The sequence below is a fragment of the Corella eumyota genome, chromosome 3 (genome assembly GCF_963082875.1).
Source record: "Corella eumyota chromosome 3, kaCorEumy4.1, whole genome shotgun sequence".
Lineage (NCBI taxonomy): Eukaryota > Metazoa > Chordata > Ascidiacea > Phlebobranchia > Corellidae > Corella > Corella eumyota.
This window is the reverse complement of record NC_137492.1, coordinates 6142204-6208050: the sequence shown is the minus strand read 5'-3', so window position 1 is coordinate 6208050 and position 65847 is coordinate 6142204. Positions and strand designations below refer to the sequence as shown.

The following is a 65847-nucleotide window of genomic DNA, read 5'->3' as shown; positions in this document are numbered from 1 at the left end:
TTTATGAAGCTTTGGCTATTAACCTTAAACGAGTAATAGGAGCGACTTGTACTGGTTTTCCAAATTTTCTTACTGTTTTAGTGACTATAGTCATCAAACCTTACTTCTGTAAATGCAATCGAGTGTATATAGTTTTTTTCTATTTAGCATTATTTTTAACTTTAATTAATTCAATAATATTTTTTTAGCTATAACCAAGAGGTTAAAATTTTCATTTTATTAATAAAAATAACATTTTAATATTGAAACGTTTTTGCAAACAATCAATTACGTGAATACCATAAATTTTTAAAGGCTTTTATAAATTTATACCACTAATATTATTAATAAACGTTTTAAATTGTAAAAAATTCAGAATTTGTCGTTGCTATTAAAAAAATAAAAACTAAAGGGTCATATCACTTGTATTCATATTATGTATTTGTTAATGTGAAATTATAATTTAAATTTTATTAATTTTGGTGTAGGCCTATATAATTTTTGATTGTGTAATTATGTAAAGTTGTTTTGTTTTACAAAATTGTATGTGTTTTTTATCATATTATTTAAGAATAGTAGCCTATTTATTAGGCCAAATTGTGTTGGATTTTTGACAGAATGCTTTTGGTATAGATAGAAGCATAACATATACTAATTTATTGACTTATTTTTAGTTTATTTGACGCTTTGACTTGCTTTTTATTTAAAAAATATTACCTAGATAGAAATAAGATTGTGTATACGCTCACCAGTTAGTTTTATTAGTTTTTCTATCTTTTACGTTAATATATTGTTTGTTTTAGCAAGTTATAAGTATACATTATACTAAAATAGATCTTTATTAAAAAAATTGACCCAAATAATTTTAAAATCTAAAGTCGTAACAGGTTGAAAATAACCAAGAGGACGAAATGAAATATATGCTTTTGTTAAAAGTAGGTTAAATTTTAAACACTAAAATTCTATAGTATTAGCTTTGGTTACTAAAAAAATTGTGTACTCTATGTATATACTTCATTAACTAATCCCAGTTTACTTAGCATCACAAACGGGGTCCAGGGTTCGATCCTCACCAACCCTATGCAGTAGCACAACAATCAATCAAGGGGCTATAAACGGTATAATTCCCTGTTCAAACAAAGCTTATTTAGCAGCTTCGCAGCTTAGAATTATCGGGCAAATTTATTTTTTATTATCCCAAACTGCCAAAGGCAACTCAAGGCTGGGGCAGGGTAACAAATGTTACTCTGTGTTTATTAGGTTGGAAGTCAAAATTTCTGCATCGAAGATAAATAAATATTAAAAATTAGCAAAACATTTGGATTGGCAAAAGATGACTACTTATCGATACTTTAAAAATAAAACTTCGAGAATTTAATTAGTTACCAATATGTCGCATTTTAGTTACAGTTATTGTTTCTATATGCCGTGCACGATTAGCAAAAATTTGTTTACTTAGGCTAACGAACAAAACTAATGGTATTTGCGTGGTTGTGTTTGCCTTTTTTATCAATGATAAACTATTAACTTGTTATCTATTACTGCATAACGACAAGGTAGTACAAGCATATAATTTTAAATTAATTTTTCTAAACTCAATTTTACGATGTTTTATATTTTTTGTGTTGCAATGACAATTTTTGTAAAAACGAGTTGTGCTACTTTTCCGGTTGTTTTAAACACTTGGCCTTGGCCATCAGCAACTGATGCTGCTTGGGCAGCTTTATCCGCTTCATCTTCCTCTTTTGATGCAATTGAGAAAGGATGTACACAATGTGAGATTGAACAATGTGACGGAACTGTCGGATTTGGAGGTTCACCTGACGAAAATGGAGAAACAACACTCGATGCCATGATGATGGATGGAGGCACAATGAATGTTGGTGCAGTAGGAAGTTTAAGAGATGTAAAAAATGCCATCGGAGTTGCACGACGAGTGTTAGAAAACACCGAACATACATTACTGGTTGGAGAGCTTGCTACTAATTTTGCCATCGAGATGGGGTTTCAGAAGGAATCTCTATCAACTAATTCATCCACTGATATATGGAAGCAGTGGAAATTAAAAAATTGCCAACCAAATTTTCGCAGTAATGTTGAACCTGATCCCAAAACTTCTTGTGGGCCTTATAAGCCTAAACAAAATGCTGATAAACTTTCTAGTATAAGGTCTAGCCTGGCAATAAGCCATATAAACCATGATACGATTGGAATGATTGCTATAAATAAAGATGGACAAATAGTTGTTGGCACATCAACTAATGGACTGTCACACAAAGTGCCTGGCCGAGTTGGTGATTCCCCTATTGCAGGAGCAGGGGCCTTTGCTGACAACACTGTTGGCGCAGCTGTTGCTACAGGCGACGGGGATGTTATGATGCGTTTATTACCAACTTATCAAACCGTGGAATCGATGAGGCATGGTTTGTCCCCTGTGAAAGCTGTTGAAGATGCAATTATTCGAATTTTGAAATTTTATCCATCGTTTAGTGGAGCTGTACTGGCTATTAACCTTAAAGGAGAAATAGGAGCAGCATGCACTGGTTTTCCTAAATTTCCTTATTGTGTTCGTGACCAGTCATCCAACCAAACCATTGTAAATACAATAACATGCTTATAATTCTTCCTACTCAATATTTTTTAAATTGTGCAATATATATCTTTTTTATTTTTAATCAAGAGGTTATGATTCCATTTTTATTAATGTTAACTTTAAATCATATTATGATTTGTATAGACTTATATATTAATTAATATTTATATTTTCACATTAATAACTTGTTTTTTTTGAACTATTTAGATTGCTTATAAAGTTTTGTGAATTAAATATGTCTGATTGTGCCACAAATGATGACAGCCAAAATGCTGGTAAAAGTAATCCTATAAAGATTAATCGGCCTAGGTTGTCTGGGGGTGGTGATAATTATGTGACACCCACTGTGTCACCATCTTTAGAGCATCATTTTTTGATACCAAGCCCTATGGTGACCCGTCGAACCAGGACATTTTCTGCTTGTAGAAGGGCAACTGAGGGTCCGGTACACAAGGGAATTTGTAAATTCTTTTCTCGCTCAAAAGGTCACGGTTTTATTCAAGCACTTGATGGCTCCTCGAAAGAATTAGTTTTTATGCACGTTTCAGACATAGAGAGTGACTACGTGCCTTTGGAAGGTGATGCATTAACCTATAAACTCACCAAGATTCCACCAAAAATGGAGAAGTTCCAGGCTGTTGATGTTAGAATTGCAGCACTTTGTATCGACAACAACCAACAACACGAAAGATGGGATGGAAAAAAAGAATAAACTCTAATAATTAAGAAGCAATTTGATTCAACAAATATTTACTTTGGATTAGTTTATGGTTTTGCACTGTAAAAAGTGACCCCAGCACGACTGGTCTTTACCGTCTACAATATATAAATAATTATTATAACTTTTAATTACAACCTATTTATCCTTGTTTATTAGTGTTAATTTTAATTAGTTATTGCCAAGTTGAACATAATCTATTTTTGCTTGATTTTTTTAAAGATGTTTACACTTACATAAACCAGGTTTTCTATAATTGGTAAATTTTGACAATATCCATTATTATGTGCAACTTCACAAAATATTAACAAAAAAATATAAATTGAAATATAACCTCTTTTTGCTGCATATGGTTAAAATCTATAAATAATTTATGTGAATTACCCTGTATAATTTTAGTATGCTGCTTTGAAATATTATCAATTTTACAAGTTTCAAAAATTAATACACGACCTAAAGTTAATTGTCAGGTCACCTGTATATAACTTTTTGTTACAGATTTATTTTTATTTGCTAATGTTTACAATTTAAATGTTTCAAACTATTTTGTTAGGTTGTGCTTGTTTAAACACCACTTCTGTTTATAAATCTGTCTTGTTATTAAACTTGTAACCTTCCAATATTTTTTTAGGTTAAAAATTAAAACTACATTTTACATTTAGTAACAGCAGACCGTTTATATCATCATAAAAAAATGTAAATACCTTCTATAATACCTAATAATAAAGCACATTTTTGTTTTTTAGTGTAAATCTGAAAACAAATTAATAGTATATGTAAGTATAAAAATCTAATTTAAAATAAATTGTTATACTCTTCCAAATTGTCATTTCGTGTATATGAGATGCTTCTTCACTGTAGTAGTAATTATTCTTTACTAATTTGTAAATTAATAAAATTTCAACGTTTCAATTATACAATTTTTTAACTAAGCTGATAATTTAACGAGGCCAAATGCAGTTAGTTTTTACTACTTAGGCCCAGTAATGACAACCATCAAAGTAAAGGGTCGCCTAATGAAAAATTTTACGTCTATATTTAATTTCCCCAGAAAAAATTGTAAAATGCCCGTTATTAACGCAATAAAAGTACAAACTTTGAAAGTGCCTAAATAACACACTGTTAAATAAATAAAAATAGTTTAATGATTTGTCGTAAGTTTTGGCCAACTATTAAAAAAACAACATCTTACAAACCAACAAATTACGTAACTGGTTAAATAATTTTAGACTAATTTTTAAATCAGAATTTTTTTTAATATATATGTTGTGCAATAACTAAATATATTGGTTTTTAATGTAATTTGGTAAAACAACAGCTACTATGTTTTTAATGAACTCAATTTTGTTTTTTCGAGCAAAGATATATCTTCTGTTAAAAATGTAATCCCCTTACAATAGTACGCATGATTGCGTAAAGGCCGCGAATAATCAAAACTTGAACTCCTTGTTTTTAAAGTTGTTGTCTTTTTATTTTAAATCAGCGAACGTTGTTTATTGGAACATTCGTTATAGCATAGTAAATGCGCTAAAGGGGTATTTAAATATTAATAAAAATGTTATTGAGTTGCATAGTTTTTGTACTTAGTTGCAGTCTATCAGTCTATAAAAATTTGAACGGTAATGTTAAATTTCCAGTGGTAAACTAACAATGAACTAAGACAATTGACAGCTAACTATCTGGTATTGGAACCAATCCAATAGCAGACTTTATACACTTAGAAGATCATGTAATTTTAAAAAGGTAAGTCGGTTTTTTTTTCGATTAAATTTTTAGTAAAACAACTTGTTATTGTTATCCACCTGACAGCTTGGTGTAGTGGTCAAAACACTTTAGTTTACAATATAAGGTCAGGGGTTCGATCTTTCTTGGTTTCATGCTCAAGCACCCTTAAGTAAGGTACTATAAATGGTTTGAATTTCTACTCTGCTGAGCCAATACTTAATTAGCAGCTTAGTTATCAGGCCATTATAATCAATAATATTCCAAACTGCCAAAGGCAAATCAAAAATGAGTCAAGGTAACCAGTGTTTTAAAAATTAATTGACAAACAAACACATTTTAAACATATTTAAAGATTATGAATTTAATAATTTTTTACATTATATATAAATTATTTCTTAAATTTATTAAATTTTTATCTAATAAAATGCCAATATTTTCCAATGTATCAAATTCAAAAAAGTGTTAAATTTAATAACATTAAAAATTTGAATAACACGAACAAGACTAAGACACGAAATTGTATTAAAAAGTGTTATTAAATTTTTTTTGTAGTCTATGCTTTATCAGGATCCTAAAAATGACAAAGGTCTTTTTGTAAGGTCAATTCGTTATTGTGGTTATTCATATTAGGATTAGTGGTATGGAACTCTTATTAATTATTTATCATATTTTTTGTATTCATATGTGTGAAATGCTTATACCAAAATATTAAATTTTTTTTTTAACCTATGTTATCAGTATCATCATATAGTTTTATTTAAAATGGGTGTTATACTATTTTTGTTTAAGTTTTTAATATTAGAGGTTTTTCTTTCATCTTGTGAATCAACTAATTCGTATGTATATTGTGATTTAATTTTGTTAAATTTTTATTTAAACATAGTTTATGTTTTAAATAAATAAAATATAATGCACCAAATATAGGAATATATATTATTAACTAGAAAAAAAGATATATTAATAATCAATTTATACCGATTATTTTTTTGTATTATATATATTTGAATTTTTTGTTTATTTAATTATGAAATTTTGTTTTAATAAGAACATGGAATTGGTCAAATTGTGATAAATCATTCTTGGGAATTACCAGACCTGAAACTTTCATTTTGGAGGGTTTTGTTGAAATTATTGATAAACCACTTTTTGGTCCTGCTCTTTATTTTCGGTAAATAAAATTAACTAACTAAAAAATTTTTTTTATTAGAAGCAGTTATTAATTGGTATCAATTGTATTTCTATTTAAAGAATAGAAATAGTTAAAATTGGAATGTCATATATTTTTTTGTTTTTATGTTGTATACAAAACTATTCATGTTTCGGCAACTAGATTTCAAATTCAAAATATCAAAGAGATGTAAAAGAATTTTAAAACACACTTTACAATACCTGCAAAAAGCAGGCTTACTTAAAATAAGTTTATTGTTGAAACTATCTTTTTAGGGAGGATTTGTCAATGTGCGAATGGAAATTTGCAATACCTCTCTACCATTCCATATCGTCACTAACTTACAATAAGGAATACTTTAAATTTGTTCGAGATGATGATTCGTTTGTGGAAAATACTTGGTATCAAATTGCTGATTATAATTTAATTGGAGGTTTTCTTTATTGGATTGAACTGGTTGAGCAACAAGTGATTGAGTGTGATCAAAATGTGAGATTTCCGCAATTTAATCCTCAAAATCAATGGAGTCTAGCAGATACATCAAGAAAGTATGGACCACATTTTTTTACGTACAAAGAGTTAGATTTTAGTTTAAGATAAAAAAATGCATTAAATTAATTTTTTTTGTTATTTGTACATGTGCAGTGTTGTAAATCATAGTCTTTGTGAATTGGATTTGGATGTTAGTTTTGTTGAAAAGCGAATTGACCTTTCAATCGGAGATATGAAAGAGCATGGCCTTCAGGCTTATGAGAAACTTTATGAAAAGTTTAAAGATAGGTGGTCTGCGAAAAGCATTCAAGATAAGGCAAAAGCATGGATTACTTGGGAAAAGGTATTATCATATAAATGTATCTTTAAAATTTTATGCTTACATTCTTATCTAGGCAATAATTGATAAACCCATTCAAAGTTTGTATTTGCACGTTATATACTTTTTGCAAAATATGTTTAAATTATGTATATATTTCATAAACTTAGGTTTTTTTTGTTTTAAATACCGTACATTTTTTTTGTTAATATGTTTTGGTTAATTTTTTTAACAGAAGCATAGTTCTCTTCATTTGACTTCCGGAATTAAAGCCTTAAGTTCCACTGTCTGGTCTAATACTTTATTATTAACGAATGAAAATTTTCATGTTTTTGATTCTACTCAAGATATTGGCCAATATTTATCTTCAGCTCTGTTTTTTTATCATGATGTGTTTTATTATGTTTTATTGGATTTTGATGGAGAAATTTTCCTGCAACGAGATGATTTTAAAATAAAGGTGGATAGCTAACTCCTTAGTTTTATGTGTAAATTAATTGTTTTGTTATTTTTTCATAAAATTGACATTAATGACAAATTTTGGTTTTCAATGCATAACCGGCAGCATGGTGCATCGGTAAGAACACTTGCTACACCACCATGAGGTCGTGGGTTTAATCCCCACTTCTCTTATGCTGTAGCGCCCTTAGGTAAGGCGCTAAAAACAATATAAACTCCTGGTGAGCTAGCACTTAATCAGCAGCATAATTACCGGGCAATTATAGTCTCTATAATATTCCAAACTGCCACAGGCAACTCGAGACTGGGTTGGAGTAACTGATGTTACTCTATGTTTAGGTCGCGCATTCGACCTTCCTACATCAAGGATAAAGATATATACAAAAAAGTTTTTAAATGTTTGTTTAGATTGGCTTGTTACCACATCCAATGAAACAAATATTTTCTTTAAGAAACAAGATATTTGCTGGAATTAATTTTCAAAATGAACTTTATTATTCAGAAGATTATGTATCGGGTAAAATGTTGTAATAAACTGGCGAGCAATTTTCGTAATTGACGTAAATAGGTTCATAAATAATTAAATTTATTTTTAAATGTGGTACACTGACTTATGCATAATTAATTTAATATTGTTATGACATGCTATCAAAATGGGTAATAATTTTTGTTAATGTTTTTTAAGGGCAACCTATTTAATATATAAAAGAATATTAACAATAAAAAAAATTATTTGGTTACATTTATTGGTTGCTTTTTAAATTTTTGTTCTTTATAACATTACCACTTAAATGACTTGCACTTTTTAACAAAAAGAAAAATGGTAGGCCTATTCAAAATTCAAAATTGGTTCTGTACCATTTTAATTTTTGAAAACTGATAAGAAAGCTGTTAAGAAAATTTTACATATTCCATATTTTTAGAGGTGATTATACCACAAATAGAATGTGATGTAAATTTCAATTTTGTTTCCTCCGGAATTTGTTCTTTTTCTGCTTCACTTTTCCTTCCCTTCACCACACTTGAAGCAGATCAAAAGTGTGCGGAAGATAATGCTACCTATGTCACCAGCCAGGAAAAAACTTACAGAACAAATACAAGCAGTATTTGTAAGTTATAAACAGTTTTTATGCCTGAAAGAATTTTTGTTTTTATTTATTCTCGATGTGAGAAGGCCGACTTCATAACTTTTTTTGTATATATTTTTTTCCTCGATGTAGAAAAGTCGAATGTGCGACTTAAACATAGAGTAACATCAGTCGACCCAGTCTCAAGTTGCCTGTGGCAGTTTGGAATATTATAGATTATAATTGCCTGATAATTATACTGCTGATTGAGTGCTTGCTCAGCAGGAGTTCATACCGTTTATAGCGCCTTACTCAAGGGCGCTACAGCATGAGATCAGTGGGGATTAAACCCACGACCTCATGTGTGGTGTAGCAAGTGTTCTTACCACTACACCACGCTGCTGGCACAATAACCTTTTAACCTAAACATAATGTAACATTTGTCAACAGTCGACCGTACTAGTTTTAATGTTCTAGGTAACTTGCTGATTGTTTTTCGGCTTGGCATGAGTTCACAAGGTTTAAAGCGCCTTACTTAATAGCCCAATAGCATGAGGACAAATTTGTTTTATAATATATATATATCTTTTTTTTAGACACATTAATGGAACTTTGTGTCTGAAAACACAAGTTTTAGTAACAGCTTTATTAAGAGTGTTTTAGTAAAGATGTGGTAATAATTAACTAAAATTTAAAGACAATTAATTTTTTAAATAAATAAATTGTTTAAGTTGATGATGATGTTTGGCATACCCTTAATGATCAGGAATATTACTTTTCATCAAATCAAATTAACTGGGACGCTTCAGTACTAGAATGTGCAAAGAGGCAATCTAAATTAGCAACTCCCAAAACTACTGAGATTATTGAGTTTTATATTGACCAAGGTATTGTAGTATTTTTTTGTTACTTTTTTAGGGTTTTATTTTAAATAATTTTTGGCAGTAATTTTAATTGACTTTTCAAAATCTTTTTTAGTTAAATGAAATTTGCTTGGATAATTATTTTTGTTGTGTAGGTATTACATTACTTGTTGGTTATTCTATTGGATTTACAAGAACCTCAGAATATGAGTTTAGTTGGTCAGATGACACAGATGTAGGGGCAACAGATTTAAGGTTATTCAGAACATTTTAGAAATTTGTTTTATTAAAAAACATTATTTTAGCACTGCTACCATTTTTTTTACAATATTGGAATATTTATACTCTAAAAAATATGACATAAAATAAAAAGAAACCTGTGTTCATATTACTATACATAAAAGGCATTATTTTTTATTTTTAAAATATTAAAGGTTTTTTTAAATAATATTAAAACAGTAATAAAATAAATTTAGTTGGCAAAAGGGTGAACCGAATAATTATGGTGAAGAAAACTGTGGTGTGATAGCGCTGCCAGAAGGGCTCAACGATTTTTCTTGCACTGAAACAAGGAATTATATTTGTCAACGTCAAGGTTTTTTTATATATATATATTTTCTGTATATATATCTTTATCCTCGGTGTGGGAAAGTCGATTGTGCGACTTAAACATAAAGTAACATCAGTTACTTTGACTCAGTCTCGAGTTGCTTGTGGCAGTTTTGGATATTATAGATTATAATTGCCTGATAATTATGCTGCTGATTAAGTGCTGGCTTAGCAGGAGTTCATACAATTTATAGCACCTTCCTCAAGGGTGCTACAGCACTAGATCACTGGGGATTGAACCCACAACCTCATGTGTGGTGTAGCAAGTGTTCTTACCATTACACCACGCTGCCGGTGTATTAATGTAACTTTAAATTTAAACAAAAATATTTAATATAATTATCAGTATTTTACATATAAGTAACAAAATATAAGTTTACAAACACATTACAAAAAGGTATTTTATAGGTTTACTTTTCACTGAAGACAATTGGTTAAAATCACTACATACCAGTTATGAATATTCAATGCAATTTGTAAGCGGAAATTTTAATGATCATGAACAAAATTGTCAAAGCCTAAATGGTCATTTGGCTTATACCGGTGTCTTTGAAGATGATTCTTACAAGTAACATTTATTTTTGTTTAACAATTCATGTTTTTAATGACATTTTTTTGTTAATAAGACTTTTATATTTTTTGTTAAAAATTTTTTACTTTTGAAGTGTTAAGAAAGTCAAATTTTAAAATACGTTTTTTTTAATTTAAAGTCTTTTTAAAAACTGTTTTTAAGTTACATCAAGGAGAACTTGTTTGGAGATTTTACGTTTTATCTTGGTATTACAAACATTGGTGCTAATGACTTTGTCAGTTTAGATTTAAAAAGACGATATCCAAATCACTTTGCTCCGAGGTTAAACATTTGTAAATGTTTGTGTAAAAAATAAAATCACCTTTTTTTAAATTTCATAAACTCAAATTGTAGTTAAAATGTGCTATATATTTTTGCTTTGCAAAATATTTTTCTATTTAATTTATACACAACTAGGCAAGTTTATTTCTGCTGCTTTTATTTCATATCTCCCTTTTAACTAGGCATTGCAATCATATTATCATAAAATGTTAAAGGCAACCTAAGATTGGGTTAGGGTTTAAATGTTTTCAAGTTTAGGCTTTAAAACCTTTACACTACAGGAATAATTAAACTAAATATGTTTGTTAGTATTTTATTAATTAATAATTGCTAAGTTTGGTTATATATGATTAGTGAGCCAAATTTTCCAAATTCTGAGCATTGTGTTGTATATTATAAACACCACAAAGCATGGGCTGACATTACTTGTAGTTTTCTTGCTGCTGGATTGTGCCAACGATTAGAAGGTATTAAAATTTTTAATTAAAAATTTTTTCAGAACACTCTACAATAACTATTTTTTAAGTGAAGGTCTTATGTTATCTTCAATTCATATATATTGTTATACCAGCTAAGTTACATAAACAAACATAAAATCCAGTATGCTGTTGTAAAAGTTGCTTTTAAATATAGTCATTTTATTATTGCTTAGTTTAGTTTTGCACTTTTTGACTAAAAATCTTTTAAAAAAATATTAGATTGTATTTTTTTTTTATAAAAAAAATTTGTAAAAAAGATATTAGATTATATTTTTTTAGACTTTTACACACAAAATTGTGATTTTTTAGAGCAATGTGACGTCGCAGTTGAATCACGTGTGCAATGTCATCCAGATATTCCATTAAATGCTTCAAAATCGGAATGTATCAAGAACGGGTGTTGTTATTTAGAGCCTATTGGTGGGGACTTTCTTTGCTACAAGAAATTCAAAAACGGTACCAAAAGTAATTAAAAGAAAAAACAACTTTAAAATATCTTTTATTTACTTTAATGTAGGTTGTATGTTTTTATAATACTTTGATTTAAACATTTTGTATTTCTTCTAGATGTAACCTTTAAATATATTAAAATCTATTTGTAATTTTTTAAGAAACTGCATTAGTTGAGCAGAATTGGTTTACAATAACTGGGAGTAATTATGAATACGCTTTATTTGACATGGGTCAGGTAAAAATTTCAAACTAAACTGGAGTTATTTTAAATGATATTCTGATTTAATTTTCTAAAAAAATTGAAAACAAAGGCCAGCAAGTACACAGATGGTATATTTTGCTTACATTAATCTCTTTTATTAGATCGGAATGACTGGGGCAAGGTTTAAGTGTAGAGAACATGGTGGCGATCTGGCATTTAAAGATCTCTTAACAGAAGATAATTTTAAGTAAAAATTTGTGTACAATGTTTTAAATCAGGCAACGTGGTGTAGTAGTAAAAACACTTGCTACACCACACATGGGGTCGTGGGTTCAATCCGCACTGATCTCATGCTGTAGCGCCCATGAGTAAGGCACTATAAACGGTATAAACTCCTGCTGAGCCAGCACTTAATCAGGAGAATAATTACTGGGGAATTATAATCTATAATATTCCAAACTGCCACAGGAAACTTGAGACTGGGTTGGAGTAACTTATTTTACTCTATGTTAAAGTTGCGCATTCGACTTTCCCACATCGAGGATAAAGATATATACAAAAAAAAATCTATCAAAGCATAACTGAAAAAAATAAATTTTTAAGCTATATTAAAATAAATAAAATTTATTTTTAATTTTTTTACAGAAAAGTTTGGAACCAAATACAAAATAATACTCTTGCCAGTGAACTGACTTGGATTGGGTTTAAGAAAGACTTAGTTTCTCAAGCTCCAGTATCTGTAAATGGAAACGTCAGCTGGGCTGATTACTATAATGATAATTGTGGTGACTGCACTGTTTTGGAAATAGGATCTGGAAAATGGTTGTCCACTGCATGTGAAAGTGGTTTGCTTAAAACAAGGGCACTTTGTCAGCGCTTAATTGGAATTAATGATAAAGGTATATTATGTAGATTTTTTGTTTTATGTTTTGTAAGGCATACTGCGTTATGTTTTATTTTTATTGGTATGCTATTAAACTTGTATATTATTTAATGTGAAAAACATTGAGTTTTATTTTCTATTGCATTTAAGATAGTTTTCTAAAATTTAAAACGAAAAGTACACTTTTAAATTGCAGAAGCAAATAAAGCTGAAACATTTAAATGTGAAAAAAAATTTGATTATTGTGCAAAATACGGAGCTTCACAATGCGGTTCTCATTCAACTTGTGTAAATTACCCAACTAATTACGAGTGCATTTGTAATGAGGGTTACACTAAAAAGGCCGGGGTAAGATTAATTAAAAAGTATTTCACATCTCAATATTTGTGCCATTTGTAATATATAAAGTGAAGCTTAATGAGGGATGTATGTATATTAAATTAAACGGCCTATAAAATATAAAAAAACTGTTAGGGTGCCTGGTGATTAAGTATTAACAAATATTTGTTATTGTGACAATTAAAGTGTTTTTCAGGATCTTATTTTGTACGAAGTTTATGCCAACAATATTGGCATAATTAAAAAAACAAAACTTGACAATTTTTATTATTGAATTTGTTTTGTTTTTAGAATTGTGAGCGATTTTATGAATGCCAGAATGATTGGATTGCTGCTGATGGAAGATGCTTTTTAATACAGGTAAGCCAAGGTTTATTATTTTTAATTAATTTTTTATATTTATTAATCCTTGATGTGGAAAGGTCAACTTCATGACCTTAACATAAAGCAACATTCTTTACCTTGACCCAGTCTTAAGTTGCCTCTGGCATTTTGGGATAATATGGATTATAATTGTTCGATAACAAATTTTTGTTCGATTGTTAAATAATTGTTAACTCAGTGGGAGTTTATACTGTTTATAAAGCCTTACTCGAGTGTGCTACAGCATAAAGGCAGTGGGAACTGAACTTTTAGTTAAATAAAATAATGTTTTTCGGTTATTGTTATATCCTTTGTAAATTAAAAATTTTTTTTTAAATAAATGAATACAAAAGCACTGCGGTAAGTCTTAAGGGGTAAATTAAAAGTATTGTTTACAGAAGAAATAATTGTGTAAATTTTTACAGAGCTCCACCGATTTGTCTTTTTATGAATCTGAATTAGAATGTAGAAGTTTAGGTTCACATTTGTTGACTATAAACAGTTATGAAGATCTAGAAATACTACAAGGTTGTGGCTTGAAAATTAAACTATTTGTAGCAGTTAATGTTCAATTTTAATTATCAATAATATATATAACCTTTTCTCAAGTATATCGATAAAGAATAATAAAAAAAGTTTTTTTGAAATTTTTTTATTTTTTTTTTTTAGAAAATCTATATACTAATGAGCAGGTTTGGTTGGGCCACAGAAGAACTGTCACTACTGGAGCATGTATTGGATTATCTGGATCTAATTGTGTAAGTATTTCACCTATGTCAATATGTTTTTACTGTTTCGGACGTGGTTTTATGTATGAATTGCTCCTGCTAATTAATACTTAGTCAGCAGCATAATTATCGGGCAACTATAATCTATAATATCCCAAACTGTCAAAGGCAACTCGAGACTGGGTCAGAGTAACTGATGTGAAAAAAAACACAAATATCAGTTTTAGTTTTCTAGTTTCCTAACTGTTTAAAAAAAATGTTTTCTAACTATTTAAAAAAACATTTGTTAAGGGTTGTTTATCAATCTAGGTCCTAATAAAATATAGTCAAGTGTTGTTGACAGAATACAAGGCCTCAGTAGGAAAATTCAATAAATAACAGTGCTGAAAATATAAATCTATCTACAAAACATTTAAACTGCCTTGTTGTTCTCTAATTTTTTTTTCTTATGTGTAAAAGGAATATATCAAATCGAAACAAATTGAAGTGGAAACAGAATTCATCTCAGAATGTTTAAAATTTAACCAAGTTCAATCCAAGTTTACTTGGGCACCTTGCCATTTAAGTATGAAAACTATATCTGGATTATCAAGCGCTTATATTTGTGAATATGATGCACAAGGTAGTTTTTGCAACTAAACAGTTTATGTTAATTTTAATTTAGTTTCAGTAAAAAGGCATTTCTGAGCAAATCGAAATAATAGTATTGTGTACAAATGTGATTGTGTACAAAATGTTTTTTCTTGTATATATCTTTATCCTCGATGCGGGAAGGTTGAATGCGTAACTTAAACATAGAGTAGCATCAGGTATTTTGACCCAATCTCAAGTTGCCTTTAGCAGTTTGGGATATTATGAAGATTATAAGTGCCCTGTAATTATGCTGCTGATTAAGTGCTGGAGAAGTTTATATCGTTTATAGCGCTTTACTCAAGAGCACTACAGCATGAGAGCAGTAGGGATTGAACCCACGACCTTATGGTGGTAGAGAAAGTGTTTTTACCACTACACCACGCTGCCGGCTAAAAAAAGGCGTCGGGTATTAATATTATTTTTAAAATTTTTATGCAAATAAATTTACTTAGAACCAAAACTTCTTTACATAATTGGTATTAATACTTAACTTAATTGTTACTAGTATTTTTTTAATACTATCCATTTATTCATGTATTTTTATAGGTAAAGACTATTTTAGTGTGGATATGATGTCTTATTCTTATGATGTATATCCAGGCTGGCGAAATCTTAAAATAAACAACAAGGACTTTTTGGTTAGTCAATACTATTCTTTTAGAAAATTTGCAATTAAAACAGGTTTTTAACGAACATAAAAGTCCTATAATTAACTGTGAACTTCATATTTTTATTTAATTATTTTTGATGTAATACGATCGATATTAAACAAATCTAAAAAAAAGAGTTTGTTAGAGTGTTTAAAAAGAACGGTTAAATTAAGAAAAATTAGGTTAAAAATTTTTTTATTTTGGTTTTTCGCACATTGATAAAAGTAAATAATAAATATGATTATACAATTAATATTACAACAATGCGACGGGAAAAAATTACGAAATCAAATTAATGATTTAAAACATACCAAAAGTATTAATGTTTACATAAAGGTTTTAATGTGTTATGGCATGGTCACTGAGCCCAAATTTTCTTTGTTTAAAAATAATCATTTATTTTTCTTACTTTTACTTTTATTTTTTTCTTAAAATATATTTTTATATTTTTCTTCTTACAACTTTTAGAATGATTTACAAAACTCTATTGAAAGTACAGTTGGCCTTACTTTACTAGCGACATTTGATAAGTTTGGAAATTTTCTCTACAAACATTTTGTTAATGCAAGTGGCAGTGAAAATGACTTCGAAAATTTTAGGAATCTTGAAATAACGAAGGTAATTTCAAATTTCAAAAATAGAGTCTCTATTTTAAAATTTTTTATTGTTTTTTAAAATTTATGAATTTTTTTAGGAATCTGTTTTGTATTTTGCTATTATACATGATCAAAATGTCTTACCTACAGCTTGGAGTGATTTCACAAAAAATTTAAATAAAAAAATTTCAGATTTTCCAGTTGATGACATTCATTTTACAGGTATTCTTGACTATAATTTTAATTCCAGAGTAAGTATATGTATAAAAATATGTTTTAAACTATTGGGTAGCCATCATTTGTGCACTCATTTCTTTGCTAGTTTAAAATTATTATTAACTATTGTTCTGTTGTTTTTATTTTGACATGATTCGAATTTTAGTTGAATCAAGGGTGATACAAAACATTGGGTTCGATTCAAACATGTTAAACGAAGGCGAAACTTTGTTTAAATGTGGTGACTGTATTTTTGGATGCTCTGGCACTGAAGTTTATTTAACTGACTCAGAAAATATCGGTTGTAGAGTTTATCTTTTAAACAACGCTGTTTCCTATGAGGTATTTTTAATAAACAAAGTTTTAAATCAGAATTATTTTGCATAATAAATTATTTGAAAGTTAATTTTTGTGTTGCACTTACTACATATGATCTTTAATAGATTCCCGTTTCTTCTACATTGCTGCATGTTTGACTTAAATGCTATGTTTTAACATTCAGATCAAACTGGTAGAAGTAACTTCTGACTGGGTCAGGGTAGCATTTGTTACTCTATTTTGAAACTGTAAGGGTGGCTTTTCAATATCGAAAGAAATAAATATAAAAAAGTACTAGAATATTGGTTGTTATTTAAGCATCTAATTTTTAACATCTGTTACTTATTATATGCATTTTTCTACCAATCACACAATGTAAAAATGTTTTTTTTTGTGCATTATTAGTTATAATAAAGCTTGATTTATTTATTTACTTTTTGATATGTATAGGACTTTAAATAAAGTTTAAAAAAAGACTTTAAAAAACACAATTTTTAGTATGAAATTATTGTGTTAAAATGGGAAGATAAAATTCACAAAAAAGATGTTACTTTTCGTTCTCAAATTCTAAAAGAAGAAGGAAATTTTAGTCTAAATTGTCCAAAATCAACAATTGACATTTTAGATATGGGAGTTAATATGTAAGTATTTTTTACTAAATGTTTTTTTATTTTTAAAATTAAAAAAAATTTTAGACACAGGTTATCAACAACTGATGATGAAATATCACACCGATCTTCAATAAATTGTTCTTCGCCACCTTGTGTACACCAAATTGCTTGCATGAGGCCTGGAAAATTAAACACACAGGATTTGGGTGTGGCATCTCGACTTTTATTTTGCCAGAAAGATTCATTAACCAAAGCATGGACTTGTCCTATCAACAAACATAATGGACATTACCAAGGACATTTGGAAGCTCAATTTAATGTTTCTGTTGTACAAAAAGGTATTTAAAAAAAATACATACCTAATAGCAAATGCGCTTAAAGGCGAAAGTTGTTCAACTCTAGTTATACCATATTAAACTATAAATATATTTATATATTTTTTTTTATATGTTATTTATTCTTGATGTGGGAAGGTTGACTTCACAACCTAAACATAGTGTAACAACTGTTACCTCAAGTCTTGAGTTGCCCATGGCAGATTACAATAGCATTGATTAAAATTGCCCAACACTTAAGCTGCTGATTAAGTGCTGGCTCAGCAGAAGTTTATACTGTTTATATATACTACCTTTCTCAAGAGCGCTACAGCATGAAAGCAGTGGGAATTGAAATCCACTCTTTCATGTAGTGTAGCAAGTGTTCTGACTCTTTCATGTAGCGAGCAAGTGCTTTACTCAAAGGCGCTCATCATAAAAGCAGTGGGGATCGAAACATGTAGTGTAGCATGTTCTGACAACCAAACTCCCGATATATATATATAAATATACAAAATTTTAAACAATAAAGTTGCTAAATAAATTAATATTGTCTCTTAGAGTCATTTTTGGCAACATTTGATGACTTATTACACCTTGGTTCCCCTTCCATTGAGTTTCAAACCACATTACAATACCCAATCTGGGCTCCTGCTTTATGGAAATGGAAAAACTTTAAATATGCATCACTAGTGCAGGGAATAAAAGGATATGCAATGAGGTTTAGGTAAGTGTATACAGGCGTAAGTTTCTAGATTGGACCCTCAACTAGTACTATGTCGAAGCGTCATTGATTATGTTGCAAAATGTGAAAAAACTTTTGCCAAGCCTAAAAACTAACAAGAAATAAAATATCTTGCTATATGTTTAAAACTGCCAAAGCAACTCTAAAATTGGTCAGGAAAACAAATGTTTATCTAAATCCCTAATTATAAAGTTGCTATTCCTACACATTTACATGCAATTTTTTTTTGTTTTACTATAAATTTTTTGGCTGTTGTAGTAATCAAGAAGTGACCACAAAAATTGATTTCTGTTTGTCTTGTGTTCCTGGATTCACATTATCATTTTGGATTAAAGTTATTGAAGTAACCTCTAACAATAATAAAATTATTTTAATTACTGGAAAGGATCCCCAAAGTGGAGATACCAGTAAGTTTTTAATTTTTATGTTGGAATAATAACCAAGTTTATTTTTTATGTAGTAAATAAGCCGGCAGCTTGGTGTGGTGGTAAGAACACTTGCTACACCACACATGAGGTTGTGGGTTCAATCCCCACTGAGCTCATGCTGTAGCGCCCTAAGTAAGGCACTATAAGCAGTAACTCCTGCTGAGCCAGCACTTAATTAGCAACTTAATTATCGGGCAATTATAATTTATATACTATCCTGAACTGCCACAGGCAACTCAAGACTGGTTCAGAGTAACTGATGTTACTCTATGTTTAAGTCGCGCATTTGACTTTCCCACATCGACGATAAAGATATATAAATACAAAAAAAAAATTATTAGTTTTATTTTTAGCTAATTCATTTTGGTTACAATAGCCATATATAATAATACAAGATTTGTGTATTTTTTAAAGATGGATTAAACTTAAAATATTATTTTTTATTATTCCTAGATTATTTAGATGAGTTGGGCGTCTACATGAATGCAAATAATAAAAGTTTGACTGCATTTGTAAGATTTAACGGAAGTATATGGTTAAATGATTATATACCTTTTCAAATACAGGTAATTAAATTAAAAAAATAATATCATGTTTTTTTCCTATATGTTTTTATTCTGATGTAGAAAGGTTGACTTCACAACCTAAACATAAAGTAACATCAGTTACCCTGACCCAGTCTCGAGATGCTTTTGGCATTTAGGAATATAACAGATTAAAATTGCTAATATTATGCTGCTGATGAAGTGTTAGCTCGGCAGGAGTTTATACTGTTTATAGGCCTTACTAAAGGGCACTACAACATGAGAGCAGTGGGGATCAAACCCACGACCTTATGTAGTGAAGCGAGTGTTCTGACTACTACACCATGCTGCTGGTTAAAATGTTGCAAAATTGTTTTTAAAAATTAAATATTATCAACGTTTTGTATACTAATTTTTTTTTATAGAAATGGACGTTTTTAATTGTGTCATGGAATCAACAAAATGGCTTGCTAGTCACCATTGATTCCTATGCAAAGCCTGTCGTTTCTACATCACAAGTCTATAATCAAATTTCTCACCCAGATATACATAATATTGTAACAATTAGAAGGATTTCATCAATGAGCATTGGCAGCAATCAAACAAACCGTGAAATATTTGATATTGACCAACTAACCATGTTTTATGAGAAACTTAATTTTGCTGGACTTATGTCTAAGCTTGGTAAGTTATATGTTTAAAATTTACTAAACACACTTTAACACATTTTCAACCAAAATTATTTTACACTACATCGATAAAGATTTTTATTATTTGCACTATAAAAATAAAAGTAACAGTACATTTACTTAATAAAAATATTTTGTTATCTCAATTACTATTTATTGTGCTTTAAAATGTTTTTTAGGTACAACCTTTCCTTTGAGATATCGCTTTATTGAAAAGGAAACAGTTTACAATTCAACTGAACATCCTGGAATTAAGTAAAATGTTTTTTAAATTATTTTATTAATTTAGTTTCTATGTTGTGTATATATAAATATCAGTGCTTATAACATTGCCAGTTCAGGTCAACTTTAATATTCATTTGTGAATAACATTTTACACCAAATAGTTTACATTTTTTAAATAATTGTTTTTTAAATTTTTAGTCCATTGTTCCATGCAGAAAATCAAAATTATCCTTTTAGTTGTCCTGGAAGTATTATCAATTGCAAGCAGGGTTTTACAATTGCCTTCACACTAAAGGTTCAAGTTGTTTTATACAAAATTTGGAAGTTAATACTGTTTTACAATACCGGCAGTGTGGTGTGGTGGTAGGAACACTTGCTACACCACCATGAAGTCTGGGGTTCAATCCCCACTGCTCTTATGCTGTAGTGCTTTTTGGTAAGGCGCTAAAAACGGTATAAACTCCTGCTGAGCCAGCACTTAATTAGCAGCATAATTACCAGGCAATTATAATCTCTATAAAATTTCAAACTGCTAAAAGGCAACTCGAGACTGGGTCATTGTAACTGATGTTACTCTATGTTTAGGTCCTGCATTTGATCTTCCCCCATCGAGGATAAAGATATATACAAAAAAAATGTTATTTATGCTTTAAAACTTATCAATTGGTTTTTGGATTTTTTTAGATTGACAGTGATACATTATTAAATAAAGTTAACAGCAAAGATCACATCTTGCTGTTGGGTAACACACCAAACACTAACATGTGGAATGAAAAGGCTAAAGTTACTAAAACTAGAGGATTTTCTATTCAGCTTATTGAGATCACTAAAAATATTGGAACCATTAGCTTGAGGCATACTCTGTCGAATGATTTTACATACACAGATGATTTGAAGTAAGTTGTCTTTATTTCAAATTTTAAATTAACCTATTTTTTGTTCATCTATTTTGCTAAAGATTAACTTAAACTTTTAAGTTTTAAAATATATATTTATCGAATTTTTCCTAAAAGAGGAAAATTGATTTAGTTTTCTATTTTTTTTGTATGTTGAACAAATTTAGGCATCTTAATTCTAACAATCTGTTAATTACAATTTTTACTTCTAATTAACATTAGAGTAATTATTATTCACTAAACATGCTGCATTTTTACCCATTTGCGATGTTAAAATTAAATTATAGTATGGTTGCAACTAATGTTTTCATGTTTATTTATGCGTGCACAACAAATCATTTTTTTAAATTTTAAAAACAGACCAATTAAACATAACCAATTAAATATATACCTACTTACATACTTTATTAAATTTGAAAATGTTATAGTATTTTTTAAATTTGCATGTACTAAATTAAAATATTATTTTGCTATAGATGGGAATTTCAATTCGATGAACCAACAATGTTTTGGGCTCAAATGGATGTTGATGGCCAGGTTTTATTCTGTATGCGATGGCCTGACAATTGCAAACAACTAATAACTCAAAATACAATTTCAAATATTCATAATGAAGTGGATAGTTATACAACTTTAAATATTGGACCTTTTCTGTTAAGGTTTTCAGAACCTTACAATGTTGTAACAGAAACCATTGAATCTGTTTATTTATATAATGTTTGGTTTTTGGAACAGTCTTTGGATTTGTTAATGTTTGCTGGTAAAGTTTGTGCATTTTTAGTTTTTTTAAAGGACGTTGCAATTTAAATTTAAGCAGTATGATTAATTTAAAAGCTCATAGTAAAATTTATATTAACTTAGATAAGATATTAACTTAGATTGCACCAGAGTTTTAATTTAGTCTAAATGCTATTGTTATGTTATTTAGCTTATTTTTATTGTTTAACATTATTTTAGATGAAACGCATCAACTAAGTTCTCCTATTTACTTTCAAAGTGATTTTCCATTCGACTTTGCCACAAAAAATGGTATTCAATTTGAAGTAAGTTCTTATTTGTTTTAAAAAAAATATTAGTACTCGATATAGGTATACGTTCAAATACTAACAAAGTATAACTATGTTTTTTTTTACTGACTGTTAGCTAATACAGTGGTAAAGATGGTAAAAAAATATTTATTTATTTTTGTAAGAAACCTAACCCATAATAGTAGTTAATGTTTCTGTCTTGTAATCTACTAGCAGATTAGCAAACAGGTAATGTCAAAAAAACAATGATCTGACAAAAACATATATAGGTTAAAGTAGGGTTTATATTGTAAAACTTTCTTGTCATTTGCAAAGTTTTACATTATAAAATAAATATTTCACTTTTGTTCTATTTTTAGGCTAAAGGAAGTTTAAATGGCCAGTCTATACCACAATATAATCAAGAATATGGTCAAATTGTGTTTTTTCTGTACAATCAATGGAGTTCAATAATGGATAGTGAAGGTATAGAAGCACATACCACTTTTTTGGAACTCTCATCACAAAATTTTAAGGCTACTATGCCATGTTTATTCGACTTAGAAAACTGTGTCGATGGATTTACAATTCATTTTTCTATGTTGCCACAAGCTTGTCAATATAAAGTAAGTATGTTATATTTAAATACATAAAGGTTTTGAAGCAATATGATACTCAGTTTAACAAATGCATTATATATAGGTATAAAATCTAATCTCTTTGTTTTTCGAATGTTTATTTTGCGTAGTATAATTTCATTACAGTATTATTATTGCTTTATTTATACTTTTGTGTTCAAATTTGTAGTTTTAGCTTTAACAAGATGTTTTCTGTTTTCAGGTATCTGGAAATTATTGTTATATTTTATCAACTGGAGCGAAATTAAGTGCAGTATCACAGGGTCTGGCTTTTTACATCAATTCAGATAATGAATACTTTTATCTGGATCTTTCGACAAAAAAAAGAAAGTGGAAAATAAATGTGAAAGTCGAAAATTATGAGACAATGCTTGGGGTTTACAGAATATCTTGGAGCCCTAGTACAGGTTAAATTGTTTATTTTTTGCATTGTATTGTACTTTATTTAAAAAGATTACATTTTTGAATATATTTAAAAAAACTGATAACATTGTAAATGACGATTTCAAAAAAAACATTTTTAAGGGTTAAGCTTTATGGTCAATGACATTGTGATAGCACGTGTAACAAAATGGCAGAAAGTTACACAAATACCCAACAACTTTGACCCATTTACAACTTTTACTATTGGAAAAATAAACAGTGGATTAGCAGGATATTATACCTTGAAACTTGTAGATTTATACTATTGGGATGGAATTGTAGAAGCTTTACAAACATCCACTATTGGTGATACTTTTTTTTTTGTATATATCTTTATCCTCGATGTGTGAAAGTCGAATGCGCGACTTAAACATAGAGTAACATAAGATACTCCGACCCAGTCTCGAGTTGCCTGTGGCAGTTTGGGATATTATAAAGACTATAATTGCCCGGTAAATATGCTGCTGATTAGGTGATGGCTCAGCAGGAGTTCATACTGTTTATAGCACCTTACTCAAGGTCGCTACAGCATGAGATTAGTGGGGATTAAACCCACGACCTCATGTGTGGTGTAGCAAGTGTTCTTACCAATACACCACGCTGCCTATTTTATTGTTATATAATGATTAAAAAAACTTACTTTAAATTTAAAATATGTATCGAGATAACATTTTATGTATCAAATAATACTAATAGGTGAGTGTTCGAATGGTTGGTATCAAATTGGTGAAAATTGCTTTATGCAAAAGGAAGAGTCTATACAGGATGAACACACTCAAAGAAAATGTAGGGATATCCTTGGTTATCTTCCAACTATTTCATCTTTTGCTGCTTATCAATCAATATCACAAAATTATTTGGATTTAAGTTTTTATATCGGATTAGTTAACTCGACTGGAAAATATTATTGGGAGAATAACAAACTACCAATTGAGGCTACGGTAAGTGATATTGTTAGTATGTCTCCATGGTTAAATATTACAAATTATACTACTAATTTTTGTACAATTAAATGTAAAGAAAGAAAAGAAAAAAAAAAAAAGAAAAAGATTAAAAGAAAAAGTTAAATGTCAACAAAAAGAATAAAGCTAAATGTAGACAACCATTTTTCTTATTTTATATAAAAGAAAGTTATTTTTATTATGCGAAAATTGTATTTGAAAAAAAATTATGAAATTAAATATACTTTTTTTGTTTGATTTTTAATTTAGAGTTTTAATATTCGTGAGAGTAACAGCAAACTTCTTAAAGTAATAAACACTTACGAATATGAGAGAACAGAACTAAAATGGGTTCCCAAAGTTGATTCAGCCCAGTCATTATTGTGCATGACTTCAATTTTTAAAGGCAAGTTTTTTTAGTTGAACTTATATCAAAAAAATATTTTTATACTAAATATTTCACTGTTGGGTTGCTTTTTAATTTTTTTAAAAACATTTATATTCAAATAAATATATTTAGATAAATATTTTGAGGGATGTTACGCGCAAGATAACACTTTTCAAACTAATGTTATACGAGTTCACGACAGAACAAGTTTGCCTGATAATAGTTATATGAACGCACTTGGAACTTACACAAAACATCAAGCGTGTAGAAAAGCATGTCAAGAAACATATGAATCTGAGTTTATTTACATGGTTGCTAACCAATGTAACTGTGTTGATAAACTAGTTGATACAAATCAAATTTCATCTCTTACAAAGTTGTCTAAAATTGAATGTGTTGATTATGATAAACTTATGTCTGATTCCATTTCCAGTTATTCCTATCTAAATTACCCGTTTGGTTCAAGAGATAGTTTTGTTAATAACGCAAAGGATAATTGCGGGGCAATGGACGGTGGTGGATTATTCAAATGTGGTGTGAGTGATGATGACAAAGCAAGTTTGTTTTTATCTAATCACTTTCCAATTGAGGAATCTGTTCCCCACAATCCTTTAACAGATTTCACCTACGAACTACAAACTGAGGTCAGGGTTGAACGTTATGGCAATTTTCAGTTTAAAATATCATCTTTATCATGTTGTCTAGAAGATATTTGTGAATGTAATGACGACATTTATATTAAAGTTGATTATCAAGATGGAAATTTATACGAAGATCAACTTGATTATGATTCTTTAATTGACAAAGAATTCGAACATAACTATGAAAATAATGGAGTGTACGAAGTTAACATTCAGTTAATCAACTTTAAGGACTGGATTAATAAGACATTCAAAGTCACAGTTTTTGGTCATTTAGATCCAGTTTTGCTGCACTATGTTACAATAAGTTCTGTTGAACGTGGCAGTTTAGCAGCAGTCACAGCAGTTGCTCTTAGTGGAAATTATTTTAACTGTGAATTTAGTTATGGGGATAATACTCCAGTTGAAAGAGTTTACAAATTACAAAATCTAAATCTACCTGTCACTTATCATAAATACGAAACTGAGGGATATTATGAAGTTACTGTTAAATGCTGGAATAGGTTGGGTGAAAATTCTGTTACTGCATTCGTGACTGTTGAAACTATTATTACTAATATTGCATTGGATCCAAGTTATGTTATATCATATGGAGATCATTTTGTTTTAAATTGGAATTTAACTTCTGGGTCAAATGCCATATGCAATGTCCATTTTACAAACCTAAGTCTTACACATGTGCAAAGTCAATCAAATCTGATTGACTTTAATGGTACATTTTATTTTGATACTAATGTTAACACAGGCGTTGCTAATATATCTTCAAGTCTTTATCAAAGTGGTGATAATACTTGTTTAAATTCTACTGATGCAACTGTTTACACACTAGTTGTATCTTGCTATAATGCATTAACTGACCCATTGTCTTTTAAGATTGCTTATTTACAAGTTGAAGTCCCTATTAGTGGTTTTAGTGGCAGAATTAAGGATAACAAGGAGTTTTTCAGGATTAATGAAACGTTTTGTATACAGACAGAAATTTTAGAGGGCTCTAACTTATTAATGGTTTGGAATGTTGCAAACATGAAAGAAAAATATGTTGTCGAACAATGCGGTGAAGATGAATGCTTTAAAAGGTGCGATTTATGTATTTAGGGGATTTAATCACCAGCAACAAATGTATTTTAAAAAAACTATCATTACTTATAAAATTACTATAAATCACCTCATTTATAATTACTAACTCATTAACAAATATATCTATCTAATAAACATTGGGTGATACCTTTGTTCAATTGCTCAATCTTTTTTTAGAGAAATGTGCTCATCATTTCATAAGCAAGGAAATTATTCTGTTTTGGTACAAGTTATAAACGCCCTAGGAAATGAAACTCTCTTGTTTTACATATTTTATGAAATTCCAATCTCGGGTTTACAATTAAGCATTGAGCCTTCAATCTTGCCTCTTTTTCCAACAATATTTCAATTACTTCACCTTCCCAAATACCCAGATGGATTTGCTGATGTTGATTTTCATGACAATGAAAAACTGAAAATTGTTCTTAATTTTAATGTGATGACACATCAAATTACATTGTCTCACAGGTTTTAATTACTTAAAATAGTTTGATTAAATTTTTTTTTAAATAATGATTTTAAATAGTATTTTTAAGATGTATATTTTTGTGTTTTGGAATAATTTAAATAATGATAATTTTTAATTAGATATTCTTCCATTGGATACTATCAAGCCCATATACATGCCTACAATAATGTAAGTTCATTCGACATTTTTCAAACGTTTCAGGTTGGAATTAACATTAGTGATGTCAGCTTTTCTTTAGTCTCATCAAGGTAATTTTACTAATATATTATTTTCAGAAACATTTTTTTAGCCTATCTATATACCAAGTAACTTACACTTTTTCTTGAAACTAAAGAAAATTCTGAAATAAAAAATAAATGATAATATTCAAAGCAGCTCTTACTAAAATCTGTAAAGAATAATCTTTTTTATCTGTTGCTGTTTGTTTTTATAATATTACGTTGAAAATATTTTTTTAGGTTTTTAAGAACCAAACTTGACCGAGTATTGTTACACATTAATGTGCAAAAGGGTTCGGAATTAAACTATTTCCTAGATTTTGGAGATAATACAAACCCTTCTTATGCCAGCTTTAGTGAAAATGTTACTCGAACCAGCCCAATATTTCCTGATTTTCATGTAGTTTCTCATAAATACCAGCAGCCAGGCAACTACACAATCTCAGTTAGAGTTTCAAATATTTTTGGTGAAATTAGTCAGATTTTACCGGAAATTATAATTGTCCAAAACCCACTAACTGAAGGAGAATTTCGATTATTTGGAACAAATATTTCAGAAATCGCTTTGCCAACTGGGTTAGCCAAATTTATTGCTGTTTTAAAACCAAACTTGCCAACTGGTTATGCTAATAATGTTCATTCAAAATGGTCGTACTTATCATCAGAGGGAGCAGGCATTTTTCTGACAGCTTACAGTGAACATGAGATTGGTATGTTGTTTTTGCATTTTATATATAAACCCTTTTTTTTAATTTTAAAAATTTTAATTCTGTGTACAATATAATTGTCTGACGTTTTTTATAAAGTAGTGGCAATTTTTTTATTTTCAGATCTTTTTCCGATTTATTATACTTTTGAATATGAATCAATTGGAATTGTTTTTGTTCAATGCGACCTTTGGAATATTGTCAGTAACTTAACAATATTTTATCAATTTGATCTTGTTGAGGTTGTTGGCACAATTGTTTTGGATGTCGACTACTTAGAAATAGGTTTAACTAATGTTCGAGACACAGAAGTTATCAATGCATCAGCTCAAGAATCAATTACATTTAAAGTTTCAGTTTTATCAGGTTGTTATAATAATTTTTCTGTAATAAATGTGTTTTAGTCTTGATTTTATGTACAATATAAGAAAGGTACTTTTTTTTGTTGATTAATGATGTTTAAATATTTTAGCAATTTAAGTATAGCGGTAAGAACACTTGCTACACCACCATGTGGGTTCAATCCTCACTCCTCTTATGCTGTAGCGCCCTTGAGTAAGGCGCTTCAAACGATATGAACTTCTGCCCAGCCAGCACTTAATTAGCAGCATAATTATAGTGCAATTATAATCTATTTAATATCCCAAACCGCTAAAGGCAACTCGAGACTGGGTCGGAGTAACTAATGTTACTCTATGTTTAGGTTGCGCATTTGACCTTCCCACATCGAGAAAAAGAAATATACAAATAAGTAAAAATATTCTGTTTTTTACATTCAGGTAGCCATATTACTTATGAGTTGCAATTTGGTGATAATCAAACACTAAGCAAAAATACTCCGGTTTTACTCGGCAAAAAAATCTACATAGAATTTCAACATTCTTACTCTACATTTGGAATTTATACGCCAACTATAATTGCTCGCAATGCAGTCAGTAACCAAGAATTGGTTCTTAACAATTTGGTTCAAATTTTTGAACCAGTTTTAGAATTAAAAATGGATATAAGTTATATTGATATTGATAGGAAACGAACTGGAATAGACGTTTTTGAACAATCATCAGAATTGTATTCTCTAGTTTATGGAAAACCTGCTATTATAAGGTTTTTTCCTGTTTTCTATATAAAAAAACTTTAAAAGGAGATGAATTTTTTTAACTAAATAAAGTTTTGGATTTATGTTACTTTCTAGTTGTTTTATTTTTTTTTATAATTTTTTGCAATGTATTGAGGCCTAATTCACAGCCTAATTATAACTTTCATTACTTGACTTAAAGTTTTTTTTTTCTTTTTGTGTTATTGGCCATTAATACTGCATGATATTTAATGCTGTCATTAGTTTGGCATTACTAGAATACGGTAGCAGTGAAAGTTTTGCTAAAAATGGTATATATTATTTTTCCAATTAACATTTTTTTAAACAGCAATTCAATACAATATCTTCCGCTAAACCGACTTATACTACTTAAAAGTTCATTATTACATGGCTCAAATGTCAGTGTTGACTGGTATTTTGATAAAGTGGATATAGATTTAAAGATTGATGAACATGATGTTGTTTATAAAGATAATAGAATTATTGAAAGTAAATCTATTATCAGGTAAAAAAAGTTTGTTTTTTAACTTTTTGTGTTATCAAGTTATCTTTTTGCGACACATGTGAATAGAAATTAATATTAAAATCTTTTATTTTTAGAGACGATTTCAAATTGAAAGTGTTTGAAAAATTAACTGAGACAGAGCTTCAGTTTATAGGGGAGGATGCTAGACAAAATTATGATGTCAATAACTACAACAAGCAATCATCAATACTTTTTCAATATACCAAACCTGGTAAAAAAATTACGTTTTTTTCAACAGTTCAATTTTAAACCTTAGATAGAAAACTGTAACAATATTGTGATACTAGATTATGGTTCACAGGTTTTTATGAAGTTCAAACTAGTATGCACAATCCAATTAGTCAAGAAAATGTGAAGATAAATTATGAGGTTTTGGCAGAAGTGGGGAGTATTTCATTTTTATCTCTAGAACCTCCTATTGCAAACAAAACTTTGAACATTTCATTTGTTTTTGATCAGGTAAAACAAATTTTGATAAGTTAAAAAAATGAGTGTAAATTTTGTTGTGTTTTAAAGCTTGGAAATTGTATTATTTAATTATTGCAATCATTTATAATAAATTTAAATTACACTTTAGTGGTTTGCCTTAAATTTATTCTTTATTTAAAATAATTTAGTCTAAATATTTAAAAAAACATGATTTTTACTCTACATATAAAAAACTATTGCATGTATACAAATTAAATAAAGAAAAAGCACTTTAGTTAAAAAAATGTTTACGTTTTAAAATTTGACAAAAATAAATTTTAAGATTGGTACATCATCTTGTTATATTGTTAACCTTGGCGATGGTTCAAAAATAATATCATTTGGATTATCAACTTCATATTGTTTAACTCATCAACAAATTAATTCCGATAACTTTCATTTGTTACAAGAAGATGTGAAGGATTTTAAAGGGAAAAATGTTTTAACTTATTCTGTATTTGGGAATATTTATTCTGGTATTGGGTCATTAAATATAACAATTCCACATCAATATGTAAAAACTGGCTTAGTTAAGGTTAGTATAAACTATATCCTTTTATGCTTTGCTTTTGTTTATAATGATATTGAATTTGGCAAGGATTTTAATTGTAAACTCTTACAAAATAAGGTGATTGTAAAAAAAAAAACACATATTGTTTGTTTTTTGTTTTTTTTCCAAAAAGTTCATATTTTATTTCTCGAAGATTAAGATTTGTAATAAAAATTTTTTTTAGGTGGAAGTGTCTGGATTCAACATTCTATCTCAATCTAGTTCATTTATTAATTTAGCAGTTACAGAGATTTTATGCGATTATCCATTGGTTTCTTTAGAAAAAAATAAAGGCAACAGTATAACAAAACCCAGAAAAGTCTTTAGCTTTTTAGAGTTCCGAATTTACAGTTTAATTAGGGTGTTTTGTAAACTAACCTCTATAACAGAAATATCTTGGCTTTCCTTTTCTATGTTTTCCAAGGAGAAGATTAACTTAAATTCAGGTGGTACAGAAAGTCAGGTCAAATACGATGTTTTACCATTTACATTGCAAAAATTTGAGTCTCCATTTTATAATTACAAATTTCAACCTGGGTTACAGTTTACATCAAATTCAGAAGATATTGCGATTCAACCACGCTTCTTACAGCTTGGTCTTCATTTGGTTTGCATCAACGTTGCAATGTTTCAAGTTGTCGGTGTTAACTCTTCAGACTGTATTTATATTCAAATTACTTTACCACCTCTTGTGGCAGGAATACAATATGGAGTTCGAAGAGCTGTTGGATTTGATGAAGTCATTAATATGAATGCTGCTGTTGCATCATTTGATCCTGACAAGGAAACTTTGGAAATGGTTTCGACAAATGGAAATCAAATTTCAAATTTGACTTTTATATGGTCTTGTCCAATTTTGGTGGATAAAGACTTTAATGAAAATAGTGAAGAAGCTGCAATTATGTTTGAACCTGTTCCAGGTATGTAATTTATAAATTTTTATTACTTTAACGTCTTTTTAATTACATTGCATTAAGTTAATAATCATGTTATTGCATACTAAATGGATATATAAATTGCTTGTCTACTGCTCTCTATAAAATGGCTTGTCCGCTGCTTCTAGATTTTTAGAAAGTGTTTAAATAAATATTAAAAGTTGTTTTAACTTTTTTTTGAAATTAGGTTTGGTCAGTAATATTATTTGTGGAAGTACAAATTTGTTTTGCTCTAACTCCTTAAGAGGTTTAAAAATTTCTGAAGTTTTTTTTACAAATCAATCTATCAAGTAAGAACTTGATAAACATACTGTAAATTAAAATCTATAACATAGATGATTCAATAAGGGATCTTTTATATAAGTTTAAACTTTATTAACTAAATATTATATCTTTTAAAAATAAAAACATTGTATTCTTTGCTATTAAAACTTTTTTTTCATTGATAATCATGTATTATCATAAATGTATGTTGGTATTTTAGTTCAAATAGAACATTTGTTCAAGAAATTCAACAAAAACTATTTAAGATTTGTGAGGGAAAAAACTCGTGTAACATTACTTTGTTTGACTGGATAAAAAAGTTAACAAACGAGTCGGATTATTTTTGCTTAAACATTACTTATAATTGTGATATCATCGGTAAGTTTTTAATTATTTTAAACATTTTTTAAGATTTTATTTCATTTTATTTCAATTTATTTATTTAGTAATTGTTGTAATTGTTACACGAAATAACTTTCACAAAATTGTAATTTTAAAATACTTAATTCTATTTTTTATTTATAGCTCAAATATAAAAATATTAGTTGTTGTAATTTTACTAATCTATTTAATATATTTTTATGTTATTTTCAAATGAATCATGATTTTTTGTTTATTTACGTAAACTAAATGTTTGTTAAAATATTTAAAAAAATATATTTAGGTGAATTATCTTACAAGTATGTTACTTCTAATACCAGTTGTGTTACATCTGGATACTACCCTTCCCAAACAAATCTAAGTTGTGAGGTTTTAAATACAAACGTTGGTTCAACCTGTGGAAGGGTGCAAGTAAAAATAATTTAATAATTTTTTTACATATAAAATATATATATATTTTTTTTTCTTGTTTTAATATAGTTTAACAATTTTCATATGAAAGTTAAGCAATATAAAAACAATAAAGTTAATTTGATATAAAACATTAAACATTGTGAGTTATGATAATTTTTTTTATTTAGCTTGGTATAAATCTGTTGGGAAACAATTCAATGTATTTAATGAGAGTTAAAGTTTCTGATCCTATTACAAAACGATTTTCTTTTGCTTTGCAAGTTATTGAAATTACAGATGGTGGTCCCCCAATATTAAGGTAATAAAAAAACATTTTTTTATATTACCAAAATGAGTTTAAATTTAAATTTCTAATTATATTTTTTACTTATGATTTAGCTTTTAAAAAAAAAAATAAATAAATTGTTGATGTCTAAAAAATTTATTAAATATTTTTTTATAGAATAACTTGCATACTGAACTGCAATATAAAAGTTAATCCAAGAACGGTTATCGCCTTTAAAGTAGAACAAACAAATGAAAATGGTGATGTTATTAGTGCAAATACTTCTAGCATAACATATAGTTGGAGTTTGTTGCAATCTCAACTCATAAGATCTTTAAATGGAAGCATCTTCGAACAATTTTTAGTTGTAAATAACTTTACAAACATGACTGCAACTGGTAAGTGAAATAGGGTAAATAGAGAATGTATGGTTGCAACAAACTTTTGCGTTTGCATTATCTATATGTAAAGTTGGACCACATAGCATGATCTTAGCTTATTTACATTAACTCTACCTAATTTTAAGTTTCTTTAGATATAACTTTTTTAAGATCTCTGCATGAAAGCAGTAATATTTAAATTTAAAACCTGAAATGCTAAAAAAATGTTCAATCTTGTATATCACTTTACTGGCTTTGTGAGATTGTAATTTAGTTTTTTAAATATAAAATTATTAAACAAAATTGTAAAAATGTTAAAATACTTACAGGCACTAATAGGCCATCGGTTGTAATACAACCTTATGCTCTTAAACCTGGCTTTAAATATCATGTTAGAGTTGAGGGAATGGTTCCTGGTTTAAATGTGGGCTTGACAGAAGTGGAAATTAAGACTAATTTACCTCCCTATGGAGGATCATGTGATGTTCAGCCTAAAACAGGTGAACCACAAACTTCATTTATTTATCAGTTTATGCTTGTACAATAAATCTTAATTCCTGTAAGTTACATAAAGTAAAATTTTTTATTGAAGGTATTGCAGTAACCACAAGATTTACAATTGCATGCTTGGACTGGAAAGATGAAGGTGTTAATGTAGACAGAAGTGTTGAGATTTCTCCAAGTGACTACACTTTGGGATATCAAGTAAATTTTTGTGACAAAAATATTTTTAAGTGAAATACTTTAAAGCATATAATCATCTAAGATGCAATTATATTTATAATAAGTAATACTTCAAGTTAAGTGTATCGTCAAAGTTACGAATTCAACAACGTTAAACAATTTGAACTGTTACAAGTATTTTAATACTTGTTTAAAGACCAGCCATTGTATTTTTTTGTAATTTAAGCAATTCAAATTGCTCTATGTAAATAAATTTTATGCCAGTAAAATGATATTATGTTTTTATTGATAAGGTTCTTTACACAACAATTCCAAACACTCGGTACTTATTATTTTCTTATGGAAGTAATGCTGTAATGCCTGGACGATATCTACCACCAGGGTTGGAAGAATATAATTTTGGGTAGGCAAAACTTTCTGTCGTTAGTTACTTGCTTTGTAAATTAACTATTTTGTTTGTTTTAAACATCTGCCATTGTATGTAATATATTAACAATATAACTTAGAATAACAGAAATGTTACTTTTTCGATAAGTTAGCTTTTTTTGAACTTTTAGGCATTATTCGGTTGATCCTTTCATATTTTATTAAAAAGGTGTTTATTTGTTTTAATATTAAATAGACAATCATTAATTACTTTAAACATTGTTTTTAAATATTTTATTTAAATTAGCGTCTGGCTACAAGTTAGAATTTTGGATGAATATGGGGAATGGGCAATCAAAGATCTAAATATAACTGTTTATGAAACAAAAGAGGTATTTTTAGTTTAAAGTTTATTTAGAATATTTCGGAGTAAAATTTGTAAATTTTTTATGTTTATTTTTTTTTATGTGACTTTGCAGCTTTAATATTAGGTTCCATTTGTTATCCAAACTTGGTCTTTATAGTTTCCATTGTCGGCTTTTGATATTATTGTTTTATTATCAATAACTAGCCAATATTATTAATTTCAAAAGGTATATCATGTAATTAAGACACACTACTAGTAAAATATTAATTAACACTAAAAACATCAAGGTTGTGGAGCCAGAGATGTTGAATAACCTGACGTTATCTGAAATATCAACTTCAGGGTCTCAAAATATTGCACAGTTTTCTGCAACAGTGTCTGGAGTTCTCAATCAAGTGGTAATAGTAACGTTTTTTATCTTAGTTTTTTTTGTAATATTTTGTCAGTAAAAACCTTCCTTTATTAAAGTTTTTTTTTTTGCAAAAGGTCATATTTTAAAATTTTTGCAACAAGTCATATTTTAAAATGCAGTTTTTTTCTTTTTAGTCAAATGAGTCACAATCTTTGATAAGCAGTGAAGTTAAAATGAAGATAAGAAGTCAGCTGCTCACTACAGTGGTGGATAAAATAAACAGTGACAGTGATTTAGATGGTAAATATTACATGTGTTTAATGTATTTAGTTTTATACCAATGCAGATAGAAAGTTTTAAATATATATGAGAAGGAAGTTATAAATGGCACTGTTTATATATGAGTTGTAAATAAATTTGCCAAAAAAAATTAAAAAACAAATATTCTTCAACAAATTTGGCAGCGTGGTGTAGTGGCCAGAACACTTTCTACACTACATGAGGTACTGGGTTTGATTTCCAGTGATTTTAATCTGTAGCACCTTTAAGTAGGGCGCTATAAACGGTATAAACTTCTGCTGAGCAAACAGCAGAATTATTGGGCAAATATCTTCTATAATATTCCAAACTTTCAAAGGCAACTTGAGACTGATTCGGGTTACCAGTTGTTTCTCTATGTTAAGGTTGCGCATTCGACTTTTTCACATCAAGGATAAAGATATATACAAAAAAAGTTCAAAGGTTAATATTCAAAGAATGCTTATATTATCAGGTATACAACAATCGTGCAGTGTAATTGGAAGTTTAACTCAGGTGTCAGCAGAAGTTGATGAAACTTCACAGTTGACCGCTGTTAATGCTTTATCTCAGCGAACTGAGCTGTTGTCAAGGTGTTTTTAAATTATTTATCATAATATTTGACTACTTATTTCATATGTACACATCAGTGATTGTGTGTTGAAATTTATTCTTAAAAAATACTATTTTTTTTCAGGTTGTCTGAAACTCGGTCTTCAGAAGATGTACTCGAAACTGCTTCCGTTGTTGCAGTTGGAATAGATAATGTTGTTAAAGCTGCACGAAGCCAGGTTTTAAACTTAAACAGTAATAGCTATTTCACATAAATGGGTAAAGTTGTATACGTTTATATGAAATTGATTGTTTCATATATTAAAAAAAAACAGTTTTAAAAAGAATGTATTTTTTTAAACATTGTAAGCAATGGTCAAGCTAAATCGAAAATATTTTTGTACTAGGTTGTTAGAAATGGAGAAATGGCTTCTACAAATGTTGTTGCTGTTCCATTGTTCTCACCTCCTATTTATGTTGAGCAATCCTCAACAATGGCCCTTGATTATGAAGAAGAGTTTTTATCACCAGAAGAGAGAGTTGAAAGAAGAAATAGGCAACAACAGAAAAGGGAAGAATTTTTTCGAAAAAATCAACAACTTGTAAGATGTTTTAAATTTTCTGTTGGTTGTAAGGTCCTAGATATACCATTACATTTTGTGCCACAATTATGCATATTTAAAAAAAAAATTAAACCGACTTGATAAACAATTTGGGAGAAAAATCGATATACATAAACAAAGTAATTAAACCGGCAGCATGGTGTAGTGATAAGAACACTTGCTACACCACCATGAAGTTGTGGGTTTAATCCCAACTGCTTTGCTGTAGCGCCCTTAAGTAAGGCGCTATAAATGGTATAAACTTCTGCTGAGCCGGCACATGATCAGCAGCAAAATTACTGGGCAATTATAATTTCTATTATATCCTAAAATGCTAAAAGGCAACTCAAGACTGGTTCGGAGTAACTGATGTTACTCTATGTTTAGGTCACACATTCGTCTTTCTTACATAAAGGATAAATATAAATGCATAAAAAAAATAATAATTCTTTTTAACCAGCTGTAAATTTAAAAACTGTTTTATTGAAAGGGTATTGTTTTAATAAAATGCTTGCAGGCAATGAGTGTGGGTAATGACGCCCTAAATTCTGTAACATCATTGTCCAAATCAATGTTAAAACGTAAACAACCAGACGAACCTTCTGTGATGATAAAAACCAATGGATTAAGCATGGAAAGTGAAAAAAATTCAATGACTGATTTTTGTAACAGAATTAACACTACCAAACCTGAAGCTAGAGGTAAGTAAGCTTTATACAAATACGATTTAAAATTTGTTTTTTAAAAATGATAATATTAAAAAAAAAATCTAGTATTAAAAAAGGGTAATTTATTAAGATCCTGTTTTTTTGCAAAATTTAGCAATTTATAGTTTTTAATATTTTTTTTGCATCCATCCTAAAACAAATTGGCAAATAAACAACTGTTTAAAAATATGTTCATTAAAAATTATCATTTTTATTAACATTATTGTGTAGGAAATGGAACCACAAACAGTCTAAGAAGCTTGTTGGGTGGAAGCAATGTAAATCTGCCAGGTTGCGATAATTCAACAAATTCTGATGAAACTATTGAGAGTGAGGTGAAAAAGTTATAAATATTTTTTAATTTAAAATAAAAGTATTTTTCGAGGTACTTCAATGCATTATGTATAAAACAAAAAAATTATTTTTTTGTAATAGTATCACACTTTTATTTATTTAATTTTTGAAAATATTTTGTAATTAAAACCTAAACTGCATGAATATTAACGTAAGATGTAAACATTTACAATTTATTTAAAAATTAAGTGGCCTAATTTTATTATTTTAGTTACTTACATTAGCTGAAAATCCTTATATTTGGGATGAAAGTGCCGACAGTGTAAGGTCGTCTGTTGTCAGTCTGACATTCTCTTTTCCTAATGGAACTAAACCATTCAGTCAATCTTCTAATAGGTAAAAAATATAATTTATAATTTTTCTTTTTGTTTTTATTGCTGTATTTGTAGAAGTTATTTATCAAAAAAAAAAAAAATTTTTTCATTGTTGTTTTTCTGCGATAAGTTATATAAATCCTTGATGGTAAAGTTACAGATTTTTTTAGCACATTTCGCCTTGAAATTCCCGTTGATTCATCATTTAATGAAATTAATGCCGAATCATTTTCTTTCACTCCCTCTGGTGTTGATAAAATGTCATATCATGAGCTCAATGTTCGAAAACATGAAGACATTCTATTTTTAAAAATTCAACCTATGGATGATAACATCCGGATTAGAATATACTTTCTGCATACTACTAGGCATTTTTTTTAATTATTTTGAAATATGTTGAAAGTTATGTTAAAATCAGTGCTTAAGCTAATGTAAATTTTTAGTTTAAATTTAACCCTTTATTTATCATTTTAAAATATAAAATCTTTGTTTGGTAATTTGTATTTTAAAATCTTATTAATTCTAAATAATATTTTTAAACACCCTTTACTTTTTTGTTTAGTTTAAAACAGTTTCCGTCTGTTGATAATTACACATTTGTGGAAGAACTTCCCAATTATGAAAACAATCCTGAAAATTGGTTTCGATTGAGATTGGAAGGAAGTCGATTAGAACTGGGAAGATATGTTTTTGGCATATTACAAATTGGTAAAGATTTCAGAGTAACAACAGTTACTCTGACCCAGTCTTTAATTGCCTGTGGCAGTTTGGGATCTTATTGATTATATTTGCTTGATATTTATGCTGCTGATTAAGTGCTGGCTTAACATGAGTCTATACCGTTTATAGCGCCTGACTCAAGACTGTTACATCATAAGATCACTGGGAATCGAACCCAGGTCCTAATGTAGTGTAGGAAGTGTTCTGATCACTACACCTAGCAGCAGTTGTACAATATCATAAGTATTAGTAATTGTTTAAATGTAGACTAATAGGAAAGTCAATATTTTACCTTTGTTAATAGTAGTTAGCAATGCTTTAGAGGATTACCTGTTGAAAATGCTTAATAAAAAACATGTATTTAGATGAAATAGGAAATATAACAAGTGATGAGAATAGAACGCTTTCTAATTACACACTTTTTAACTTTGTAACTTCTTGTCAATTTTGGAATGAAACAACAAATAAATGGGAAACAACAGGTAATTGTTTTGTTCATTACTCTAAATTTATTATTAATTTTAAGAAAGAGATATTTGAATAAAACTTTTGAATAAAACTAATATTTTTTTAAATAACATAAAAATTAAATTGAAAAAAAATTTTTAGGCCATTAAGTTGATATGAAAACAACTTTAAAATATATATTTTTTTAATTTTACATGCTTAGTTTTGGTTAAAATAATTTGTTGCAACTTAGTTTTAGGGCAATTTTTTACCCATTTAATGACAGAATTGTATATTGACTAAATCAACTATTAAATGCTTTATAATTTAGTTGTTTTTTTTTGACATAGCCTAGAAAGGGGTGTATTCTTAATTTATAAACAAAAAGTTATTTTAACTTTAATTATTTCAGGGTGTATAGTAAGTGATGAAACAACAGAAAAAATTGTAGTTTGTATGTGCAATCACTTAACTTCTTTTGGAGCTGATTTTTTAGTGGCTCCAAATCCAATTGATTTTTCAGCCATTGCTGAAAAACTAGCTGTAAGCGTTTTTTAGTTATTTCAAAATAATTTTTTGTACAGTATAATTTTTTGCTATAAAAAAATTTTTTTGTGTGTCTATAATTTCTATCTGTATCCATTTATAATGCATTTATGCTATTTAGAACCTAAAAGATAATCTTGCTGTACTACTAACGTTGATTGGCATGTTTGTACTGTATGTTATTGGAGTTTTCTTCTGTAGAAGGCAAGATAAAAAAGATGTTACAAAGGTAAAATGCTCTTAATTTGTTTATCATCTTTTAATACTAACATGACTCAGTGATAAATTTTGCAAGTTGTTTGTTTTCAGTAATTTTATTCTTCTCTAATTAATTGTTTAAATAATTTACGAAAAGTTACAAAAATATTTTTGAGTTTAACTATACAGAAATGGTAACTATGGGTATACCATTAAGATATTAACTGAAAATTTGCCCTGATTTGACTCCACTGCATCACTGTCAGAGTGGCACTAGGGTGACACACGTTCTCTATGCTTATTCTAAAAAAAAGACCTTCTTTGACAACAAGGAAAAATAAATATGAAACAATTTTTGCATCAAAATATTGTTCATATACCACTAGCACTTAAATGTCCCATTTGAAATATTTTAAAAAATACGATTGATGTTTAATTATAGTGGGCTGTTGGTCTTCTGGTTGACAACAAATTGTCTGATGAGTATTTCTACCAAGTTATTGTGACTACGGGTGGCCACAGAAATGCCGAAACTACAAGTACAATCTATTTTGTTCTTTTTGGAGAAAATGAAAGAACCGGACTAAGAATGCTGAAAACAAATGCCAAGGAAAATGTGAGTTTTAAGAATACAATCAAAAGTTTATTTATATCAAGGTTCTTTTAAAACATTTTTTAAATTTTCTAGAACATGATTGTAAAATTTTGAAATAAAATTCAGATGTGATAAAGTTTGTTCAAGCAGATTGTAAGCAAAAAATTTTACAACACCAAAAATTATTTTCAACATTATTTTAAGAGATTCAAACGAGGCAGTGTTCGCAAATTTCTTCTCACGTGTGATCAAGCACTTGGCAAGTTAACTGATCTTAAAATCTGGCACGATAACACTGGCAAAGAAAATCTTTGTTCCTGGTATCTTCAGCATATTACTGTAGTGGATTTACAATCCAAACAAAGGTGAAAATGCATTGTTTGTATTTTTTAGGCTTTTTCAACATAAATACATTTTGTTATATTCAAATATTACTTTTGTTACTTTGGGCTGGTGTAACAATGGTTTTTCTGTATTAAACATTTTTGACTTTTAAATATGATAAGACATTATTTGGCTTTTTTTACTTAAGGTCATTTTTCTTTTGCGATGATTGGCTAGCGGTTGACCAATCAGATGGACAAATTGAAAGGTTATTGCCAGTTGCTGATGACAATCAAATTAAAAGTTTTCGTCATTTATTCACTTCTTCAACAAAGAAAGAGTTTAGCAACGGGCACCTTTGGTTTTCGTGTATGTACATTTTTATTAGTTTCCCTTTAAGTAAACCCATTTACATATTTATCCTAATTGTTCAACTTAAACTAAGTAAATGCATGCTGGTAATGTTAAGAAAAGTGTAAAAATAATGTGAATTACCAATTGTGTGTTTTCTAATTATAGTATTTTCTCGTCCCACTAAAAGCAACTTTACAAGGGTTCAAAGGTTGTCATGTGCACTTGCTATATTGTTTTCTACAATGTTAAGTAGTGCGATGTTTTTTGGTAAAGATGAGGAAGATCAGGGCAAAGATGGAAGGCTTGAAATTGGTGTTTTTTATTTTTTTTTAATTTATATTTTTGTTTAAAATAAAAATTTGTATGCAGCATTTCTGGTATAATGATTTTTTTAATAAAAAAAAACAAAAAACATGTTGTAACAAACCTTATTTAAATGTTAACGTGCTTAAAATGAATTTAGGTCCAATTTCGTTCACTGTCCAACAACTTATTATAAGCATTGAAGCTTCTTTAATTGTTATTCCAATTAATATTTTATTAGTTGAGGTAATTAATTTGTTAGTTTAAAAAATATTTTTTATAATAGTTTTGTCTATACCTATACAGTAGTCTTCAAAAACAATGCTCTGTTTTTGGATAATATGTTTTACTTTTTAAATTTTTTCATATGACGACATTTAAAAAAAAATACTTTTAGATGTTTCGTCGCATATTGCCGAAGAAAACAAAGGAAGTTGAAAATTTTAGTTCTGTAAGCGAATCACTCAATTCAAAAATTCAAACTGCAAGCAATGTCAATTTGGAGGAAAAGAAAAAAACAGAATCTAAGTTTGTTCACCTGTTTTCATATTAATTGTTTAAAAATGGCCATTACCATCTAACTTTTGGATTTTTTGGCATAAAAGCAGTAGTTGTTGAACTTGGAACCTTATGCATTTAAGCTGTATGTTTTTTTATATATATATATCTTTATCTTCAATGTGGGAATGTCAAACATAGAGTAACATCAGTTACTTCGACCCAGTCTCGAGTTGCCTTTGGCAGTTTGGGATATTATAGATTATGCTTGATAATTAAACTGCTGATTAAGTATTGGCTTAGCAGGAGTTTAAATTGTTTATAGCCCCTTTCTCAAGAACACTACAGCATGAGAGCAGTGCGAATTAAACCCACAATTGTGTTTTTTCACCACTACACTATGCTGTATGTTTTTATCATTACCAAAAAAAAAATTGTTTTTATTGCCCTCCTTTATTGATCTTTGTAATATTTATGTAACTCTAAGTTAACCTTTTTTTTAGATTAATGTTACCACACTGGATGGTGTATGTGACCTGGTCTCTAGTTTTTCTAGTTTGTGGAATCAGTTTTACATTTGTTTTTCTGTATAGTGTGGAATGGGGGGCAGAAAAGGCAAATGATTGGTTGCTTACAATCTTGTTTTCATTTGTTCAATCTGTTTTTATTATTCAACCTGCTAAGGTTAGATTCATACTAAAACCGAGTACATATTTAATGTGTTTTAATACAGCCAAAAATTTGTCAAAATTGTAAAATAGCTCTTTTTAATTTCTAACTAAACTTAACTTTAACTAAATAAACTTAATTTTAACAATCTGTGCAGTTAACCAACATAATAAAAATGAATAGATTATATATTCATTAGATATTTATCTGCAGAATGTTGCAACATTAAACTTGTATTTTGTGAATTATTTGGCGTAATTATATTTTTAACAAAATAACAAAGTTATTGACATAGCACATCAGGCAATACAAGTGTAGGCCTTCGAATTGCCTGATGTCCTGGTAATTAAATTAACATTCGGTCAAAAAATGTAAACAAGAAAATTTTCAGGTTGTTTTAGTTTCTATTGTTGTCTCCTTTGTTGTAAACAAATGTTTTGCTCACAAAGCATCTGAGATGTTGGACCAGGATGAAGAAGATGCTCATGGAAGACAAGAAGATCTCAAGGAATTTCAGAAGAATGAAGAAGAGTGGTTAATGCAAACTCCACTGGAAGATGACTTTGGTAAGATTAAACTATTCATTTAATTAAACAAGAAATATATTTTAAAAAAATAATACGTTGTTAAGAAAGTCTATAAAATAATTTTAACCTTGTGGTAGGCGAAGTTGGACTTTCTTAAATTTTTTTTTAATAATTTAACCTCTAAATAAAATGTATTGCCCTTGTTATTTTGGCTTCTTACTTAAACAATAACTTAAACAGAACAAATGAGCAAAGAAAACGTTTTGCCAAGTAAATATGAATTAGAACGAGTGAGGATTGCTCGAGAACAACACAGACTTATGATTGAGGCTATTTACGATATTGCATCTTACCTTCTTTATGTTGTGTTATTACTTGTTGCTGCCAATAGTTCCAAAGACATAAATGCCTTCAACTTTCATGACTCCTTGTCTGATGTATTTTTAAAAGCAGGCGATCCTGTTTTAGAAGAAGTAAGTTACACTGTTTAACTTAAAAAAAAGTTATTCATTTAAGGAAACTTAGCCTTTATAAATTATAAGTTTTTACTTTGAAGTAGTCTTTTATAATATTGTTTAGGTACGGACAATAGATGATTTTTGGTTGTGGTGTGATGAAACCTTAATATCAGGTTTGATATAAAATTTTTATTAAACTAGAGATTGTCAACTTTTTTTCAATCTTTGTCAAGTGGTAACTTTTAAATGTAATTTTACTTTTGAGTTATTAATTTTAGGTTTACATGCTCCTAACTGGTATAATGGTGACCGAATAACATGGAGACAAACAAGATATATTAGTAACAGGGAAACTTTTGTAACTGGTCCTGCTAGGATTCGACAACTTAGAGTCAAAAAAGGTAATTGTTATTATCCTATTAGAATTTTAAACATAATTTAGGTTGTAAATTTTATAATTTTCTTTAAATTAAAGTGACAAATTAGATTGAGTTATAATTTATCTCAAAATTGACTCAATGCTTATGTTATAAATTACTATAGAATTACATTTAGCCAATTATAACTTGAACTTTTTTTTACCATTGCCCTATTATATTTTTTATTTCAACTTTTATATTTATAACAAAACTTACATGAAAAACTATGAAATATTATAACTTGTCAATTTCTTTCTTTTTTTATTTTTAGGTGAGTGTGTGATCACAACAAACACATCATTAGTTACAAGAGATTGTGTTAAAGAATACTCAATTTTAAGCCAAGAAAATGAAAACTTTGGGGCTGGTTGGATAAAAAATATGTCCTCTAAAAACATTTCGTCTTACTGGACATTCCAAGACTTTATGTAAGTTGAAAATATTTTTTATATTTATTTTGAAGGATATTTAAATATATCTTTTTTTTATTTACAATTTTTGTTTTTGTTTGACAGAGATCTAGGTGGTTACCCTTACCAAGGAAAAATGAATTTGTATGACGGTGGAGGTTACCAAGTCACTTTATCCTCAACAGCAAAGAAAAGTAGAACTATTTTGAAACATTTAAATGAACTAAAATGGATAGATAGACAAACAGCAGCAGTGTTTATCGAGTTTTCGGTAGGTAAAAAATATCTTTGATAAAAAATTAATATATGTTAGGTAAAACTATTAAAATAAATACTAAGCCATTGGTAAGGAGTTTTTAAAATATTTAATTTGCAATAAATTGCGTTTATCTGTTTTTATTATGTTTCATATTTAATGTATATTGAATAATAGAGTTTGTGTTTAATTTTTGTAAAAGTTTAAAAACTTTCAATTATGTGTAGGTTTACAATGCTAACATTAACTTGTTTGCTTCTGTTGTGTTTTTACTTGAAAGAAGTCCTAACGGGGCATTTTTTGCCAATCCAGTGATCTCACCAATTAGATTGTATGAATTTATTGATGGAACTGGTTATGTACTTATTGTAATTTACATAATCTTTCTGATCGTTTTACTGTTCAAGCTATATCATGTAAGTAAATGGTTTTACTAAACATAAAATTTAAGTACTTTTTCAAAAAACGTTAAATTGCTGAAGCAATTTGGTAGAATAGTGTTAGTGGTTAAAATACTCCACTGAAGGCCCTTTGTACGATTATTCTTACTTCTATGTTGTATTTTCTTTTATGTTAAATTTTAAGGCATTTTAAGTAGTAATCGCTGCTGCTTAGCCAAAAACCAACCTTTAGGTTATTTATCAGGCAACATGATCAATGATATCCCAAACTAACAAAGATTACTTCATACTATTTTTGAGTAACAATTTTCATAGCTGTAATGTCAACTTTTTATAAAAAAAAGGGAATTCAAATATGACTATGCTGATTTTTTTTACGAACGACTAGAACTTCAGGAAGCAAAAACTTTAAACAAATTTGTTTTGTAGATAATAAAACTGATCAAATTACAACGAAGAAAATTTTTACATCATTTTTGGAATGTGATTGACTTAGCTGGGTTGATATTGGCTTTTTGTGCAATAGCCTTGTATGCTGTACGATTTATTTATGCTGAATATGTTCTAAACAAAATCCAAGAAGATTACAATAAAGGTTTTTCTACATTTAGATAACTGAACTTTTAAAATGTGCAAAATATGCCATAATCAAATCTGTTAGCCTACTTATTTAAAACTCTTTGTTAAAAATTATTTTACAGAAACATTTGTGAATTTTCAATACCTCACTTTGTGGAACGACACGTTTAGATATCTTCTTGCTTTTACCCTTTTTCTTGCCACTTTGAAATTTACTAAACTTCTTACATTTAACAGAAGAATAAGATTGCTTGCTTGCACTTTAAAACATGCTTCTAAACCTGTTGGTTGGTTTTCTGTTATGTTTTCGATTTATTTTGTAGCCTTTATGTTTCTTTCTAATTTGTGGTTTGAACAGAAAATGTATGAATACAGTTCACCCTACTTGGCGGTAAGTAAAAATATTTAGCCCATTTTTATTTTGGATTTTTAATCTTAAACTCTATTAATTAGTTTTGTTCTAATTTTTTTTCGATTGTATACTTTGTATTAAAACCTGTAATGTTTATACATAATGTTTATACATTTAAAAAAAAATAACTAAAGTTTTAAATTATATTTTATATTATAATAAGATTCTGTTTTTTAGATAGAAATATACATGCTGTATGCTTTGTGTTTTAGTGTTCTTAAATATATAATGTCGATTTAGATTGAAGAAATGTTTTCAATGCTGTTGGGAAGGTTTGATTTTACCGTAATGCAAAATTCTGATCCACTTTTAGGTCCAATATTTTTTTGCATGTTCACTGGAATTTGTACAATTGCTTTACTTAACATGTTTATTGTTATACTGGATGACAGCATAAAAAAGGTTAGTTAGCTTTTTTAACTGGCTTAATTTTTTAAGTAAAAAAAAACTTTAAGTAAAAAAAAAATTAACTGATTCAGAAATATGTTTTAAACAACTTTGTCTTAATTGGCATTTGTGAGGCAGAAACATATTTTTATCTTAAAAAAAAATAATTTTACTGTGATTTTATTGTTACAATTAATAAACTAAAATATTCTAAGGCTCGTGCTGACATGGAAAGGCAGAAAAATGAATTTGAGGTGATGGATTATTTGTCAAAACAAATAATCAACTATTTTTCCTCATTAGCACCGAAGTTTCATCAAAATGCAGACTTTACAAAAGGTTTTCAAATGTTTTTAGATATATCTAAAAATTCTGGTACAAAAATTGTAATAAGAGATGTTTTTTTTTTGTTATATAATTTTTCCCATTGATATAAAAAAGATAACATAACATCCTAAACAAAAGGTAACGTTTGTTATCCTTACCCAGTCATAAGCTGCCAATAAAAGTAATAAAAATTTAAACCACTACATTATTAATGCGATGAAAATAAAAATGTTTTTTTGTTTATTTTAGAGTCAAAAAAGGAGAAAATTATGGTTGATTTGTTGGAAGACAAAGTTAACGATTTGACAGTTTTTGTATCTAAATTGGAATTACAATATTACAATTCAGTATCAGTCGTTGAACTTGAAGATGAATTATACGAATACAACGAAACACCTTCAACAAGTTGATCTATTTAAACTCTTTTATTCTTGATGAAAAAATTTATAAAATAACCATTTTAACTTTTGGTTATATTACTATTAATTATTCTTACAAATGCTGACCTCAATCGAATTTTTATTGGTAATACTTCGCATAGTGTAAATATGTGTTAGCTTGTAATTTATGTTTTATAGCATCCTTAGTATTTTGTTTAATATAAAATCAGTACTCATTTAAAAATTTTTTTTTTTTGGAGACTATTACAAAAAATATACAACTATTTTTAAACTTGAAAAATTTGATAACTACCCATATTAACGGGTAGTAGAGTGATCTCGGAAACAAATAGAAAAAATATTAATTTAAAAAAAAATTGTATAATTTTTATATTAAAAAAAATTTAAACAAGAAAAAAAATTAAAAAAATTTATATAAGTATAAAAAACTCAAAATTTTTGAAATTTAACAAAAATTAATACAAAAATTTGTAATAACGTTTTTTTGGCATTTTTTTGCAAAAAATGCAGTTATAGAGTCTATTGAAAGCCATCCCAACGTTTTAAACGTGGTTTTAACACTTTAAAAATCACGTTTTTATTAAAAAATAAAATTTAATAAAAAGCGATTCTCGTGGAACATCTTGCAGTAAAAAATATAATTATAAAATTAAAAAAAAAAAATTGGGGCACAAAAATTTGTTTGTTGAACGTCTTTAAAAATTGTTGAACGTCTTTAAAAATCAAGTTTTTGTCGAATTTTGGTGTTTGCAAAAAAAGGTACTTACAGTCTACTATAAGCCATTCTAACGTTATGAACCTGTTTTTAACAATTTAAAAACGTTTATATTAAAAAATAAAATTTGAAAAAAAAAACAGTTCTCGTGCACCATCTTGCAGTATAAAAAATTATTGTAAAATTAAAAAAAAAAGTTTGGGAAATTTTGGGGCAAAAAAATTTCTTTTAATCTAATATAAGTCAGTTTAACGTCAATTTGGGTGACTTACTTTTTTCCCGCAAAATATATCATTTCTGTTTTTACGAATTTTGATTAAAAATCGAAAAATATTTTAAAGTCTTTTTTTGCAAAAAAATACTCGAATTGCATTGTAAGCTTGTTAAACGTCTTGAAAATCATGTTTTTAATAAAATTTCGTAAAACATTTTATTTTCAAAACAGGGATTTTCGGCATTTTCTACAAGGGTATATTTATATGGCCTTGCCGTTTTTAAAAAATATGACAAAAAGATGTAATTTTTTTTGCAAAAAACTTTTGCTTTGTGTTATAGGTATCTTAACATTTAAAAAATTACGTTTTTTTAAACTGTGTTTAATTTTTTTTATACTTGTTTTTTTATTTTATCAACATCATGTATGCAAAAATGTAAGAGTTTTGTGTAGTTCTTGTGGCGTACTTAACAAAGCGCTTGGTTTCCGATAGATACATACTAGTTCGATTCCCGCTATTGTCATTAATGTCCAAATAAAAAAAAAAATTAAAAGTGACAAAATATGTGTAAGCCAATAGCATTTTATATACAAAATAGATACTGAGTTAATTGCTTTAAATTTTTATTATTTTAATTTTTTTCGCAAATTTCTGCGCATTTATTAAAACTAATAATTTTGATTTCTGAGAAACTGCAATTTATATCAAATATGCTCATGACTTTTATGAATATTAATCTTAAAATAAGTTCATTAGGCGACTAGGGTTATTATAGTAAAGAGAATTTAAAATTAAGAAAAAAAAATAGTTTTCGAAAATTTTCGTACCAAAATACATATGCATATTAGGTCATAGGGTCACGTGGTACGAAAATTAATCAAAACAAAAAAAATATTGGTGACATATAACATTGGTCAAATTTTTTTTTTTTAAATACATATGCGTATTAGGTCATAGGGGCACGTGGTATGAATATTAGACAAAACAAAAAAATATTGGTGACATATAACATTGGTCACGTGATATTTTTGGCCAATGATATTGCATACAAATTTTTTTTAAATAATTAAAAATTTTAAATCAAAAAATATTTGTTCTGTTAGAACCGCACAGGTCCAATTAACGTGTTTACGAAATATTTTTTAAAAATATTAATATTCATAAAAGTTATGACACTTTTATTAAAATTTGATGAAATTTCAAAACCTAAAATTTTATATTTTATTGGGCGCGCATTGGCCTAACTAACATTCAAGATAAAACATTTCGCAAAAATTTCAAGTAGAACAAAAGTTTGAGCTAATTAATAATTTGGGTTTAATTAGGTCACGTGATAATTTTGGCCAATGATATTGCATACAAATTTTTTGAAAAAAATTTAAAATTTTAAATCGAAAAATATTTGTTTTGTTAGAACTCCACAGGTCCAATTAACGTGTTTACGAAATATTTTTTAAAAATATTAATATTCATAAAAGTTATGACACTTTTATTAAAATTTGATGAAATTTCAAAACCTAAAATTTTATATTTTATTGGGCGCGCATTGGCCTAACTAACATTCAAAATAAAACATTTCGCAAAAATTTTAAGCAGAACAAAAGTTTGAGCTAATTTATATTTTGGGTTTAATTAGGTCACGTGATATTTTTGGCCAATGATATTGCATACAAATTTTTTGAAAAAAATTTAAAATTTTAAATCAAAAAATATATGTTTTGTTAGAACTCCACAGGTCCAATTAACGTGTTTACGATAAATTTTTTAAAAATATTAATATTCATAAAAGTTATGACACTTTTATTAAAATTTGATGAAATCTCAAAACCTAAGATAAAACATTTCGCAAAAATTTCAAGTAGAACAAAAGTTTGAGCTAATTTATATTTTGGGTTTAATTAGGTCACGTGATAATTTTGGCCAATGATATTGCATACAAATATTTAAAAAAAAATTTTAAATAAAAAAATATTTGTTTTGTTAGAACTCCACAGGTCCAATTAACGTGTTTACGAAATATTTTTTAAAAATATTAATATTCATAAAAGTTATGACACTTTTATTAAAATTTGATGAAATCTCAAAACCTAAAATTTTATATTTTATTGGTCGCGCATTGGCCTAACTAACATTCAAGAAAAAACATTTCGCAAAAATTTCAAGTAGAACAAAAGTTTGAGCTAATTTATATTTTGGGTTTAATTAGGTCACGTGATAATTTTGGCCAATGATATTGCATACAAATATTTAAAAAAAAATTTTAAATAAAAAAATATTTGTTTTGTTAGAACTCCACAGGTCCAATTAACGTGTTTACGAAATATTTTTTAAAAATATTAATATTCATAAAAGTTATGACACTTTTATTAAAATTTGATGAAATTTCAAAACCTAAAATTTTATATTTTATTGGGCGCGCATTGGCCTAACTAACATTCAAGATAAAACATTTTGCAAAAATTTTAAGCAGAACAAAAGTTTGAGCTAATTTATATTTTGGGTTTAATTAGGTCACGTGATATTTTTGGCCAATGATATTGCATACAAATTTTTTGAAAAAAATTTTAAATTTTAAATCGAAAAATATATGTTTTGTTAGAACTCCACAGGTCCAATTAACGTGTTTACGATAAATTTTTTAAAAATATTAATATTCATAAAAGTTATGACACTTTTATTAAAATTTGATGAAATCTCAAAACCTAAAATTTTATATTTTATTGGTCGCGCATTGGCCTAACTAACATTCAAGATAAAACATTTCGCAAAAATTTGAAGTAGAACAAAAGTTTGAGGTAATTTATATTTTGGGTTTAATTAGGTCACGTGATATTTTTGGCCAAGATAAAACATTTCGCAAAAATTTCAAGTAGAACAAAAGTTTGAGCTAATTTATATTTTGGGTTTAATTAGGTCACGTGATATTTTTGGCCAATAATATTGCATACAAATTTTTTTTAAATAATTAAAAATTTTAAATCAAAAAATATTTGGTCTGTTAGGACCGCACAGGTCCAATTAACGTGTTTACGAAATATTTTTTTAAAATATTAATATTTATAAAAGTTATGACACTTTTATTAAAATTTGATGAAATCTCAAAACCTAAAATTTTATATTTTATTGGGCGCGCATTGGCCTAACTAACATTCAAGATAAAACGTTTCGCAAAAATTTCAAGTAGAACAAAAGTTTGAGCTAATTTATGTTTTGGGTTTAATTAGGTCACGTGATATTTTTGGCCAATGATATTGCATACAAATTTTTTGAAATAAATTTTAAATTTTAAATCGAAAAATATTTGTTTTGTTAGAACTCCACAGGTCCAATTAACGTGTTTACGAAATATTTTTTAAAAATATTAATATTTATAAAAGTTATGACACTTTTATTAAAATTTGATGAAATTTCAAAACCTAAAATTTTATATTTTATTGGGCGCGCATTGGCCTAACTAACATTCAAGATAAAACATTTCGCAAAAATTTCAAGTAGAACAAAAGTTTGAGCTAATTTATATTTTGGGTTTAATTAGGTCACGTGATATTTTTGGCCAATGATATTGCATACAAATTTTTTGAAAAAAATTTTAAATTTTAAATCGAAAAATATTTGTTTTGTTAGAACTCCACAGGTCCAATTAACGTGTTTACGAAATATTTTTTAAAAATATTAATATTCATAAAAGTTATGACACTTTTATTAAAATTTGATGAAATTTTAAAACCTAAAATTTTATATTTTGTTGGGCGCGCATTGGCCTAACTAACATTCAAGATAAAACATTTCGCAAAAATTTCAAGTAGAACAAAAGTTTGAGCTAATTTATAATTTGGGTTTAATTAGGTCACGTGATATTTTTGGCCAATGATATTGCATACAAATTTTTTTTTAATAATTAAAAATTTTAAATCAAAAAATTTTTGTTCTGTTAGAACCGCACAGGTCCAATTAACGTGTTTACGAAATATTTTTTAAAAATATTAATATTCATAAAAGTTATGACACTTTTGTTAAAATTTGATGAAATCTCAAAACCTAAAATTTTATATTTTATTGGGCGCGCATTGGCCTAACTAACATTCAAGATAAAACATTTCGCAAAAATTTCAAGTAGAACAAAAGTTTGAGCTAATTTATATTTTGGGTTTAATTAGGTCACGTGATATTTTTGGCCAATGATATTGCATACAAATTTTTTGAAAAAAATTCTAAATTTTAAATCGAAAAATATTTGTTTTGTTAGAACTATACAGGTCCAATTAACGTGTTTACGAAATATTTTTAAAAAATATTAATATTCATAAAAGTTATGACACTTTTATTAAAATTTGATGAAATTTCAAAACCTAAAATTTTATATTTCATTGGGCGCGCATTGGCCTAACTAACATTCAAGATAAAACATTTCGCAAAAATTTCAAGTAGAACAAAAGTTTGAGCTAATTTATATTTTGGGTTTAATTAGGTCACGTGATATTTTTGGCCAATGATATTGCATACAAATTTTTTTTAAATAATTAAAAATTTTAAATCAAAAAATATTTGTTCTGTTAGAACCGCACAGGTCCAATTAACGTATTTACGAAATATTTTTTAAAAATATTAATATTCATAAAAGTTATGACTTTTATTAAAATTTGATGAAATCTCAAAACCTAAAATTTTATATTTTATTGGGCGCGCATTGGCCTAACTAACATTCAAGATAAAACATTTTGCAAAAATTTCAAGTAGAACAAAAGTTTGAGCTAATTTATATTTTGGGTTTAATTAGGTCACGTGATATTTTTGGCCAATGATATTGCATACAAATTTTTTAAAAAAAATTTTAAATTTTAAATCGAAAAATATTTGTTTTGTTAGAACTCCACAGGTCCAATTAACGTGTTTACGAAATATTTTTTAAAAATATTAATATTCATAAAAGTTATGACACTTTTATGAAAATTTGATGAAATTTCAAAACCTAAAATTTTATATTTTGTTGGGCGCGCATTGGCCTAACTAACATTCAAGATAAAACATTTCGCAAAAATTTCAAGTAGAACAAAAGTTTGAGCTAATTTATATTTTGGGTTTAATTAGGTCACGTGATATTTTTGGCCAATGATATTGCATACAAATTTTTTTTAAATAATTAAAAATTTTAAATCAAAAAATATTTGTTCTGTTAGAACCGCACAGGTCCAATTAACGTGTTTACAAAATATTTTTTAAAAATATTAATATTCATAAAAGTTATGACACTTTTATTAAAATTTGATGAAATCTCAAAACCTAAAATTTTATATTTTATTGGGCGCGCATTGGCCTAACTAACATTCAAGATAAAACATTTCGCAAAAATTTCAAGTAGAACAAAAGTTTGAGCTAATTTATATTTTGGGTTTAATTAGGTCACGTGATATTTTTGGCCAATGATATTGCATACAAATTTTTTGAAATAGATTTTAAATTTTAAATCGAAAAATATTTGTTTTGTTAGAACTCCACAGGTCCAATTAACGTGTTTACGAAATATTTTTTAAAAATATTAATATTCATAAAAGTTATGACACTTTTACGAAAATTTGATGAAATTTTAAAACCTAAAATTTTATATTTTGTTGGGCGCGCATTGGCCTAACTAACATTCAAGATAAAACATTTCGCAAAAATTTCAAGTAGAACAAAAGTTTGAGCTAATTTATATTTTGGGTTTAATTAGGTCACGTGATATTTTTGGCCAATGATATTGCATACAAATTTTTTTTAAATAATTAAAAATTTTAAATCAAAAAATATTTGTTCTGTTAGAACCGCACAGGTCCAATTAACGTGTTTACGAAATATTTTTCAAAAATATTAATATTCATAAAAGTTATGACACTTTTATTAAAATTTGATGAAATCTCAAAACCTAAAATTTTATATTTTATTGGGCGCGCATTGGCCTAACTAACATTCAAGATAAAACATTTCGCAAAAATTTCAAGTAGAACAAAAGTTTGAGCTAATTTATATTTTGGGTTTAATTAGGTCACGTGATATTTTTGGCCAATGATATTGCATACAAATTTTTTGAAAAAAATTTTAAATTTTAAATCGAAAAATATTTGTTTTGTTAGAACTATACAGGCCCAATTAACGTGTTTACGAAATATTTTAAAAAAATATTAATATTCATAAAAGTTATGACACTTTTATTAAAATTTGATGAAATCTCAAAACCTAAAATTTTATATTTTATTGGGCGCGCATTGGCCTAACTAACATTCAAGATAAAACATTTCGCAAAAATTTCAAGTAGAACAAAAGTTTGAGCTAATTTATATTTTGGGTTTAATTAGGTCACGTGATATTTTTGGCCAATGATATTGCATACAAATTTTTTGAAAAAAATTCTAAATTTTAAATCGAAAAATATTTGTTTTGTTAGAACTATACAGGTCCAATTAACGTGTTTACGAAATATTTTTAAAAAATATTAATATTCATAAAAGTTATGACACTTTTATTAAAATTTGATGAAATTTCAAAACCTAAAATTTTATATTTCATTGGGCGCGCATTGGCCTAACTAACATTCAAGATAAAACATTTCGCAAAAATTTCAAGTAGAACAAAAGTTTGAGCTAATTTATATTTTGGGTTTAATTAGGTCACGTGATATTTTTGGCCAATGATATTGCATACAAATTTTTTTTAAATAATTAAAAATTTTAAATCAAAAAATATTTGTTCTGTTAGAACCGCACAGGTCCAATTAACGTATTTACGAAATATTTTTTAAAAATATTAATATTCATAAAAGTTATGACTTTTATTAAAATTTGATGAAATCTCAAAACCTAAAATTTTATATTTTATTGGGCGCGCATTGGCCTAACTAACATTCAAGATAAAACATTTTGCAAAAATTTCAAGTAGAACAAAAGTTTGAGCTAATTTATATTTTGGGTTTAATTAGGTCACGTGATATTTTTGGCCAATGATATTGCATACAAATTTTTTAAAAAAAATTTTAAATTTTAAATCGAAAAATATTTGTTTTGTTAGAACTCCACAGGTCCAATTAACGTGTTTACGAAATATTTTTTAAAAATATTAATATTCATAAAAGTTATGACACTTTTATGAAAATTTGATGAAATTTCAAAACCTAAAATTTTATATTTTGTTGGGCGCGCATTGGCCTAACTAACATTCAAGATAAAACATTTCGCAAAAATTTCAAGTAGAACAAAAGTTTGAGCTAATTTATATTTTGGGTTTAATTAGGTCACGTGATATTTTTGGCCAATGATATTGCATACAAATTTTTTTTAAATAATTAAAAATTTTAAATCAAAAAATATTTGTTCTGTTAGAACCGCACAGGTCCAATTAACGTGTTTACAAAATATTTTTTAAAAATATTAATATTCATAAAAGTTATGACACTTTTATTAAAATTTGATGAAATCTCAAAACCTAAAATTTTATATTTTATTGGGCGCGCATTGGCCTAACTAACATTCAAGATAAAACATTTCGCAAAAATTTCAAGTAGAACAAAAGTTTGAGCTAATTTATATTTTGGGTTTAATTAGGTCACGTGATATTTTTGGCCAATGATATTGCATACAAATTTTTTGAAATAGATTTTAAATTTTAAATCGAAAAATATTTGTTTTGTTAGAACTCCACAGGTCCAATTAACGTGTTTACGAAATATTTTTTAAAAATATTAATATTCATAAAAGTTATTACACTTTTATGAAAATTTGATGAAATTTCAAAACCTAAAATTTTATATTTTGTTGGGCGCGCATTGGCCTAACTAACATTCAAGATAAAACATTTCGCAAAAATTTCAAGTAGAACAAAAGTTTGAGCTAATTTATATTTTGGGTTTAATTAGGTCACGTGATATTTTTGGCCAATGATATTGCATACAAATTTTTTTTAAATAATTAAAAATTTTAAATCAAAAAATATTTGTTCTGTTAGAACCGCACAGGTCCAATTAACGTGTTTACGAAATATTTTTCAAAAATATTAATATTCATAAAAGTTATGACACTTTTATTAAAATTTGATGAAATCTCAAAACCTAAAATTTTATATTTTATTGGGCGCGCATTGGCCTAACTAACATTCAAGATAAAACATTTCGCAAAAATTTCAAGTAGAACAAAAGTTTGAGCTAATTTATATTTTGGGTTTAATTAGGTCACGTGATATTTTTGGCCAATGATATTGCATACAAATTTTTTTTAAATAATTAAAAATTTTAAATCAAAAAATATTTGTTCTGTTAGAACCGCACAGGTCCAATTAACGTGTTTACGAAATATTTTTCAAAAATATTAATATTCATAAAAGTTATGACACTTTTATTAAAATTTGATGAAATCTCAAAACCTAAAATTTTATATTTTATTGGGCGCGCATTGGCCTAACTAACATTCAAGATAAAACATTTCGCAAAAATTTCAAGTAGAACAAAAGTTTGAGCTAATTTATATTTTGGGTTTAATTAGGTCACGTGATATTTTTGGCCAATGATATTGCATACAAATTTTTTGAAAAAAATTTTAAATTTTAAATCGAAAAATATTTGTTTTGTTAGAACTATACAGGCCCAATTAACGTGTTTACGAAATATTTTAAAAAAATATTAATATTCATAAAAGTTATGACACTTTTATTAAAATTTGATGAAATCTCAAAACCTAAAATTTTATATTTTATTGGGCGCGCATTGGCCTAACTAACATTCAAGATAAAACATTTCGCAAAAATTTCAAGTAGAACAAAAGTTTGAGCTAATTTATATTTTGGGTTTAATTAGGTCACGTGATATTTTTGGCCAATGATATTGCATACAAATTTTTTGAAAAAAATTCTAAATTTTAAATCGAAAAATATTTGTTTTGTTAGAACTATACAGGTCCAATTAACGTGTTTACGAAATATTTTTAAAAAATATTAATATTCATAAAAGTTATGACACTTTTATTAAAATTTGATGAAATTTCAAAACCTAAAATTTTATATTTCATTGGGCGCGCATTGGCCTAACTAACATTCAAGATAAAACATTTCGCAAAAATTTCAAGTAGAACAAAAGTTTGAGCTAATTTATATTTTGGGTTTAATTAGGTCACGTGATATTTTTGGCCAATGATATTGCATACAAATTTTTTTTAAATAATTAAAAATTTTAAATCAAAAAATATTTGTTCTGTTAGAACCGCACAGGTCCAATTAACGTATTTACGAAATATTTTTTAAAAATATTAATATTCATAAAAGTTATGACTTTTATTAAAATTTGATGAAATCTCAAAACCTAAAATTTTATATTTTATTGGGCGCGCATTGGCCTAACTAACATTCAAGATAAAACATTTTGCAAAAATTTCAAGTAGAACAAAAGTTTGAGCTAATTTATATTTTGGGTTTAATTAGGTCACGTGATATTTTTGGCCAATGATATTGCATACAAATTTTTTAAAAAAAATTTTAAATTTTAAATCGAAAAATATTTGTTTTGTTAGAACTCCACAGGTCCAATTAACGTGTTTACGAAATATTTTTTAAAAATATTAATATTCATAAAAGTTATGACACTTTTATGAAAATTTGATGAAATTTCAAAACCTAAAATTTTATATTTTGTTGGGCGCGCATTGGCCTAACTAACATTCAAGATAAAACATTTCGCAAAAATTTCAAGTAGAACAAAAGTTTGAGCTAATTTATATTTTGGGTTTAATTAGGTCACGTGATATTTTTGGCCAATGATATTGCATACAAATTTTTTTTAAATAATTAAAAATTTTAAATCAAAAAATATTTGTTCTGTTAGAACCGCACAGGTCCAATTAACGTGTTTACAAAATATTTTTTAAAAATATTAATATTCATAAAAGTTATGACACTTTTATTAAAATTTGATGAAATCTCAAAACCTAAAATTTTATATTTTATTGGGCGCGCATTGGCCTAACTAACATTCAAGATAAAACATTTCGCAAAAATTTCAAGTAGAACAAAAGTTTGAGCTAATTTATATTTTGGGTTTAATTAGGTCACGTGATATTTTTGGCCAATGATATTGCATACAAATTTTTTGAAATAGATTTTAAATTTTAAATCGAAAAATATTTGTTTTGTTAGAACTCCACAGGTCCAATTAACGTGTTTACGAAATATTTTTTAAAAATATTAATATTCATAAAAGTTATTACACTTTTATGAAAATTTGATGAAATTTCAAAACCTAAAATTTTATATTTTGTTGGGCGCGCATTGGCCTAACTAACATTCAAGATAAAACATTTCGCAAAAATTTCAAGTAGAACAAAAGTTTGAGCTAATTTATATTTTGGGTTTAATTAGGTCACGTGATATTTTTGGCCAATGATATTGCATACAAATTTTTTGAAAAAAATTTTAAATTTTAAATCGAAAAATATTTGTTTTGTTAGAACTCCACAGGTCCAATTAACGTGTTTACGAAATATTTTTTAAAAATATTAATATTCATAAAAGTTATGACACTTTTATGAAAATTTGATGAAATCTCAAAACCTAAAATTTTATATTTTATTGGGCGCGCATTGGCCTAACTAACATTCAAGATAAAACATTTCGCAAAAATTTCAAGTAGAACAAAAGTTTGAGCTAATTTATATTTTGGGTTTAATTAGGTCACGTGATATTTTTGGCCAATGATATTGCATACAAATTTTTTGAAATAGATTTTAAATTTTAAATCGAAAAATATTTGTTTTGTTAGAACTCCACAGGTCCAATTAACGTGTTTACGAAATATTTTTTAAAAATATTAATATTTATAAAAGTTATGACACTTTTATTAAAATTTGATGAAACCTCAAAACCTAAAATTTTATATTTTATTGGGCGCGCATTGGCCTAACTAACATTCAAGATAAAACATTTCGCAAAAATTTCAAGTAGAACAAAAGTTTGAGCTAATTTATATTTTGGGTTTAATTAGGTCACGTGATATTTTTGGCCAATGATATTGCATACAAATTTTTTGAAAAAAATTTTAAATTTTAAATCGAAAAATATTTGTTTTTTTAGAACTCCACAGGTCCAATTAACGTGTTTACGAAATATTTTTTAAAAATATTAATATTCATAAAAGTTATGACACTTTTATGAAAATTTGATGAAATCTCAAAACCTAAAATTTTATATTTTATTGGGCGCGCATTGGCCTAACTAACATTCAAGATAAAACATTTCGCAAAAATTTCAAGTAAAACAAAAGTTTGAGCTAATTTATATTTTGGGTTTAGTTAGGTCACGTGATATTTTTGGCCAATGATATTGCATACAAGTTTTTTTTAAATAATTAAAAATTTTAAATCAAAAAATATTTGTTCTGTTAGAACCGCACAGGTCCAATTAACGTATTTACGAAATATTTTTTAAAAATATTAATATTCATAAAAGTTATGACTTTTATTAAAATTTGATGAAATCTCAAAACCTAAAATTTTATATTTTATTGGGCGCGCATTGGCCTAACTAACATTCAAGATAAAACATTTTGCAAAAATTTCAAGTAGAACAAAAGTTTGAGCTAATTTATATTTTGGGTTTAATTAGGTCACGTGATATTTTTGGCCAATGATATTGCATACAAATTTTTTAAAAAAAATTTTAAATTTTAAATCGAAAAATATTTGTTTTGTTAGAACTCCACAGGTCCAATTAACGTGTTTACGAAATATTTTTTAAAAATATTAATATTCATAAAAGTTATGAAACTTTTATGAAAATTTGATGAAATTTCAAAACCTAAAATTTTATATTTTGTTGGGCGCGCATTGGCCTAACTAACATTCAAGATAAAACATTTCGCAAAAATTTCAAGTAGAACAAAAGTTTGAGCTAATTTATATTTTGGGTTTAATTAGGTCACGTGATATTTTTGGCCAATGATATTGCATACAAATTTTTTTTAAATAATTAAAAATTTTAAATCAAAAAATATTTGTTCTGTTAGAACCGCACAGGTCCAATTAACGTGTTTACAAAATATTTTTTAAAAATATTAATATTCATAAAAGTTATGACACTTTTATTAAAATTTGATGAAATCTCAAAACCTAAAATTTTATATTTTATTGGGCGCGCATTGGCCTAACTAACATTCAAGATAAAACATTTCGCAAAAATTTCAAGTAGAACAAAAGTTTGAGCTAATTTATATTTTGGGTTTAATTAGGTCACGTGATATTTTTGGCCAATGATATTGCATACAAATTTTTTGAAATAGATTTTAAATTTTAAATCGAAAAATATTTGTTTTGTTAGAACTCCACAGGTCCAATTAACGTGTTTACGAAATATTTTTTAAAAATATTAATATTCATAAAAGTTATTACACTTTTATGAAAATTTGATGAAATTTCAAAACCTAAAATTTTATATTTTGTTGGGCGCGCATTGGCCTAACTAACATTCAAGATAAAACATTTCGCAAAAATTTCAAGTAGAACAAAAGTTTGAGCTAATTTATATTTTGGGTTTAATTAGGTCACGTGATATTTTTGGCCAATGATATTGCAAACAAATTTTTTGAAAAAAATTTTAAATTTTAAATCGAAAAATATTTGTTTTGTTAGAACTATACAGGCCCAATTAACGTGTTTACGAAATATTTTAAAAAAATTTTAATATTCATAAAAGTTATGACACTTTTATTAAAATTTGATGAAATCTCAAAACCTAAAATTTTATATTTTATTGGGCGCGCATTGGCCTAACTAACATTCAAGATAAAACATTTCGCAAAAATTTCAAGTAGAACAAAAGTTTGAGCTAATTTATATTTTGGGTTTAATTAGGTCACGTGATATTTTTGGCCAATGATATTGCATACAAATTTTTTGAAAAAAATTCTAAATTTTAAATCGAAAAATATTTGTTTTGTTAGAACTATACAGGTCCAATTAACGTGTTTACGAAATATTTTTAAAAAATATTAATATTCATAAAAGTTATGACACTTTTATTAAAATTTGATGAAATTTCAAAACCTAAAATTTTATATTTCATTGGGCGCGCATTGGCCTAACTAACATTCAAGATAAAACATTTCGCAAAAATTTCAAGTAGAACAAAAGTTTGAGCTAATTTATATTTTGGGTTTAATTAGGTCACGTGATATTTTTGGCCAATGATATTGCATACAAATTTTTTTTAAATAATTAAAAATTTTAAATCAAAAAATATTTGTTCTGTTAGAACCGCACAGGTCCAATTAACGTATTTACGAAATATTTTTTAAAAATATTAATATTCATAAAAGTTATGACTTTTATTAAAATTTGATGAAATCTCAAAACCTAAAATTTTATATTTTATTGGGCGCGCATTGGCCTAACTAACATTCAAGATAAAACATTTTGCAAAAATTTCAAGTAGAACAAAAGTTTGAGCTAATTTATATTTTGGGTTTAATTAGGTCACGTGATATTTTTGGCCAATGATATTGCATACAAATTTTTTAAAAAAAATTTTAAATTTTAAATCGAAAAATATTTGTTTTGTTAGAACTCCACAGGTCCAATTAACGTGTTTACGAAATATTTTTTAAAAATATTAATATTCATAAAAGTTATGACACTTTTATGAAAATTTGATGAAATTTCAAAACCTAAAATTTTATATTTTGTTGGGCGCGCATTGGCCTAACTAACATTCAAGATAAAACATTTCGCAAAAATTTCAAGTAGAACAAAAGTTTGAGCTAATTTATATTTTGGGTTTAATTAGGTCACGTGATATTTTTGGCCAATGATATTGCATACAAATTTTTTTTAAATAATTAAAAATTTTAAATCAAAAAATATTTGTTCTGTTAGAACCGCACAGGTCCAATTAACGTGTTTACAAAATATTTTTTAAAAATATTAATATTCATAAAAGTTATGACACTTTTATTAAAATTTGATGAAATCTCAAAACCTAAAATTTTATATTTTATTGGGCGCGCATTGGCCTAACTAACATTCAAGATAAAACATTTCGCAAAAATTTCAAGTAGAACAAAAGTTTGAGCTAATTTATATTTTGGGTTTAATTAGGTCACGTGATATTTTTGGCCAATGATATTGCATACAAATTTTTTGAAATAGATTTTAAATTTTAAATCGAAAAATATTTGTTTTGTTAGAACTCCACAGGTCCAATTAACGTGTTTACGAAATATTTTTTAAAAATATTAATATTCATAAAAGTTATTACACTTTTATGAAAATTTGATGAAATTTCAAAACCTAAAATTTTATATTTTGTTGGGCGCGCATTGGCCTAACTAACATTCAAGATAAAACATTTCGCAAAAATTTCAAGTAGAACAAAAGTTTGAGCTAATTTATATTTTGGGTTTAATTAGGTCACGTGATATTTTTGGCCAATGATATTGCATACAAATTTTTTGAAAAAAATTTTAAATTTTAAATCGAAAAATATTTGTTTTGTTAGAACTCCACAGGTCCAATTAACGTGTTTACGAAATATTTTTTAAAAATATTAATATTCATAAAAGTTATGACACTTTTATGAAAATTTGATGAAATCTCAAAACCTAAAATTTTATATTTTATTGGGCGGGCATTGGCCTAACTAACATTCAAGATAAAACATTTCGCAAAAATTTCAAGTAGAACAAAAGTTTGAGCTAATTTATATTTTGGGTTTAATTAGGTCACGTGATATTTTTGGCCAATGATATTGCATACAAATTTTTTGAAATAGATTTTAAATTTTAAATCGAAAAATATTTGTTTTGTTAGAACTCCACAGGTCCAATTAACGTGTTTACGAAATATTTTTTAAAAATATTAATATTTATAAAAGTTATGACACTTTTATTAAAATTTGATGAAACCTCAAAACCTAAAATTTTATATTTTATTGGGCGCGCATTGGCCTAACTAACATTCAAGATAAAACATTTCGCAAAAATTTCAAGTAGAACAAAAGTTTGAGCTAATTTATATTTTGGGTTTAATTAGGTCACGTGATATTTTTGGCCAATGATATTGCATACAAATTTTTTGAAAAAAATTTTAAATTTTAAATCGAAAAATATTTGTTTTTTTAGAACTCCACAAGTCCAATTAACGTGTTTACGAAATATTTTTTAAAAATATTAATATTCATAAAAGTTATGACACTTTTATGAAAATTTGATGAAATCTCAAAACCTAAAATTTTATATTTTATTGGGCGCGCATTGGCCTAACTAACATTCAAGATAAAACATTTCGCAAAAATTTCAAGTAAAACAAAAGTTTGAGCTAATTTATATTTTGGGTTTAGTTAGGTCACGTGATATTTTTGGCCAATGATATTGCATACAAATTTTTTTTAAATAATTAAAAATTTTAAATCAAAAAATATTTGTTCTGTTAGAACCGCACAGGTTCAATTAACGTGTTTACGAAATATTTTTTAAAAATATTAATATTCATAAAAGTTATGACACTTTTATTAAAATTTGATGAAATCTCAAAACCTAAAATTTTATATTTTATTGGGCGCGCATTGGCCTAACTAACATTCAAGATAAAACATTTCGCAAAAATTTCAAGTAGAACAGAAGTTTGAGCTAATTAATAATTTGGGTTTAATTAGGTCACGTGATAATTTTGGCCAATGATATTGCATACAAATTTTTTTTAAATAATTAAAAATTTTAAATCAAAAAATATTTGTTTTGTTAGAATTCCACAGGTCCAATTAACGTGTTTACGAAATATTTTTCAAAAATATTAATATTCATAAAAGTTATGACACTTTTATTAAAATTTGATGAAATCTCAAAACCTAAAATTTTATATTTTATTGGGCGCGCATTGGCCTAACTAACATTCAAGATAAAACATTTCGCAAAAATTTCAAGTAGAACAAAAGTTTGAGCTAATTTATATTTTGGGTTTAATTAGGTCACGTGATATTTTTGGCCAATGATATTGCATACAAATTTTTTTTAAATAATTAAAAATTTTAAATCAAAAAATATTTGTTCTGTTAGAACCGCACAGGTCCAATTAACGTGTTTACAAAATATTTTTTAAAAATATTAATATTCATAAAAGTTATGACACTTTTATTAAAATTTGATGAAATCTCAAAACCTAAAATTTTATATTTTATTGGGCGCGCATTGGCCTAACTAACATTCAAGATAAAACATTTCGCAAAAATTTCAAGTAGAACAAAAGTTTGAGCTAATTTATATTTTGGGTTTAATTAGGTCACGTGATATTTTTGGCCAATGATATTGCATACAAATTTTTTGAAATAGATTTTAAATTTTAAATCGAAAAATATTTGTTTTGTTAGAACTCCACAGGTCCAATTAACGTGTTTACGAAATATTTTTTAAAAATATTAATATTCATAAAAGTTATTACACTTTTATGAAAATTTGATGAAATTTCAAAACCTAAAATTTTATATTTTGTTGGGCGCGCATTGGCCTAACTAACATTCAAGATAAAACATTTCGCAAAAATTTCAAGTAGAACAAAAGTTTGAGCTAATTTATATTTTGGGTTTAATTAGGTCACGTGATATTTTTGGCCAATGATATTGCATACAAATTTTTTGAAAAAAATTTTAAATTTTAAATCGAAAAATATTTGTTTTGTTAGAACTCCACAGGTCCAATTAACGTGTTTACGAAATATTTTTTAAAAATATTAATATTCATAAAAGTTATGACACTTTTATGAAAATTTGATGAAATCTCAAAACCTAAAATTTTATATTTTATTGGGCGCGCATTGGCCTAACTAACATTCAAGATAAAACATTTCGCAAAAATTTCAAGTAGAACAAAAGTTTGAGCTAATTTATATTTTGGGTTTAATTAGGTCACGTGATATTTTTGGCCAATGATATTGCATACAAATTTTTTGAAATAGATTTTAAATTTTAAATCGAAAAATATTTGTTTTGTTAGAACTCCACAGGTCCAATTAACGTGTTTACGAAATATTTTTTAAAAATATTAATATTTATAAAAGTTATGACACTTTTATTAAAATTTGATGAAACCTCAAAACCTAAAATTTTATATTTTATTGGGCGCGCATTGGCCTAACTAACATTCAAGATAAAACATTTCGCAAAAATTTCAAGTAGAACAAAAGTTTGAGCTAATTTATATTTTGGGTTTAATTAGGTCACGTGATATTTTTGGCCAATGATATTGCATACAAATTTTTTGAAAAAAAATAAAAAATTTTTAATCGAAAAATAATTGTTGTGTTAGAACCGAACAGGTCCAATTACCGTGTTTACAAAATATTTTTCGAAAATATTAATATTCATAAAAGTTATGAAACTTTTATTAAAAATTTATGAAATCTCAAACCTGAAATTTTGTATTTTATTAGACGCGCATTGGCCTAACTAACATTCAAGATAAAACATTTCTCGAAAATTCTCAGTAAAACAAAAGTTTGAGGTAATTTTTATTTTGGGTTTAATTAGGTCACGTGATATTTTTGGCCAATGATATTGCATACAAATTTTTTGAAAAAAAATAAAAAATTTTTAATCGAAAAATAATTGTTGTGTTAGAACCGAACAGGTCCAATTACCGTGTTTACAAAATATTTTTCGAAAATATTAATATTCATAAAAGTTATGAAACTTTTATTAAAAATTTATGAAATCTCAAACCTGAAATTTTGTATTTTATTAGACGCGCATTGGCCTAACTAACATTCAAGATAAAACATTTCGCAAAAATTTCAAGTAGAACAAAAGTTTGAGCTAATTTATATTTTGGGTTTAATTAGGTCACGTGATATTTTTGGCCAATGATATTGCATACAAATTTTTTGAAATAGATTTTAAATTTTAAATCGAAAAATATTTGTTTTGTTAGAACTCCACAGGTCCAATTAACGTGTTTACGAAATATTTTTTAAAAATATTAATATTCATAAAAGTTATTACACTTTTATGAAAATTTGATGAAATTTCAAAACCTAAAATTTTATATTTTGTTGGGCGCGCATTGGCCTAACTAACATTCAAGATAAAACATTTCGCAAAAATTTCAAGTAGAACAAAAGTTTGAGCTAATTTATATTTTGGGTTTAATTAGGTCACGTGATATTTTTGGCCAATG

The 65847-nt window shown here is 27.2% G+C and overlaps 3 protein-coding genes across 3 annotated transcripts; all 3 read left to right on the top strand.

Moving 5' to 3' along the window:
• The first annotated feature begins 1418 nt into the window (after window positions 1–1418).
• LOC145744494 (N(4)-(Beta-N-acetylglucosaminyl)-L-asparaginase-like) lies at window positions 1419–2712 on the top strand. Its single transcript, XM_082562336.1, has one exon. The coding sequence runs from the start codon at window positions 1586–1588 to the stop codon at window positions 2597–2599; it is 1014 nt and encodes a 337-aa protein (XP_082418462.1). The 5' UTR covers window positions 1419–1585; the 3' UTR covers window positions 2600–2712.
• A 20-nt stretch (window positions 2713–2732) lies between these two features.
• On the top strand, window positions 2733–4142 carry LOC145744495 (calcium-regulated heat-stable protein 1-like). The gene has a single exon (XM_082562338.1). The coding sequence runs from the start codon at window positions 2808–2810 to the stop codon at window positions 3282–3284; it is 477 nt and encodes a 158-aa protein (XP_082418464.1). The 5' UTR covers window positions 2733–2807; the 3' UTR covers window positions 3285–4142.
• Window positions 4143–9589: 5447 nt separating this feature from the next.
• Window positions 9590–46760, top strand: LOC145745882 (uncharacterized). The gene is made up of 87 exons (XM_082564062.1): window positions 9590–9618; window positions 9860–9978; window positions 10401–10560; window positions 10726–10845; window positions 11200–11312; window positions 11634–11789; window positions 11936–12012; window positions 12141–12226; window positions 12625–12878; window positions 13059–13210; window positions 13493–13561; window positions 13990–14092; window positions 14234–14322; window positions 14752–14914; window positions 15472–15563; window positions 16044–16193; window positions 16270–16393; window positions 16554–16729; window positions 17204–17346; window positions 17407–17654; window positions 18192–18357; window positions 18634–18782; window positions 19257–19369; window positions 19753–20011; window positions 20196–20271; window positions 20440–20542; window positions 20926–21137; window positions 21614–21897; window positions 22095–22180; window positions 22525–22770; window positions 22985–23189; window positions 23308–23511; window positions 23902–24146; window positions 24417–24552; window positions 24667–26251; window positions 26430–26720; window positions 26841–26969; window positions 27180–27649; window positions 27770–28012; window positions 28426–28750; window positions 29071–29247; window positions 29343–29479; window positions 29570–29727; window positions 30020–30271; window positions 30471–31206; window positions 31409–31511; window positions 31706–31863; window positions 32150–32277; window positions 32448–32578; window positions 32723–32943; window positions 33255–33425; window positions 33518–33630; window positions 33903–34012; window positions 34283–34367; window positions 34639–34764; window positions 34889–34994; window positions 35467–35584; window positions 35689–35782; window positions 35951–36099; window positions 36497–36500; window positions 36663–36846; window positions 37084–37187; window positions 37418–37542; window positions 37691–37888; window positions 38083–38228; window positions 38606–38722; window positions 39100–39230; window positions 39355–39462; window positions 39874–40047; window positions 40231–40391; window positions 40559–40719; window positions 40870–41016; window positions 41168–41253; window positions 41405–41535; window positions 42009–42189; window positions 42566–42740; window positions 42942–43174; window positions 43281–43332; window positions 43438–43560; window positions 43850–44006; window positions 44094–44259; window positions 44472–44660; window positions 45075–45240; window positions 45347–45615; window positions 45877–46038; window positions 46239–46362; window positions 46600–46760. Exons 1-87 carry the CDS (start codon window positions 9590–9592, stop codon window positions 46758–46760), a joined length of 15558 nt encoding a protein of 5185 aa, XP_082420188.1.
• The last annotated feature ends 19087 nt before the right edge of the window (window positions 46761–65847 follow it).

Excerpts from the sequence above, each read along its gene's own strand:
- LOC145745882 (XM_082564062.1), top strand. The coding sequence starts at position 9,590 with ATGAGTTTAGTTGGTCAGATGACACAGAT. Across the intron at positions 13,211-13,492 it reads GTTACACTAAAAAGGCCGGG|AATTGTGAGCGATTTTATGA; the intron begins GTAAGATTAATT and ends TTTTGTTTTTAG. Across the intron at positions 34,013-34,282 it reads TTGGAAGAATATAATTTTGG|CGTCTGGCTACAAGTTAGAA; the intron begins GTAGGCAAAACT and ends TATTTAAATTAG.
- LOC145744494 (XM_082562336.1), top strand. The coding sequence starts at position 1,586 with ATGTTTTATATTTTTTGTGTTGCAATGACAATTTTTGTAAAAACGAGT.
- LOC145744495 (XM_082562338.1), top strand. The coding sequence starts at position 2,808 with ATGTCTGATTGTGCCACAAATGATGACAGCCAAAATGCTGGTAAAAGT.